The sequence below is a fragment of the Gekko japonicus genome, unplaced genomic scaffold (assembly GCF_001447785.1).
Source record: "Gekko japonicus isolate JY-2015 unplaced genomic scaffold, Gekko_japonicus_V1.1 scaffold467, whole genome shotgun sequence".
NCBI classification, from domain to species: Eukaryota; Metazoa; Chordata; class Lepidosauria; order Squamata; family Gekkonidae; genus Gekko; species Gekko japonicus.
The window spans coordinates 971,036-1,043,124 of record NW_015169787.1 but is presented as its reverse complement, the minus strand read 5'-3'; positions in this window follow the sequence as shown (position 1 = coordinate 1,043,124).

Here is a 72,089-nt window from a genome sequence, read left to right as displayed (position 1 = left end):
TGATGAACCCCCCCCCTTCAATACTGAAAATACCTTTTTAGATTTTTTTCACAACACTCTGAAAATATTGCAAATAAATTAAAACTGTGTTCACCTTCCAATGAAAAACTAGGTCAGCAAACATTAAGGTACTGGCGTGGATACACCAGAAATTTCTTCTAATGGCAGAGATTTCCATCAGCAAAGCATGACTTACTCACCCATCCCTCTCCTGCTGCAACCCAGAGTGTTCCTGGAAATGCTGCCTGAAGGACAGGAGCCCCAAGGAACAGCACTGGGAGAGGGGGATTGGTGACTCTCCCCTTCTATCCGTGAAAATACTCTGCTGGATCCCACTCATAGGCTATCGAATGAACCACTGGGGGCCATTCAGTAAAGGCAGGAGGCTTCTCAAATGCCTAAAGGGAGACCTGTACCCTTGATTATTTCAGGCTACTGACATTACCTCTTGATAAATTCTGGGCTTTGGTTCTAAGATGGGGCCCAGCTTAACACTACCGAAAGCAACCAATGATGCTGTGGAGCTAGAATCGGCTGCTAGAGGTTCCCAGGATTCTGCTTGTTTGAAAAATAGATTGAAAAATACAAGCAACAACTGAACTCAACTGTGAAGGCCCAGATATGTACTAAATGAAGTAAAAAGCATTATGTGGGTGACAGACAACATTCTGCCAAAGAGCATAGGTGCAGAGATTCAGAATACTATTATTGAAGTTGAGGGAGCTTTTGGTCGGGGACCTTTTGGTCGATCCCAATGAATGCCAAAAGAAATAAAACATTCATAAATGCTGCCTTGTGCCCATGTTGCTTTAACCAGCACATAACACCTACCTGAGTGTCACATGTGAGCTGGCAACTACTGGTAATCAACCAGAAATCACATTATACATCTACTGTTAACTGAGGCATACTTCCAACAAGCTCCTTGACACAACAAGGCATTCTAACAGGGGACATGGATGAAAAGTTGTATATGAAATACAGGAACCATTGAATCTGACTTGTACTTTATTGCCCAAAGCTTTCGAGTGCATTAGTTGTCCATAGGAAATATGCTCGTACAAGGCTGATGGTTGCTACCTTGGAACCTGCACAGAGGCACACTGAGTTAAGCAATTGGGGTAGAAGCATCAGATCACAGATTGAGAATGTAACAGCCCCACCATATGACTCTTGTGCAATTATACCTGGAAAACTACGTTCCGCCAAACCACGGGAGTGGAGATGATAAAATCTATAAATAGTTTAAGAGGCAAACATCAAGGAGTGAGGAATTGCTCAAGCCACTACAACCAGTCTCAGCTAGCAGAGATTAAGAAGAAATTGGGGGAAAAACATTCAGAATTAATCTCAATGTAAGTGACAGTAAGAAATCAAATAATAATAAGCCGGATTCAGGTGCTATAAAAGCAGTAAACAGAACTAGTACCAAAAATTTGCTTGCTTAGGGTGTGTCTTCACAGTATCTCCCTATGGAAATTCCCATCAGGAGGGATTCCTTAATCAATTAATTACTTTATGTACTATCACTGCCTGTCCATCACTGGTATACTGGCATGGGAAGTCAAGATATGGTCTGTGCAACTCCCATTACTGGCACATCCATACACTGGACCACAAAGAAGCTGTTCCCCCACCCCTGCACTACCCCAGGAACATATTCTGCTGCCATGTAAAGTAATTGCACTCAGTTTTCCACTAATGAATGTGACACCACTCAGGAAAAAAAGTATAGTGGCATTTCAAAGCATATGTTACCAGGAGATAAATCCTTCCATTGAGAGCAGCAAGAATGACATTGGGAGGCATCTTGTGACCCGTTGTCACAGTAGAGCCAGGGAGTCAGGCTGGGAGAGTGGGTCACAAGACAAGTCCGAGGGTCAGCCGGGAGAGCAGTCAGCAGAGCGGTAAACAAGTCCCAAAACACCAGACACAGCCGTAGTCAAACGTTACCAGAGGTCAGAGTCCAGAGAGCAAAGCCGAGAGCGTAAAGCTGGGAGTCAGGAGTCAGAGCAGAAGTCCAAAAACACAAGCCAAGTCCAAAAAGCCAGAGAGTCAAACAGGAATCAAGGTGCAGAGCTTCTGGTTCTATGAACAAGGTTGCCAGCACAAACTGCTCATGGCCAGAGGCCCTACTAAATAGTGCTCTGGCTCATTAACCCATTAGCATTTTTGCGCGAGGTCCTGGCTGCTGTTAAAACTCAGGACTCAAGGATCTCTGCCCTCTTGAAGTGCTTCTTTTCGTCGGCTAGCCAGATCCTGACGTCTCCTATCCCTAAGCCAGCTTACAGGTGGGGGAGATGCAGGTGGTGAGCTGTTTAGGGCCCGATCAATCCCAGGTGCAAACCGTCCTGTAGTTGGCTCAGATTGCTGTGTATCCTCCTCCGTACTTACAGTAGGTGCAGATGCTGATGCTTCTTCAGCTCTTAAAGGCACGGAATCCTCCCCTCTTAGGCTGTCAGGAGCTGGAGCTGGGGCTGAGTCAAGGGCAGGCATGACACCCGTCAGCAGAAGGCATTGATGGTCTCTGATTTCCCCAGCTTCTTCCTCCCTCCAGCAATCCTTTCCAACCTCAGGAAACCTTATTCTTGGGGTTATGGGACCTGTGTGGAATAACAGCCATACTAGTCAGTTGGTTACAGAGGGAAAGGGGGCAAAATCACCCCTCCCCCTGCTGCTTCCATGGGCAGCACTCTACTGTTGGGAGAGAGAGGAAAGGGGGTTTCATCCCCTTCTCCCTTCTCACTACATGCTCCTAACAAGCATAGCTTATTAGTTCATGCATGCCCTGGAAAGAATCCCCAGGGATGAAAAGGAGGAGGGGGAAAGGCAGGATTCATGATCCTTGTGCTGGATCCAACCCATTGCTTAGGGAAATAAGGACAAAAATCTGCTTCGTCTCTTGCATTGCAACCCCGTGTGCTGCCACCATCATAACTTTGCCTGCCCAATAGGGTGCAAGGTAAATCCTTTCTATGTCTTCACCAACTTTTCCATCCACAAATGTTCCACCCAGGGCTTTAAAAAAAGAGAGAGGAGCCAGAACTCTCAATAGGGAAATGAAGTTTTCAATCTATATACTGAAAACTCATGAACTTTTAAGCAGTTTTAAAAGAATTTTGTTGAAGAGGTTCCAGAACTCTGTTCTGCCATGTTTCCCTAGAAAAAAAAAGCTCTGGTTCCAACTGTAACCAAAACTTTTTAAATTCAGACATTTCAGAACATTTCCTTATGGACCTATACAAAAAGAATTGAGTTAATTTAAATTCTCAATAACAGCAACTCAGCATAAAACTACATGTCAACCCAGCTCAAGGCTTGCCCCCCCAAAGGAAAATAATGTCCCTGGTACTGAATGTATAGTGTAGTCATAAACTGATAACACTATATTTGTCTCTCTTCTGCAGTCGCTGGTGGCCACTGACCAGGGGAGGGCAATCTACATATATCATGGCATCATCACAATATATATTGCTCCACCTTGACCAATGACAGCTAATGATAACAGATGGGAGAAACTAAAAGACAACAACCAAGAGCCCCTTGACTCTTGCCCTTTGGCTCATGCCCAGGCTTTAATTACCTGCAACAGGATAAGGGATAAATAGCCTATTTCTTACACGCTCATTACATGTTACAGAAAACAGACAAACATTGGACACAGGAATACCATTTTTGAGGGAAGGGCCATGGCTCAGTGGGAGAGCTTCTGCTTTTCATGTAGAAGGTCTGGGGTTCAGACTCCAGCATATCTAGTTGGAAGAGTCAGTTGTAGGTGATATGAAACCCTGGGGAGCTGCTGCCAGTCTTGTTGAGTGGGCAATACTGACCTTGATAGACCCATAGTCGGCCTTGGTATAAGGCAGGCTCCTGTGTGTTCATCTGTTAATGGTAGGTCCACATTAGCCATTCTACTGTCAGTTCTCAAGACAAGGGGTGGCAGAACATTCAAGAGAGATAAGGCAAAGATCCAATATTTTTGGCACCGATCTCCTCAAAAGGCTATCCAGTTTCAGAGAAATCCCACCACACACCTACATTACAATACACTCACCTTAAACAATTCAGTGTCTGTTCCAGGGTACATGATGTATGTACATGTGAACAGTCAAAATGTTTCAGCCATGCATGGACAGCAATGTCCAGGGCACATATCTAAAGAATTAATTCATCCTGGATTTCTTAACAAACAAATATAGCATAATATAGTGCTTTTAAAGCATCCACATTGCTTGAGTTCAATTATTTTGATCTCCAATAGCCAGGAACCTTGCAAAGTAGGTTGGTATTATTATCCCAAAGCTGCAGAGCTTACTTGAGGCCACATAATGAATAACATTTGAACCAGGGACTTCCCTGTTCTTACTCATACACTCTCTCTTTCTGGATCTTCCTTAAACTGAGGACGTGTTTTGGTTTGTGGATGAATTATTAGAACCAGGGCTTTTTTTCTGGAGGAACATGCCGGAACTGAGTTCTGGAAACTCTTCGACAAAATGTCTAAAAGTTTGTGAGTTTTCAGTATATACAGATTGAAAACTTCATTGCCCTCTTGAGAGTTCTGGCACCTCATTTTCCAAAAAAGAAAAGAAAAAGCCCTGATCAGAACTTTTCTTTTGCAAAGATCTGGAGACACTCCAGTCAGTATACAATGGTCACAATGAAAGGATGTTCAAGCAGATATGGTTATATGCCTCCGTTTCCCAACTCTGCCTCCTAGCTCATACATAAGACAGAGATGTCTTCATAGCAGATCTTTCTCTCTCTCTCTTCTCACAAGCTAAATTTAATTTTTTTTTAGTAAAGGTTAATCAGAAGTTCTCATACCTGAGCATGCTCCCTTTTGACCTACTGCTGACACCTGCACAAGAAAGCCTGTCAAGCTAGAACTGAATACCCTTTTTCACTCCCAAATAATCTTCTTCATAAATACTTCATCATGGCAATCAACCCATTTTAATGTTTTACAGTGTTTGCTCTTCATTAAGGATAATGCCATTGACAAGAGGGTCCCTTGTGGGTTGAATTGTTGTTTGCTCAACCACAGGCTTTCGTGTTCGACAGAGCAGGGAGGAAGTTGAATTGGATACAGTCCATTTTACATACATTGTCAGGCTATGTTTATCCTAACACAGTTTCCCACATGACTCCATGAAAGGGATTGTGTCTAGCTAGCTGATACAAAACCATCAGGAAAGCTGTGGATTTCTTTTCTGGATGCCATGTAAGACAAGACTTATTTCTCCTGCATCACACAAGTGTGATGACAAAGCGGGTCCAAAGCCTGACTCCCTTTCGAAACATGGGAGTACCTCGGAAAGGCTGCCATATATAAATAAGAAAAAACTAAAGTTACTGACAGAACAGCATACATCGTGCCATGCAACAAAAGTCATAGAAACTACAGTTCAACATATTAAAAACATTAAACACAGGTCATTATGACGGATTTACCCAAGTGCAAAAGAACATTAGGAAAAAAGTTTATCATAATAATATGTGGATACGCTGTAATGCAACCCTCATTGCTTCTCTGTTAACCAATGTAAGAATTCAGGCTGGAGTTATAATAGTTGAGACCGCTGTAATGCCATCTATTTGTATGAAGCAAATACATGAAGCAAAGCACGATATAAAGAATGACATTTCTGAATGCTATAGAGATGTGACAATAATGTTTGAAGATAACTACAATAAAAGCAAATGATCTTTTTGTAAAAAAACAAAACAAAAAACAGACTAGGTTTGTCTGTTACATTTGTATATGAAGCTGGAAAATGTTTTCCATTTATTTGAAAGTGAATTACAGTTTTCTGTGACAAACAAAAACACAGTTGTTCTAAAGCTATTTGATGAGTAATTTATGAAACCGTACTCCTTTTGTACAACACGCTATCAAACGTCCAAAAGATCTTCCAGAGAAAAAGGCTTGATTCCTAAGACAAAATCCTTGTCCTGCAATATGGTGTTGATCAAAACCCCCAAATCCTTAAGTGAACCCTGAACAGAAGCCTAGAATCTGTCTCTCTGCTTTCTTTAATTTTCCAAAGTCGATTGGAAACATTCCCAAAATACAAAGTACTGGGTGGAAAGCACATGAAGATTGTAATTGTGTTTATCTATATTTATCTATCCCCTTCCCCACACTATATATGTACACACACACACTATATCTATATCTATGTATATGTATGTGCTCATGGGCTGTGGCGGGGTGGGGGGGACAGCTCAGCTTTCAATCTCCACCCACCCATGGCAGTCAAAATTATGACTTCATGCTCAGAGCCTCTCGCTCCGCTAATCCTGCCACTGTAAAATCCTACAATCATTCTTCCACGCAGGGTCTCGCTGGGAGGAAGCAGGCTCTCTCCCTCCGCATCAACTCTTATCTCACGATGAAAAAGCAAGGATGCCCAAGTTATGCTTTCCCAGCCAATGGAGGCGCTCCTTGAGCCTCACATGACTCTTTTCTTCCCCCCCCTGTCTTTCACATGGGCAGTATTTTAGTTCTTCAATTCAGAACTGCAGGGAGAACAGCCTGCACAGTGGCAACGGGGAATGGCTGGGCGCGAGTGACTGACTTCCGAGTGACTTTGCGAAGACTTTGCCGTCATTTCTCCAGGCATCCCCCCCCCCCACCCCCTCCTGAATTCTGCATCTTTGGTATTCTCACGCCAGACGCAACACAGCCGGAGAGGAGGACGGAGTGACTTGCTCAGAAGCAGCGGCAGGGAAACGGGTGAGTACTTTTGCTTTATTTATTCGTCAGTGGGAAAGACTGTTTTTGCCTCGTCCATGTGTCAGATGTTTAAAGCCTCCCTTCCTCCCTCTACCCGTGTCGTCTCTCCTCCCCCCCCCCTTGGGCAGGTTGGACATTCTTTTGGACACCGCTCGAGTCTTGCCAGAATATTTCCTGTGCATTTCAATACAACACCCAACTAAAAAAAAAAACCCCAAGTGTTCTCCCTCGGGGCAATGTCTGCAAAGCCACGCTGGCTGCTTTTTATCACAGACAGTGTCCTGCTTTGTTCATAAGGAAAATGGGGTTGGGGGGGGAGACTGCTTGCATGAGTGTCATTTGTTTTTTATTTGTATTCTGTCTCTCATCGGGTCTGATCTGTAGTGGGGGGCCCCCCCGAGAATAAAGACAAACTTTGCCAACTCAGCTGGTAAGGACATGCCACACTTTACAGACATCTGACAGTTATTATAATTAGCTGTGGGGGGGGGGGACAGGAAAGGCACTTTAGAATAAACACCTCGTAGATTTGGAACAATGTGCTGAAGCAGGATTCCGTTTTGTGTTCTTGCGAGAAGGCGTGGAGAATTAAATGTACATCTATTTCTTCAGCATTACTGAATAAGTGCTTGAATGATATTTCAGCCCAGAATAAGTCAGCCTGGGGAAAGGGTTTATTATTTTCAACATCTCGGAATCCTGCCTTTGATTTCGAATTTGCTCCAATTCCCAACGGCTTAAAGGAAGGGGTGTGGAACTCTTCATAGCGTAAGATCAGAAGAAGAAGGAGGGCAGGAATAATAAGACATTCATAAGGAGCCTCGCAGACTCTTTACATACCCGATCACGAGAGATCTAAGTTGCTTCGCTGGGTTAGATTTATGAGTTCTCCGGCAGAAGCAACAGACAAAGCGCAGGGTTGGGTTCCCCCCCCCCCTGCTGCCCGCCTTCCCCCCCTTCTTGCCTAGAAAAGAAAATGAATTCAAGAGTCTTGAAACACAGTAACGCACTTTGATTTACAGCTTATGTTCTCATAAAGAATCCTCGCCAGGCATTAGGGCAGAAAAATGCAATCCTTTATGAGAAAGTTGCATTCTGAAACTAGCTTCACGGGGGAGCGGTTTGGGAGTGGGGGGAGGAGGCGGGAGGGAGGGCGAGGACAATAGAAACCTGATTCAGACTGGGCGAAGGCAGGAGGGTCTGTAAGAAAGTGCAAGCTGAAGAACTGTTTCAGTCTTTTCCCTTCTTCTTTTTTCTTTGTCTAAGAAAAACTTGAACAAATATGAATTTTAATAAAAGAAAGGGCTCAGGAGACTCCCAGACGGTCCTAATTACAGCTTGAAATAAATCTTTGTGGGCAGAGCTTTGCTTGCTGTGGCTGTCGGGAACTGAACCCAAGGAATGCGCTTTTCAAAAGGAGGATTCGACATAAATTATCTCATAATCTTTTTTTTTTTTAAGGCAATAGTCTTATTTTTTCCTCTTCTTTGTCTGCCGTTCTGTTATCCACACCTCCCCCAACCACCGCCCACTGTGAGTTGAGACACCTGAAGGCCAGACATAATGATCAACAGAGCGCTTACTCCAGCCTGTCTGGAATCCAGCCAGGTTCCCCCCCCTCCCCTCTTCTCCAATCAAGGAGCCTGCACGCAAGGCACGGCAAGCCGATTCTTCAACTGCATGCAGATGAAGGGTGGAAGCCTCAACCAGACTGTGGCAAGTCCCCGCCAAACAATATACCCTTTCTCTAGCTAGGTAGCGACCTGTTTTAGCACGTGCATTTCTCCCAGATGCATGAACAAGGAGTTCTACTACATGTATTTGCTATCAGAACTCTGCTTGATCAAGGAGTTCTACTACATGTATTTGCTATCAGAACTCACTCACTCACTGCCTCTTCCTTGAAACATTTTTCTTGGCTAATAACTTTTAAGATTCCATCTGCTGCTGCTGCTGCTGCTGCCTTTCCATACACTGTGTCAGATGGCTGACAAATGTCCACAGAGAACATGCACCACACAGAAAGGCACTGTGGTGCACAAGTTTGCACGCAGGCACGTACTTCTGCACAGATGCTATATGCAGAATAGAACTTATTTTTCAGGACGGAGGTGCCGGTGCACAGCTTGGGGAAAACGTGGCTTAGTGATATGCTAACATTTTTGTAAAGCTGGACTTCTGGGCAGAGTGCTTCTTCTACCCACTGAGTTGCACACCTGATTTTGATATAGGTGGGCTTAAGGCAGACAACTAAAGGCACAGAGTCTCAAGAAGAACATTTTGCTGAAACCAAAATTCAAAGCAAATTTGGAAAGGGTCTTTCTATATATAAAAAGATTGGGAACCAATGATCTATTGGCAATTTGAAGGGAAGTTAACAGACTTTTAATAAGACTAGCAACATTTCAGCAGGGTTATCATGTCCTAAACCAGCCAAATTTTCTGAGAACTTAATAATTTTTATACAATTAGAATAATTTCTGAAGGGAAATTCATATCTCTCTTGTTTAGAATCAGCCTCATACCCTATAGATCCATCAGCGCACAGCAGCTACTGGAGTTGTATAAAAATGGACTTCTAAACATGACTTTCAGAATGTGTTTACATCAACAGATAGGGAGAAAAATGCTGCAAAGAAGGGCAGAATATCGTTCCAATATTTTTTGAATGCGGAATGGTTATAATTATGCTTGGTATTTTAAGTTGACGTTGATTATGTCGATTTCCTATTTAATGTTTTGCAACAGTGGTTCAAACAGCGTGCTTCTTAAAACTTGTCTTCAGGCATTTAAATGGGAGTAAAAGTGAAATGGTGTTCTCCAAAAATTGTTCCGGAAGTAGCAGTTCTACATATATTGCAAAGGGCCATCTATTAGCTTGTTTTCCAGTATGGTGTGTGGTCTCCCGGACTGGATTTAGGATGTTGTCCATCAGTATTGCAGTGCATAATAGGGCACATGTCTGATAATGTTCATAGTGCTGGTGGAAGATATGAACAAAGTTTTTCATGGAAGCTAGTAGCATTAGTGCAAGAGATCAGTACGCAAGCTTACATGGCTGCACTAAAGTGTGCACACACATTCCAGGAGCCCCCGTTGTTTTCATAATCACTGTCATTGGTCCAGTGTAATTACTCCTTAACCTGCTTTAATTGCTTTTTATTCAAGCAAATAGGGAATTGCTAACAACCACAGAAGTATTTATCTCTTACAATTACCAACTAGACGCATGGTTTCTCACAGATACGAATATGCATCTTTGAAACTTAATGACTTCATAATCACACCTGGCTTAAAATTCTACCTTTAAAGGAAGTCTGCTAAAGTGTAAATTGCCTACCAGCAGTCTACCAGACAGCCGTCACCATGCACAGATGAACAAAAGTGGTAACTGAATTGTGGTTAGAGGTCTTGTTATCAAATGTAAGACTCTCAAAACACCTCCCCATGGAAGACTTCTCATTAGACAAAATAACCATGTGACCTCAGTGGTCTTGAAAATGTGCCGTCCATGATGGATACCACAACACAAGACTGAAAGTCTCTAATCACTACGTAGCGAGGAAGCCATGTACCAGGCAGCACTTCTATGATCCAGAAGGGAGTTGTTGTTGTTCAGTCGCACAGTCAAGTCCGACTCTTCGCGACCCCATGGACCAGATCACGCCAGGCCTTCCGGTCTTCCGCTGTCCTCTGAAGTTTGCTCAACTTCATGTTCATTGCATCTATGACACTGTCTAACCATCTCATCCTTGGCCGTCCCCGTCTTCTTTGACCTTCAATCTTTCCCAGCATCAGGGTCTTCTCCAGTGAGTGCTCCCTTCTCATTTGGTGGCCAAAGTATTTGAGCTTCAGTTTCATTATCTGGCCTTCCAGGGAACAGTCAGGGTTGATTTCTTTTAGGATTGACTGATTTGATCTTCTTGCAGTCCAAGGGATCTCTCAAGAAGGGAGACTGGCATGCAAAAGCTGTTTTGCACATGTGTAGTGCAACCAGTGCTGCCCATCTACTGTTGTACCACAGGGTCCATCCAAGCCCTATAGAATTAGCTGGATGCTGCATTTGATGTAGACAGGAGATAAGCATCCTTTAACTAAAGCCAGCAGTTGTTGCATGTGACTAGTTGAGTACAGCCAGAACCTATAATATACAGACTTTTAAGATAATGAGTTTGATACTGGGACTCTCTTTCACTTAAGGCTCTGAAGGAGTAAGGCTATTTCTATCACAACAAGCCTCTGCAGAAACAGACGGAAAGATCTGTCCCAATGACTTTATTTTGAATAAGATCATTCTGATATTTGCAATCCTAAACATACTTTCTTGGGAGAAAGTCACACTTCTTAGTAAACAGGCATAAAATAGGACTTTTCATTCAGGAATACAAGAATGCTAAGATTTTTAAGGGCGTGTGAAACATAAACCTACTCCTGAATCAGTTTAGGAAAGATAATACAACTCTATTTCGCACTCAGCTTAAGTGGTAGTCACAACCAGTTCCTTCTGCTCTGTATTGTCTTCTGAAAAAACAGGGATTTCTAATCAATAGTTATTCTGGTAGTGGTGGAAAGTGCCATCAAGTCACCCTTGCATATATTTCATCTGAAATGTCCCCATTTAATTTTTCCACCAAAAAAGCAGTAAACCTATCACAGTGAGTCAGAATTGCTTGTAAATTTTGAAAACAACATTCAACAGCTGTTCCTCTTTTGAAATTCTGTATCATTTGGCACAGAAATCTGATTCCTTGAAATTCTAGTATGATAAAAGAAGACTTTCTAGCCCTCATTATTTCAAATACAAGTTTTAAAAGGTGCTTCCATCACCTGCAAAATGATCCGGTATAGAACACTTGCACTGTATGTGTATCTGTGTGCGCACACATATCCCAATCACGTTTCCCTTACGCAGAAATCTCTACTATCCCTCCCTTAGGACCAAGCAAGCTCATCTGCTGTCTGGACATCAATGTTTACAGCAGCCATGCTGTATAGTGTGGAAATGTACTTTTAGAAATATCTGGAGACAAGCAGTGGAAATGTAATGCAGCTGCATATCTCTCCCTATTATATGCCTCCATCGTGTTTCTTAACCATATCATTCTTTATACATTAAAATGTTGGCTGCTGCACACACCCACGTGCATGGGGGAAACACAAAGTCTGAATCAGCCCTTGTTCATATTTCTCCTTCTCCAATTATTCTCAGTGGGCATTGGGGAAGGGCACATTAGGAAGTCACCGCTGATGTTCTGCTTCTACTATCATAACTCCTTCCTCTCCACACACACACACACACACACGGTACTGTATCTATCACAAATTTAGAGTCCAGTGGCACCTTTAAAACCAACAAAGTTTTATTCAAGGTATGAGCTTTCGTGTTCAGTGTGCATGCACCTTGAATAAAACTTTGCTGGTCTTAAAGTTGCCAGTGGACTCCAAATTTTTTCTACTGCTTCAGACCAACATGGCTGACCACCTGGATGTATCTGTCACAGAACATCATCCAAGTCTCTGCTTGAAGAAGACAGAAAACCTGCCCCCCCAAACCCATAAGACGGGCACCATTCTGGTTGCTCCTGAGATCTTACAAATGGACCAAGATTCGCTATGCAGGAAGCCATTGACTTCTGATACCCGCCTGCTTCAACCATCACCTACTTCCAGCACTGCTACCACCACCAGCAGCACTCTGAAGCCACAAATTCATCCGCCCCTCCTTCTCCTCAGCCCAGGATTTCATGAGAGTCAGCAGGCATTGAGTGACTGGAAGAGCCAACTCTAAAGAAATTTAGGATAAACACCTTCTTGGAGGGACTTACTTTTTTGCATCTTAACTAGAAGAGAAATGGTAGGAAACACATGAAAGCATTAGAAATATTTAAAGACGCTTCCCCTGGTTGCTCTGCCAGGGACGGCAGCTAGCAAACAGGAAGTGCAAAATCATTAGGACAGGAATCCTTAAATATCTACAGCTTACTGCAGGGCTTTGGTAGTACAGGGGTTGTTTGAGTATGCTGGCAGCTGAATCACCCGTGGTGAGCCTATATGATTCTGTCTCTTCCCTCCTGGAAGTCAGAATGGAGACCTCCTCCTTCCTCCTTGCAAACATGAGGCTCCTTGCTGAGTGCTCATAGATCTGTTGGCGTGGGGGTCGAGCAGCAGTATATGGTGAGGTCTGATCTGACCAGAGGCTTAATTATGTCGTCAGTTCTTTCCTACAGTTGGAGCTTCTGAGCTACGGTATTGTTTCCTCTATCCAATACTGGTGGGAAAATGACCACAAGCATGGGTGATCCGTAAGCGTACTGCCAAAGCCCATGTGATATTCAGTTGCATGGGATGCATCTGCAACACTCCTTTAAAAAAAAAATGCAGCCATGCATGGAGGTTGCAATCTAAAGCCAAAGACTGGTGCAAGAGGTGGCGGGGGGGGGGAAGGAGGGGTGTTTAATCCTTTCCTGTTCAGCCGTTTTTCTTCAAAAAATTTGTCGTCACAGTTGCTTCCCTCTTATTGCAGAGGAAATGATGTGGATTATCAATTTTTTCCCATATGTGGGACAAGAAAAAGAAGCTTGGGGGGGGTTAATGGAAAAATATCTGGAAGAAAAGGGTTAAGAACCTCTTACCTCATCTCTATTGCAGCTTCTGTTGCTGAGTTTTATAAAATACAAGAAGGGGGCTTGGGAATGTAAAAGAGAATAAAGATATTCTAATGAATGAATACATGGTGAAAAATGTCAAGACCAAACTATACAACACAGACAGATGGATTCACACACTGAAAGTACACTTGAACCAGTATCATTATCACATTTAATTTCAGTTCAGTTTTGTTGATCACTCTCCTTCATACAGTTATTGTACATCAGTACTTCCTCCTCTGGGAACTATGCTTTTCACCCTTTAAATAACTGCTGAAATTTGTGCAGTAGCGGCAACGTACCAACACGAACACCACCCAAAAAGCCAGTAGAAGAAACAGTAGAAGAAGAGACACGGTAATGTAACATAGCTGGGTTCTACAGTCGTGAGCGGTCTAAGGGTTTCACTTCTGCTCAGGGCAATTAGCAAACAGGCACACAGTTGAAAAGGAACACATTTACTTCCAGTGCTTTCTGAAGTTCCAGTAAGTCATAAGGAGAAGAAGGACAATAGCTGGGAAGAGAGACAGTTCACTTGGCACAAACACCTCTCTTTTAACATCAGCTTTTCCTTGACAAAAATGAAAGTGGTATGGATTGGAGTGTGGGGCATCTGGCTTCCCAGGAGTACCCACTTAGAGTAAACTGTGTCTGTGGTACAGTCAACCAGCTTCTAGGCTGTTTCGCATGCAGGAATCTTTGCCATGTTAAAAATGCTTAAGACACCCTTAGCGGGCGTGAGCAGAAATATCTCAGAGCCATTTTTAGAATGTTAAAAGGACTGCTTGTGTTGCTGCTGTCTTTACCAAGTCTGTGGTTGGCTCCTCCAAAAGTACAAAAATCAAACACAGTAAGCAACATGGAGAAACAAACTCATGCATATACAGATAGGAATGAGCCACACACTGCATTTTTCCAGATTTTTTTAAAAAAATGGTCAGGAGAATACAACTGTAAACATATTCTCTTTGATTCTTTGGCAAACTGTGTAAAGAAAAATATCAAGATTATGTCTGAGATTCAATGACTTTCTGTACAGTAGAACTGAACCAGATGGCCACGTGCTCTTTTCTTATTTAGATGAGAGTTTTCCTTTCAATAACATCTTTCTTCCTGACCTGCTTAAAAATTCCAGCGAATGAAATCAGCACAGGATTTTCAATTCTAATTGACCATGTGCAGAGGAAAGGCCAGTGGAGAAATCAGTAGAGCCATTGTGAGACCCACTACATCAATCTCGCCTTTGTCTTACACCCTTGCTAGCCAGAGCTGAAATAATTGGGAATATTTGATTTATATGAGTTGGAATGGAAACTGCTATGCTAACTGTTTTTAAGAGCAGGAGTGTCCGTGTGTGTGTGTGTGTGTGTGGGAGAAAATGTAGGAGTCCTCCTCCTCCTCCTCCCAGCAACATCAAAAGACGCCATGTCATCCCTTGCACAGGAAAACAGGTTCTTATTGCCTGTTTGCTCTAGATATCAGCAATGAAGAAAATAAGTTATAACAGGCTTGATTACTTGCCATTGTTAACCGAAGGGTGAGCATGCCGGTGGGGGAAGTGTCCGAGACAGGTCATTTGTAACTGTAAGAGTATCCTAGTGTGCCGCCGTAACACATCCAGCACTTTCTGGCTGTGCTTTGCAATGACCTACAGACACATTCTAGGCACGACTAATACCTACAGCGCAGACTGGTATTTTGGAAGAGTTGCTGAGCAAAGTCTGCCTTCAAAAAATGGCCTTGAAGATGAGAGGTATTAAAATGTCAGTATTTAATAACTACCCCTGGTATTAAAACCATGAGCACATTCCAGCCAAATTTAAATAAATTTAAATCCCACTGATTTCAGCATTCAGGATTTAAATATGTGCTTAACGTTCCCACTGAAACTCAATGGAACTTAATTTTTGGCTGACTTTTGCCCCAAATATCATATCTCGCATCTTTTTAATTTAGAAGCAAACTGCCTTGATGGGATATTTGTTTCAGGACAAATTGCAACAATTCCAAAACATATCTTAAAATTGAAATTACACTGAGCTTCCTTAAAGAATGAAAAGATATTTAGAGTCTGTTCTGATCACTATATACACATTTATTTTAGCATTTATTCCGGAGAGTAGCATTGTGTACATTAAACAAGCTCAGAAGCAGAGGTCATTTCGGGGGGGATCGCGGGGGAACGCATTTCCCCCGGGTGAGGTGCAGGGGGCGGGGCACATGATGAAGCTTCCGGCCGCCCCGCTTCCGGCCCTCATTCAGCCAGGAGGAGGCAGGAGAAGAGGGAGGGTAAGTTGCTTCCTCCCCGCCTCTCCCCACCCCTGCCTGCTTGGGGCCAGGGAGGGCCTTGGCGGGGCTTCCTCGCACTCCCGCTGGCCTTGCAGGTCCACTGCCGGGCCCCTGATGTCAGGGGGTGTGGCATATGCTAATGAGTTATGCTAATGAGTTCCCCTAGCTCTTTTTCTACGAAATGACCCCTGCTCAGAAGTAACTGAAGCAGAACATCCCCTTTACTCCCCCTACTCAGGCATTCATCAACATTAATCAAAGTGCATGTGTACAAATTTAATGGCAAGTACCTGTGACAGGAAGACACAATTAGCTGTGGGTTACTAGAACATGGACAAACAGTGAAATGAGCTTAAAGGACAAGGATTCTGGCCATCTCTTCTCAGTGTTTTCAAATCATGTTCCTCATACGCTTATTGGGGATTGCTCAGTGAGATCAGTCATCGGTGGATGGTTCTCTCTGAAAAAGCCAATGGGCCCACCACTATTAATCTACAGTACAGAACTGCCTTGGGTGTATCTGAGGCTGTGCATGCAATGTGTAAGGTTGCCAGCCTCCAGGTTGGGCCTGGAGATCTCCCGTTTTTACAACTGATCTCCAGCTGACAGAGATCAGCTCCCCTGGAGAAAATGGCTGCTTTGAATGGGGGACACTATGGCATTGTACCATGCTGAGGCCCCCTCCCCTCCCCAAACCCTGCCTTCTCCCGGATCCAACCCCAAAGTTTCCAACCCAGACCTGACAACCCTAGCACTATGTGTGAAGTCCAGGAGATTTGAACAACCGCTATATAAACCCAGTAGGTACTCTAGAAAATAGAACAATCAGCCATGCATGGGTCCTTCAACAGATGTTAGGGTTGCCAGGTCTGTGTTGGAAAATACCTGGAGACTTTGGGGGTGGATCCGGGAGAGAGCGGAGTTTGGGGAGGGGAGGTGCCTCAGCAGGGTACAATGTCATAGAGTCCACCCTTCAAAGTAGCCATTTTCTCCAGGGGAGCTGATCTCTGTCCACTGGAGATCAGTTGTAAAAGCGGGAGATCTCCAGGCCCCACCTGGAGGCTGGCAACCTTAATTAATGTTGAAAGGCTCTTAAGTCTGAAGACAACTGACCTAACCCAGTGTCTCCTATAATAGCCAATTTGGAAGGTTTCCTGAAATGCAACAGGCAGAGAAATTTGGTTGTTTGCCATGAGCAATGAGACTCACATATTTTATGAATTCGTTCATACTTTCTAATAAACTGTCTATCATTTGGAGAACTAGTCAAATTCACAGATAATACCACACCTGGCAGCAAGGAGTCACAAAGATTGTCATTGCACTCTGATTTTTTTTTAAAGTCCATGTTCTCTATAGGATTGCTATGTGAACCTCATCACCAATGCTCCCTCTAAGCTGTGGAGTCTTGTGAGCAAAAATTCTACTTTGTGAGCTATTGGCATTAAACTTGTGAGCAGGCGATTTGGCTACTGAATAAATTAGTTTGCCCTGGAGCCATCCCTCCTGAGTTAAGACAAAAATGTGTGATCCGGAGGCTAAAGAACTGTGAGCTAGCTCACACTAACTCAGCTTAGAGGGAACACTGCTTCTCACTGCCCCTTATCAGCAGCACCCAGAAACTATTTGATTCACTTTCTTACCTCTCACTGCAGCCTTCTGAATATTATTTAAACTTCCCATAAAAGAAACGTGCACAATGGTGGATGCATTTTATTAGTGCTGACCCAAGCTCTTCTATTGTTGTAAGCGGTTGCCCCATACAGTCTGAAGGACATTCTCTAGCATGTTCTGTGTCACTGAAAGGGGTCCCGTAGTGCACCTCTTGGGTTATATAGTGCTTCACTTGTACCCCTTAAAAATATTATGGCCTCAAGAGGCCACAGGTGGCATATGCACTTAGTGGTTTCTGCATTTTGTAGCGGTGCTTGAAAGACCTATTACTCCCGTACAAGCAGAATGGACAATTGTGCACTTCTTACTTACTTGAAGGTTTGATAGAGGAATGCAAGCAGAACCAGAAGAAGACTGGCTACACCTTTAAATTTGTACAAATATTCCATTAGGAGAAGATCAGCAGAGACATTAAAAAGTAACACATAGGATAGAACCCTGAGCTGATCAGTTTGACAGTTTTGGTAGCCACAATCTAATACTTGCACATTAGAGTGAAGGAATGGGCCAACTCACACATTCTAACCCAAACAAGTAGCTTGGATCCAGAACAGTGATGCCCTAGGATTTGGGGAGGCAATTCAGAGTGCGAGGGGAGGGGGAATGGTGCTCTATATGCAGAAATCCTTGCAACTGCAGAAACACTGTTCTGGATAGAAACCATTGGTTCTATGTCAAGTTGGGTACATCATCCTCACCAAAAGTCAGGAAGGCACATCTTCCAAATGTCATCTATGATTCAGGGACCGTAGTTAATAATTTGGGGGGAGGGTATAATGATTCAGAGTACTGAAAAGAGTTTTGGAAAGAGTTTTGGTTTTGTCTCAGTTTTGATTCCTGATCTTTTACTTGGCTTTTACAGCTTTGGGATTCATCTCTAAACAGGGTTGAGATATGTCATGTTCTTTTCCCCCTTCAAGCCCCAACTGTGCCCATGGTAAAGGACAACATGTGATGCCAATTAAAGCAGGGCAGAATTTGTAGATCAGGCGCACGTGCCACACTCCCCAGAGACACTCCAGACTTCAAAAGTGCAGCAGAATTAACCCTTGTAAACAAAGGGGGCAAACAGAAGCCTTGGAAATATAACCGGCATTGATTCTTAGCAAACAAGCAGTGAAGTGAGAATGTTCCTGAGTGTACCCTCTCACAGCCCTGGGCTTACCAGGCAGGTCCCCAAAACAACAAGATTTAAAATAAGTTGGCACAAGATCTGCTTCACAGTTCATTTCTTCATTTCATAGAAGGGAAAGCCCACCTTTCTGTCTAATGAAGACTATGGCAAAAACTTACATAGGCTCACCAGAAAATGAAGTTGGTTCCATACAAGATATCATTATAAAGATTTCTCATTTTCATCTGAATTTTCATTTATTGCTCTGAGTCAGTTAAATGAAGCTAAAGGAGAAATAAATGAAGAAATGGGGGAAAAGTTAGCCGTCTGCTTCTTCTGCTGGGCCCAGATCTGAATGAAATACTCCTTAGTTCAGCTATATCTTAAAGCCCTCAGGGATCACCAGGCATGCCACACTGACTCTTTTATTGAGAAGGGAAGGCAATACTTCACCTGATTATGGGAAACTATTTCACTCTCTTCATTTTTGCTTTCTGTAGCCTCCATGTTATACGTCCATCAGCAAGGCAGCGCTCCAGTGTAAACCTTCTTTAAAACATCTCATATGAGAAACCAAATTGGCAGCAACACCATCTCCCTCCATTTAGAAGTTAGGCACCCTGTTCAGAGTTTCTGCCTCTCCCAATGGAACCCCAGAAATGCCTGTTGATACAGGATCTCATTTGTTTATAACTACAGTAAAAGTCACCAGTTGTCTAGAGCTGTATCTCAGGGCAGAGTCACCTCTTGCAAGGAAGCATACCCAATGGAGCTGCAGCCCCTTGGCATAGACAGGTGAAAGAAACATACGTTACAGTTTATGTCATGAAACAGCTGTGTACCTATTATTTTAAAAACGTAATGTACAGCAGTATTCAGCAGGCAAGTGGAACAGGCAGACAAGTTTAAACTGGCTGAGTGGTAACTTGCAAAAGGAAATGGGGTCATCATCCCTATCAGTCATTACGAAAGCCAGTGCCCCACATTCTGCTACCGTCTACAGCCAAAGAGGGATGCAAAAGAACTTCACAGAATGTGCAAAGTGTTCCCAGCCTGCAGGCAAAACACAACCGTCAGTCAAGCGCAACAAGTAATCAGTCTTGCCCTTCCCCAGCCAATCCACTCTCCCCACCACGACTTCTTTCTACCACTGTCACCAATTTGTTGTCTTCTTCCTGGAGAACCTAACAAAATATCCCAGAGAGGTGCTTGGGACAGGTGGAAAATGTGCTGAGTCCATCTCAGGTGTGCTCTTTTACCTTAGAGTTGGAAGCCAGAGTAGGAAAAGCAGGTGGAGAGGCACACACTATCTAGTACCCTTCCACCACAAAAGTGGAGATATCAAGCAACAAGGAGAGGGACACACTATCTAGTACCCTTCCACCACAATGTCCTCAATTTATTTACTTACTTAAAGTAAAGGTAAAGGTTCCCTTGCTCGAAAGCCAGTCGAATCCGACTCTAGGGTTGCGGTGCTCATCTCCGTTTCAAAGCCGAAGAGCCAGCGCTGTCCGAAGACGTTTCTGTGGTCATGTGGCCGGCATGACTAAACACCAAGGCGCACGGAACGCTGGTACCTTCCCACTGAAGTGGTCCCTATTTATCTACTTGCAATTTCTTGCTTTCGAACTGCTAGGTTGGCAGGAGCTGGAACTAGAGACAGGAGCTCACCCTGTCTTGCGGCACCCGGGTCTTGAACCGCTGAACTACTGACCTTCCACAGCCTGCAGTTCAGCGTCTTAACCACTTGAGCCACCGCAGCTCCACACATTTACTTACTTACTTACATAATTTATACCCCACTTTTCTCCCCATAACTTATACCCCACTTTTTACAACATTCTCCTGTTCTCCCTTTTATCCTCACAACTATCCTATTAGATAGGTTAGGCTGAGAGTATCGGCACTTTCACACACTAAAATGCACTTTCAATCCACTTTCAAGTAGTTGCTAAAGTGGATTGAAGCGGCATTATTTGGCATGTGTGAGAGCATCCTATGTGACTGGCCCACAGTCATCCAGCAAGCTTCCATGGTACAGCAGAGATTCAAACATGGGTCTTCAGATCCTAGTCTGATCTTTTGACCACTAGAGTGGATATACCTAGTTTTATCTTCACAACAACCCTGTGGAGCAGACTAGGCTTAGAAAGTGTGACTGACCCAAGGATACCCAGCAAGCTTCATGACAGAGCTCTAATCTGAACCCAGATGTCCCAGTTAGCAGGCTGCTACTCTAACCACCATACCATACCATACTGTCTGTCCAAGGGAGCCAGTTTGGTGTAGTGGTTAGGAGTGCAGACTCTGATCTGGGAGAACTGGGTTTGATTTCCCACTCCTCCACATGCAGCTGCTGGTATGACCTTGGGTCAGTTACAAGTTCTTTCAGAGCTGCTATCTCACAAGCAGTTCTTGAAAGAGCTCTGTCAACCCCAGCTATCTCACAGGTTGTCTGTTGTGGGGAGGGGAAGGGAAGGGAAAGGAGATTGTAAACTGCACTGAGACTCCTTCAGGTAGTGAAGGGTGGGGTATAAATCCAATCTCCTCCTCCTTTTAGAACACCAGGGAGCATGGTGATCAGGCCCATAGCCAGGATTTCTTAATTCAGGGGGCCTTTAAATAAGTCAGGGAGCATTGATAAAATAAAAATAAAATAAACTCACACTCGCAGGCAGGAGCAGGGTTATTTCCCCTATTGTGGAGGGTGGGTGTAAGTGGAAGTCAGTCACTGACTCCGAGTAACCTGAGGAGGATCCCCTCCTCCTCTCATTTCCCCCCGCAACCGCATTAGCTGTGTGGAGTGCAGGGAACTACGGCGAAAGTGGCGGGCTCCTGTTCAGTTCCTTATTTCTTTCTTCCTGGCTGACTTCGTGCTTCCACGGTGACTTTGCCTCGGTCACACCCTCACCAGTCAATGGCAAAAACATAGGGTATATTCTGGGGGCTGGAGGGGAGGCGATTTTAGGGAGAGGCTCCAAACTTGCAGGGTAGCTGCTGAAGCCTCTCCCCAAGATACCCACCAAGTTTAAAAAACGTTGGACCAGGGGGCCAATTCTACAGGCCCCCAAACAGGTTTCCCCCATCCCCTCCATTGTTCTCTATGGTGGGAAAAAACACAATTGACTTCAATGGCCCATAGGATATAATGGGGCCGAAATTGACATTCGGCTGGCAAAAAGACTCCCCAATCCGCTAGTACTGCCGAAATTGACACAGGAGTCTTTCTGCCAGCCGAAATTGATTCTGCCCGATTTGGCCGCCAGCCCAGGATGGAGCCCGTGGGACTGCTGACAGGTGGGGTTGTGGTGGGGCCTTGGTAGGAAGTTGGCAGGCCAGGCCCCAGAACGCTTCCATGTAGCTACGGGCCTGCTCTTGATACTTGCTGAGGCAGTGTTAGGAACCCTACTTGCAGTGCATGTGCTCATAACTCCCTATCTGGAGTTATTGTGATTAGGGGGTGGGCCCTCCGTATAAACAATGCTGAAAACAGTACCCAATAAACACCTTTCCCCTTCCACTGGAAACAGTGGAGGATGGGGGTACCTTCTTCTGTGGCCCATAGAATTTGACCCCCCCCACTCCAATCTTTTTGAAAGCCCCCTAGAATATACCCTATGTTTTCGCCATTGACTTCAATGGCCCATAGGGTATAATGGGGCCGAAATTGACATTCAGCTGGCGGAAAGACTCCCCAATTGGCTCGTACTGCCGAAATTGACATGCGGGAGTCTTTCTGCTTACCGAAATTGATTCTGCCCGATTCGGCCGCCAGCCCAGGATGGAGCCTATGGGGCTGCTCACAGGTGGGGAAGTTGTGGGGCCTTGGTAGGAAGTCGGGGGGCCGGGCCCCAGAATGCTTCAATGTAGCTACGGGCCTGATGGTGACCTGGAAATTTTTGTACCACCCCAGTAACATACCCAATCCAATTATTCCTATTATTCTCTACCTTGTATCTGGTATGTGACTATGTTTTTTTTTTTTTCCTGTGTGAAAAAGTAAAGGACACAATTGCAGTAGAAACAAACTTTTGACCTCCAGTCCTGATACTGGATGATCAAAACCCTACTGGCAGGGATCCTGTAGTTGGTGTAATGTCTCTGTGACTGCAAAATGTACGGAAATACGCTGTGTTCTCCAAGGTCTTTAACTATACAGGCCCTCTACACATGCATGATGTACATACCATTCATTGTAACTGAAGGAAAGTTTGCTATTTGGGATTCAGGCACACAGTTTTAACCCTTCTGTGGCCTTTTAAGTTACTTTGGAAAAATAGTGGCTACACTAGGTCTAGCTGAAAAAGTAACTTCTCCCCCCCCTCCTCCGACAAATAAAAGAAAGCATCTAGATTCTCAACAGACATTTAGTGGCTGAGCAGAGTCTGAAGTCTAAATAACATTTTGTGTGTCAGCCTGCCATTTTGTGGTGACAGAAAATTGCTTTCTGACTCACATACGTGGGACTGGGGTAAAGGGAGGGAGCCTTTTTTCCACTTCTGTGCTAACACAATGGTGCCCTGCTCAGGACAAGAAAAGCTTTATTCTCTCCACTGAGCAGTTTTCGTTAACCAGTCCTTGTGCACTGCTTAGGACCTCTTTGTTGGCTTTTGAGTTATATAAAAACGCCTTAAGAAAATGGTACAGTAGCCATTTCCCCCTTTGTTCATCCTTACATACTGGAATGTTTGGGGCGGGACAACAACCACACGATTGTAGTGATGTGCTTTGTGGAAACTCGGATGCCAGCAACCCACAAGAAAACAAGGAGATGCTTACACAGTTGTGATGTGGCTCAATTTCACAGTCCCATTTGAACATCAAGGCATCAGACTGCTTTAGCTTTGGAACCAGTCCATGGGAGTCCATGGAAGGCTAAAATATTTGGCTCCAATCTAGCAAGGTGGCCCACAGGGTACAAATGTTACTTTACCACTGTCAGCAGGGTTGGAGAAAGTATCTCTGTACCTTGCAGAGGTCCACCCGCCCTAGCTGCTAGGCTCTGATTGTAGCCATAATGCCCAAACCAGAATAAATTGCTTAGGAAAATCAGGCTGAAGGTTTTGGGTCCCCCCCCCCATTCATGTTTTACTGAATATTAATAGCAGTTCTTCTTTGCATATTATTATATTAGGAAAATCAGTATTTATTGTTCTGGGTTACGCTGCAGGGGGGTACTGAAGCCCTGTTGGGAGCAGGTCTTTGGAGGCCATTAACTTCTGTGATTTGTTTTCATATGCTGGGTGGGTCTGAGTAGGATTTGGGGGGTGGGGAACTAATGTTTGTCTTGACTCTGTGATGATTCTTAGCAGCCCAGGTACACATTGCCATTCAGGTGTTTTAAGACGTAGGAGCCCTTCCAGGGGGGAAGTTAGAAACCACCTTGGAAAGTTAAATAATTTGCCCAGATAAAAAGCTAAAAATAGAATCTATACATTGCCTTTGGATAAAGCTATTCAGTAAACTGTGATTCTACCCTACAAACAGAGGATACCCCCCCATATAAGGACTAAGCTAAAATTTAGATCATATTTGGGGGGGGGGAATAAATACAGGAAGATAAAGTAATTCTTAAAAGCTTTTCTTTGTTTTATTTAGCTAAATGTTCTGATCCTTGTAAAGTACGTGAGAGTTAAAGTACTGGTGGTGACTTTAGTTGTGTTTATGGATTACTATTCTGTAGAAAGAAAAGACCCTCAGAGCTGTAAGTTGACATGGCAGGGGATATCTGGACTTTTCACTGAATGCAGTCTATTTAGCTGGGGCCTTCATGCTAAACACTGACCTTTCCCCTCTTCACTTTTTCCTACTCCAGGTGCAATATCCCCCCCCCCAAACACATGCATACACACATACACCACTCCTATTAATTGGTTTGTTCAAGTTTTAGATGCTTTCTGCAAAGTACATGGTATTTAAAACAACACAGACTCTGCCTCACAAACATGACCTCAAATTGTACCTTTTGGTGCGTAACCAAATTTGTTTGCTTAATCATTCCATTCATGTTTCATGCCCACTGTCATCCTGTTAAATCAGCTCGGCATCAGATATTCCCAGCTCTTTGACTCGGTTGGCTTGGGGTACGTCACACCTAAGATGCCTGTTAGTCACACTGTTCCAGGCTAAATAAGAGGCCAATTGATACCATCAGGAAAATCAGAGTAAATCTTTTCTTATGCTGCACCTCTTCAGGCTGCAGGTGAAGCAGTGGTGGCTGCATGCTTGAATGCGCCCCTAAGTCCCCCCCTCCCAATCCTGCAAAGCCTTCTTCCCAAAATGCCTTCTCTGTGTAGGAAAAAGTTTGTGAGGGGGATATGCAAATGCAGAACCACACACCAGTAGTCTACATTATGACAGTTCAGAGAAATCTTTGATGCTCAATTCAGACAATTGTGAAAAGGGACTTTGAGTAATATCTACACCGTAAACGATGGACAACATACAGCCAGAAACACTGCAGTTGTTGTCAAATTGTAGCCTCTTCCCACCTTCACTTATAAGTTACAAGCTTGATTAAACAGAAGAAATGTCTCTGTTTTTTGTAAGAAAGCAAGCTTCTAGTCTTCTTGCGTGCTGGAGAGAAAAAGAGAGGCATCTCTGTCGTTTCTCTCAGCTTGTAGAAAGAGCCAGTCCTGGGCTGATGACAGCCTTGCAGCAGAGTTCCTGTACTTAAAGACACTCCTTTCCCCGGTCTGTGGCAGATGGAGACAGAGGTCCAATCTGCATTGGTCTTTCCTGCCATTGTGCCACCGACCCCACATCATGTAACAAATTTCTGTCTGCATTTCATTCCTCATCTGTTCTCATATTGCTTCATCTCAGCACGGGCTGTCTGCATCACTTTATTGCCATTTAGTGGTGACTCCGAGGTCACTATGGCACCTCACCACGTTATGTGGATTTAGTTTTAAAGGTTTCCCTTGCTCGAAAGCTAGTCAAATCCAGCTCTAGGGGGCGGTGCTCATCTCCGCTTCCAAGCCGAACAGCCAGCGCTGTCCGAAGATGTTTCTGTGTTAATGTGGCCGGCATGACTAAATGCCGAGGCCCACGGAACACTTTTACCTTCCCACCAAAGCGGTACCTATTTATCTACTTGCAATTTCTTGCTTTCCAACTGCTAGGTTGGCAGGAGCTGGGGCCAGAGAGGGGAGCTCATTTCGTCATGCAGCACTAGGGTCTCGAACTGCCGAACTACAGACCTGTGAGTGACAACTGGAACCGAATTCTCTCCCCCCATTTTTTCTAAGGAGATATACAAATTGTCACAAATGAAACAAGTTAGCTGAAAATCCAGTCACCTGCATGTAAAAGCAGCCGGGGAACATTTTTCTGCAATCATATTTTTTTGGGGGGGGTGTTGTTGGAAGCACTCTCACCCCTGAACCATTTGTTATTTCCTGGGGCAGTCCCCAGACTGCCCTGCCTGGCAACCGCCGGGTGTTTTGTGTTTTTTACCCAGTTCATTCGGTCTTTCCTGCCCTCCCCTCCCCCTCTGCCAGGTCACCCTCCTTTTACTTTCTGCAGGGGGGTCATGGGTGCCATTTCCTCCCTGCAGTGCAGTGCCCCGCTGGCGCCCCCAAGAGGTCACTCCTCCCCCCTCTCTTGCGCTCTCCCTAAACATGATGCAGACGGCAAGCTTTTCTACTGAGCCAAATGGGAGGCAACGGAAGCCAGCGCCACAGCTGAAAGAAGTAGCATTACACAGCAGATGCAGATTGGGCCACAGTCTCCAGGCTGTTCAGACTAGGAAGTCAGGGTTAACTTTAATGATATTCTCTCTCACAAAAGACCACAAAGGCTGAGGAAGGAGGGAGGGAAACCATTTCTTGTGGTATTCCCTTGGTTCCTGAAGTACCCTGCTTTATTAAAAAATATTAAACATTGGGGAGGGGTGTTCATCCTAATGCATATCCATAGTGCTAACAGCAGGCCTGCTTATAGGCGCACACATTTCTTTCTAGATTAAGGCACATCTTTAACTGAAACTGATTAATAGTTAGGGTCTATTTAGGGGAGATTCTTGTACATTTGGGAGGAAATTACTGCTTGTAGATTCACTCTCCTTGTGGTGGCTACTGATTTCAGGAGGACTATTATTTCTACAATAGGGTCTGGTTAACGACTGTGCATGTATTGTCACTTTAAGAAGCAAGCATTCTCCTAAGAGTACTTTTTATTTGGTTACAACTGCCTTCAATGTGTTTGGGTTTCTTTTATGTTTATGCTACTGCCGTTCAATGGATGTGGCATTTCACGGATGTCTTCAAGGTTGCTTGGATTTTCTGTGATGAAATACTTGATTCTTATAACATTTACGTTTCATATTGGGAGTGCAAGACTCACATGCCCTGGTTGTACTCATATACAGATAGAGGGGCCACATGTATGGCCACCTTGAACAGGTAGCATCAGCATTCTGCAGTAAGGGCTCTTCAAGGAGAGGATGGGGGGACAAGCCATCCACTTCTTTCTCATACGGTTTTCCATCCAAGCCATTGCTACACAATGCAAGCCACCAGAACCATCCCAGTTGTGAATATCACCCTTGTACCCCATCTCTGCATCCAAGGAATACTGTATTTGGAATACTGTGTGTAGTTCTAGTCACCGTATCTCAAAAAGGACATCTCAGAGCTGGAACAACTATTGAAGAGGGTAACCAAGATGATTAGGGGATTGGGTCACCTTCCCCGTGTGGAAAGGCTGAAGAGTCTGGGACTTTTCAGTTTAGAAAAGAGACAACTAAAGAGGCACATGATAAAAAGTTTTATAAAATTATCCATGGGTAGAGGAAGTTGATAGAAGGACAATTTTTTCTTCCACTCCCCAAATACTAGAACTTGAGAGCATCCAATGAAACTGATGGGCAGTAGATTCCGGAGGGACAAAAGTAAATACTTCTTTATACAGCAAGTGATTAAAATGTAGAATTCACTGCCAGAGGATGTAGTGATGGCCACAGGCAGGGACATCTTTACAAGGGGATTAGACAAATTCATGGAGGTGGCTACTAGCCAAGGGAATGTCCACAGTCAGAGGCAGTAACCCTCTGAATATCAGTGCCAGGTACATCATTACCCTGATTCTAATAGGGCACTATATACACAAGAACTGAGCAGAACCCACAACTCATATTTGACTGTGTTACATCTGACACAAAGGGGACCCATTCAGTAATGAGCAAGAAACTATGGCTAGTCTAAGAGTAACAACTCAACCTGAATGCAGATACAGAGCTCCCTGGTTTCACATACTGGCTTAGAACAGAGTTCTGCAAAGTCTACACTAGGGATGTGCATTCAGTTCGTCCGAACTGAATGTACACCCGAAAAAGGGCCATTCGGCCCCTTCTCGGGCAACTGCGGGCCGAATCAGATTCTCTGATCTGATTTAGCCTGCCGCTGAAAGTAGCCGCCGAAATTCAGTGGTGACCCAAAAAGGGGCGCCCAGCCCAAGGGAAAGCAGTCGGGGAGGCATTTAACACCCTCCCCAGCCTTTCCTAGCTCACTCACCTCGGCAGGTGAGCTAGGAAAGGTGGGGGGGCTTTGGAAGACATAGGGAGAGATTTAAACACCTCCCTGCACCCTCCCTGGCCTTGCGAAGGGTGGGGTGGGGGCTCTAGAAGCCTTCCTCCGCTCGCCCGCTTCAGCAGGTAAGCGGAGGAAGGAACAGGGAGGCATTTAAATGCCTCCCCACTCCTACCCTGGCCCTTCCTGGCTCGCCTGCGGAGGCAAGCAAGCCAGGGAAGGGTGGGGGCAGGGGGCGCTAGAAGCGGGAGAGCCGAGGAAAGCACAGGGAGGCATTTAAATGTCTCCCCGCTCCCTCCCCTTCCTTTCAATAAAGGGAGCGTGCCACCTGTGTGGCACAACTGGGGGGAGATTTAATCTTTATAGTGGGGAGCCCAGGCAAGCCCCCCCTTGGAGGGAAGGCAGTTTAAACTGCCTTCCCTTGGCTTGCCAGGGCGTCCCTGGCTGGATCTGATTCGGCTGGGCGAATGAGCCCTGAATCGGCTTAAGTTGCCAAGAGTGGCATTCAGGGGTCATTCGGCCAGCCAAATCAGATTTGGCCTGAATCGGGCCAAATATATATATATATATTGCACACCCCTACTCTACACTATGGTCCAAGTGCAAAGGTAGGGACCGAGACCATCAAATATGTGATCAACATCAGCTAGTATTCTTACGAAAATTCACAGAGGTTTATTGCATGATCAAAAATGGTCCAATTCTCGAATAAATATTACTTTTATGCAGAGTAGTTTCTATGCTAGTCTTCATACCAGTGCTACTTCTGGTTTTATGATACTGGGAAAATCCCATTGTCAATTCACCTCAGGGATCTAACTAAGAAGATATTGTTCAGTATTGGCGATCTTTCAGCATCAACAATGCAATTCACAGTGGATTTCTCAAAAAAAAATCTAGGCTACAGTACTAAAGAATTCTTATCTGAAAAAAATCTATAAAACACGAAACAAGACATGCCCGTTCATTCAACTGGGAAATTAAAAGACACAAACACACCCAGTTGATTACTTGCTTATTAGCTAGTAACTCTGTCATACCAACTCCAGTAACTAGAAAGCAGACTACAGTCTCAAGCACATTTAATCATTATTAGTGCAGTTCTCTATAGAGGTTGCACTGAAGACCTTCTTCCCCTAATGCTAACACATTAATTCTCAAACTGCATGCCAGGGTACATCAGTGTGTTGTAAGAAACTAAGGGCTCCTGTATGCTCCCTATCAGGCGGGTGGTGGCTACAACTCTGCAATGATTCACTGCTGTAGCCTTAACTCCTATCAGTGTATAAAAAGCAGTAGCTGTTCTGCCCCACCCCTGCACTGATCAGATCACTGAATCTTTCACACTGCAGAGATACTCACAGAAGACTGCTTTATTGCATCTCTGCATGAGTCTCTATTCAAAGCTTATTGCCTTCCAATCAGGAGACATTCCCTAGGTCAAATAAAAAAAGATTCCAGTGGCACTTTAAATAATTCCAAAAATTTATTCTAGCATAAGCATTCATGAGTCAGATGTCAGAGCTTAATTCATTGATGGCCTGTTATTCATTGGAGAAACAACATGGATGGCTTTGGAAGGGGGGAAGGGCTAACTTATTTTTAAACATGCTAAAAGTAAATCATTTTGGGTGTAAGAGTAATACCATAACTATTCTGAGGTTCAGTTTAAAAGCTGGAGGTATCTTTTGCTGTTTCTTGGTGCTCACGATGAAATTGTGGTCATATTTTCCTTGACTAAAATAATGAAATGTGTCAGTCAAAATGATGTTAAAATTCACACCTGGTTTTGCACACAGATGAGATTAAAATGGTGTCAAACTAAAGAAATCGGTAAACTAGCAAAACTAACATACAGGATGAAAACACAGGGAAGGAATGTGTATAAAAACTAAAAGAAACAGAAAAGGGCATGTTTGTACACCCCTAATATGTGCTTTCAAGTTTAATAAAAGGGGAAAGTATCTGCTTAGGCTGTGAAAAGTTTGGAAAATACTGGGTCAAGTCCTCAGCGTCTTCAGCTTACAAACACTTGCCCGGAAACCTTTTAAAAAGGCAAAAGCTTTTTTCCTGTGCCAGGCTCAGCAATGACTTTGTTCCCAGCGCAGTAGACTATAAGTTTCTTCATAGCAGAGAGGTATAGTTAGTTGTGATCGTGCTTCAGCTATCAAATGTTTAGGAAATTAACCCACAGTGTGATTAAGAAAGTCCCTCTAATATCCTTGTTCAGGAAAAACAAATGTCATTCTTGGAATAGTAGAGTCCCCCCCCCTCCCAATTTCTCTAAGCAGACTGAAGGAAATGCCTGAATAGCACCACTCCCCCCTCCCAATTTCTCTAAGCAGACTATCTGAATAAGACTGAAGGAAATGCCTGAATAGCACCATCTCCATCAGGCCAACCACAGACAAATGTCGTAGGTGGCTCTAGGTGTAGGGTTGTGCCAACCTCCAGGAGACTTGGCCATCTTTCAGCATTACAGCTGATCTCCAGACAACAGAGATCAGTGCCTCTGGAGAAAATGGCTGCTTTGGAGGGTGTACTCTCCAACATTATACCCTGCTGAGGTCCCTCCCCTCCCCGGGCTCCATCCCCCTAAATCTCCAGAAATTCCCCAAACTGGAGTTGGCAACGCTACCCTAGGTGGGGGTCTCTTAAAGTTAATTAGTGAGACACAAAGTCCTACTTACCAGTGAGTTAAAGTTAAATAGTGCTGAACTTCTAGTAGGATTAATTTAATGCCTGGGCCTAAACACTACCACCTGCTGGCAAAGGTGGGAAGTGCTGGACCTTCCTCAGAAGACAGAAGGAATGGATCAACTAACCTATCCACTGGATGAAAGGAAACAAATATTTAGTTAGTTAGTACACGTATATAGTACGTATATATCCTGCCTTTCTATCCAATGGGGACAGAAAGCAGCTTACCGTTTTCTCCTCTCCTGCATTTTATTCTCACAATAACCCTGTGAGGTAAGTTATGCCAGGAGTGGTCTGAAGTCATGCAGCAGGCTTCCATGGCATGAGTGGGATTCAGACCTCAGTTTCCCATACTCTAGTCTGACACTAGAATACAGCCAGTGATTCTAACCAGCAGGGGTCATTTCGTAGAAAAAGAGGTGCAGGAGCTCATTAGCATAACCTATTAGCATAACTTATTTGCATATGCCACACACCCTGATGTCACCGGAAGTGTGTCAGAAGGCAACACCCAGCACTCAGGCTCCACTGGACTCTTTTGGATTTCTAGCTATTGGGGGGCAGGAACGTGCAGATCTGTCCTTGCAGAGGAGGGAGAGCTTGTACCTGAATAAAACTTGGTCTTAAAGGTGCCACTGGACTGTTTTGGACCAGGGGGCCAGGGGGGGCTCTGCAACTTACCTGGCTGCTTCTTGCTCTGACTGAGGGCTGCTGGGAGCAGGGGGTGGGGCTTGTTGCAAGTGCCTGCCCCCTGGGCTCTTTACTGCCAGAGCTCCGCTCCTGTGCGCTCCTGCAGGAAATGACCCCTGCTAACCAGTATTCCCACATTCTCAATAAAAGATTCCCAGTGAAAGATTTAGCTCTCACCCTATTTTAAAAGACATGGCAGTAGACAGGGTTGAGCTTGGGCATCTTATTTTAGAATTTAAGCACCAAGAGCCGTGTATCATAGCTAAGTCTCAGCAGGTTTGTGCAAAAACTCTATGGGCAATTGTGTCACTTATATGGAAACTTTTTGGTCTCCCCTCATAAATACCCTCATTGTTTTGAATGAAAAATCCTCCAGGTCTGTTCTGAATTTCACTTTAGGAAAAATCCAGCCAAAACTTAAGACAAACTTTTCAGTGGAGAATTTGTATAATGACTTCATTCTCTAAACTGCTGCATCCATGTATGGAAGAATTAGGGTTAAAAATAGCAGTGGTCTGAATTGAAGCATGGTGTGCTACATGTAAGTAGTAGCTAGGATTTTTAAAAGTGATAATTTAAAAGTAGACTTAAGACATTTACACATTCATTGTGGCCCCAAAACCATGGAAACTGCAAGTCTGACAACAAGTTTAAACAACCTGAGCCACGTAAGCAGTAAGCACATCGCCCCATCTCATAAATTATGTTTGCTTACAAAAGTAGGCTCCACATTTTGCCATCATTTTTCAGCTTGACAAGGGACTAAAGGAAATGTGCCCAGGCAAAATTTCTACAGGTGCATTTTCTCGAAAAACAGAGAGAGAGAGAGATTTTGCCTCGGTCCCTATTCTTCCTTTCTGCATTCCCTCCTGCTTTCACTTCCAGTTTGTGTCAGGGCTTTGTCTTGTTTCTCCATTTGTTTTACAGGAATCTGCATTCAGACCGCTTACAGCACACTGTTGCCCTGCAGCTACCAAAACTCCTTTTGCTGCGATTCTTTGTTCTCATCCGCTTTTGAATCGCTAATCCTTTCTAAAGTAGAATTGTTTCTGCTTGTATTTAAGTGCTACTCACTGGCCTCCCCCATTTCCACCTCTCTCTCTCTTTAGGTTAATGTTCCCTCCCTGTTCTGTTTTCTTTCCCTCCTTCTCCAAAGACAAAAGAAGATGTGTCCTCTGGCTCAGGCAAACTTTTAAAAAGCCAGAGAGAGCATAAGAAGGAATCAGTAAATATAAAGGACTAGAGGATTCCCTTCTCCCAAATGTGTCAGTCTTGTATTTGTGGGCCTGGATTTTCTTTTTGCAGAATCACACAGGGAGAGAGAGGCTGGGTCTGCAGTTAAAAGTTTTGAAAGATATTTGCCTTTCCCTTCATCTTAGACAAAGCAGGCAGTTAGCTCTGGTGACCCCTACTGGGGCATGGAGGACATTCAGAGAAGTGGCTTGATAGCCTGCCTCTGCCTCCCAACTCTGGTATTTTTGGAGGACTCCCATCCAAATACTTGTCAGGGTTGGTCCTGCTTAGCTTCCAAGATCTGATGAGATTGGGCTTGCTTGAGCGATCTAGGTCAGCACCACTGCGCACATGCCCAATCCCCTTTGCAAGGAGCTCCTACTTGGCGGGAAAACAGCTATTTCCATTTGAGGCTGACCTTGCAGGGGCTTACCAAGCATGAGTCGTAGAAAAGAGCAAGAGTCCAGTAGCACCATAAAGACTAACAGAAATTGTGGCAGGGTATGATCTTTCATGAGTCACTGCTCATTTCTTCAGATACCTGAGTTGTTACATAAGTCAGCAGTACTTTAATGAGAAAATTTGAAAGCTTGTAACCATATTGATACACACACTAATCCCACTATAGCATAACCCCTGGAATATGCCTGAATTTTAAACTGGAAAAAGAAAACATTATAAGTATATTTGCCATGTACAAAACTTTGTACCCCAGCAACCACAACACAGATTTTCCAATTTCTGTTGCTGAACATTTAAATCAGATCCTTCTGAAATGGGGCCAGGTTACACCCCTGTCTAGATAGATTACGTTCCTGCTGAATAGAATTTTCAGATATTATTAACAGGTATGATGCTATTTTACCCACACACTTTAAACTTACAGAGCTTTTCCTATGGCTCCATAATTCTGCTCATAAATCTTTTACTCAAAATCTCTTAGGCACCATTTAGATTATACTCAGTACAGCCCACAATGTTTTCAGGATACAGTCAAACTGAAGAGCAAAACTGGAAGGGGGAGTAGAATGCATGGTACCAAAGAAGAAATCAGTATGACCCAGGCAAATTTTATTCAGAAAATATGACCAGCTGCAGGGAAAGATCGTGGCAGATATGAAAAACCGTAAGAAGGACAACTTTAAGTGCAAATAAATGATGGCCCTACATTTTAATCCTATTTTACAGACCTATTGACTAGAAAATGGCTCTAAAAACAAAATTATGGAAAAGCTTAGATTTGCGGGTTGCAGGATTAAGCCCTTAACAGCAAACCCAGCAAATGGTGATTTGCAGAATGCCCACATAATGGTGCAAATGAGGCAGCAATCCTAAGCAGGTTTACTCAGAAGTAAGTACCATGTTATTCAGTGGCAGCCTAGATGTTATGACTCTAAACTGCATGAAAATCAGGATTTAGCAATACTGCAAAAGGGCAGGCAGTATCTGACTTTGTCAGTATAAAGCAGCTCCTGAGACCTCAAGGGTTAAAGAGAAATATTCTATTCTATAAGAAAATTTATATTTTATTTCATGCAACGTAATGCCTGAAGAATGTTATTCCACATTATGAAGACAATGGATCTCCCGTCCCAACCCGCTCCATTGCCCATACGTTCATTTTTTAACGAAGACCTTCTCAACTGAATTATGTTTCTTCAAGAAAGCCTCTGACTGTACCAGCTGTCCAAACATATTTTTCAGTCATTCTGTGCTCAAACCAAAAGCTGCTGAATTGGAGCCTCACTTTCAGGTCAAAAGTCAGCCTAACTGCAGCATCTACTCATAATAAAAAGGACACAGTTTTGCACTATTTCAGAAGACATTATGTGTCCATTCTACCACTAAATGTATTTCAGTTCTGACCTAAAGGAGCTAGGATCTGTCTGTACCCATTAGCCTTTTATATTTCAAAACATCCTTTTAAATTATGATCTCTAAATATTATGTAACATGCATACGCACAGAGAGGAAAGGAGGTGAGGCATTACTGAATACCATGGTCACACAAGCAGCTCACGTCGATATCGTTGTGGTACCTTTTCAGATGTAAAGAGCATCTGCCTTCCATGACCCAGTCATCGGCATCCAGGGCCAGTGCGTCCTGGAAGCATGGTTTGTTGACACCGAGGAAAGTCCAGTCTTTATGTATGCCAACACTTCCTCCCCACATTTCCCAATGTCTGAACCCACCCCACCCCCCATTGCAAAGTCAAGCTCTTTGGGAAGTCTGAACCTAGCCTTCCGTTTCTGCCTCCTTTTTTAAAAAATCTGGTAGCTATGTGCACATAATCGCCTCGGTGTTGTCAATCACCACAGCCAAGTAGTCGTTCTGGAGTGGGAGTCACTGGGGGAGTTGTTTTTGAGCGCTAAATTCCCCCCCCCCAAAAAAAACCCCTCTCTCCTGTTTCCTCCTGTTTCTGCATCAGAATTACTGTTTGAGAGCATCCCATGATTGACACAAGGGTAAATGCACTGAAGTCAATGGGACTACTCTCATGCAAATCTGCCCTTTACCACCACCCCCCCATGTATTCCAGGGAAGAGAGGTGAACGGAAGGAGGCTGAGAGGGGCCAAAATACTTGGTGGAGGGATTGTGGAGCTGTCAAAAAGGATCTGGAGCTTTGGATACACGCTTATGTGCATGGGTGAAACACCCCCCCAAAAAGGATGCCGCAACAATCTATATGATGGGCCATGGGGTGAGAGCGTGGTGAAGCTGGTTCAGGGTGGGATGTCTGATCAAAACTTCCTGTAACTATTTAAACTGCCACAAACAGAGGTGCAGCAAGATCGCACCATGTCTCCAGTGTGACCACAGCCTATCTGACGCTAAATCTTTCTAACAACCAGAGACCTACATATTTCCTTTGCTTTCTTCTCATCTAGGCATCTTCCCTGTTATCTCAATACAGTAATTTAACACAAATCAGGCACTATTCAACCTTTTATCCTGCATAGTTTAAGGAAGAGGCCCATGTCATTGAGAAATCTGATGCATACTTTATTGAAGAACAGTACTCACTGTTGATAGATTCAGGTGGGTAGCTGTGCTGGTCTGAAGCAACAGAACAAAGTTTGAGTCCAGTGGCACCTTTTAGACCAACACAGTGTAATTCTGGGTATAAGCTTTTGTGTGCATGCCACTGGACTCAAACTTTGCTTTACTGCTCACTGTTGTAAGTCTGAAATGACCTCCTTCCCCAGACCTGCAATACTGTTTATTTTCTCACTGGTCATACAATGCATACTCAGCTCCTCATCAGCAATTCAGAGCCATCTTCCACATTTAAGAGAGCTGAAGATAAAAGGTAGGAAGTGACATCTTTAATAATTCCACCAGTGGATCTCACCTAATCTCACAACAGGCTGTTGTGTTGATTTTTTCCCCATTTGGCCACCAGCCACAAGCATATCCACAGTGTTTCCTTTGTTTCTGCCTTCTCAAAGCTGGCCTGGTAGAACAATCACTTAGCCTCCAGTTTGATTTATGTTTTATGTGCCCATGCAATTAGATCATAATGACCAGAGAGGGACAGTGAACTCTGAAGGATGCACTTATTGCAATTTTGGATGATGTGTTTATGATTTATGTTCACGTTGGAATGAGGGGCTGCAATTATATTGGGCTAACCCAAATGAAGATAAGTGACAGTGGAATGAATACATTACACACAAATTCATTACTCAAATTGGATAGCATTGAGATGTTTTCACTATTCTTTAGAAGTAAGTAAGACAATGAAAGCCAATTTTCCTGCCCCCTCATTTCTCCAAGCAGAACATCTGGGTAGCACTGAATGAAATGCCTGAATAGCACATCTGTTTCGAGGAACATTAATACAAAATTTAGAGGGAAAAGTAGATACCGTAGTGTCATGGTAATATAATTCAATCTTCACCATTAAGAGGCAAAATTATAGGTAGCGTGTTATGCGGCAGCATTTTATGCCCTGAAATCAACATAGTGAAATGCACAAGAAGATCTGCACTTCTATTAAACAAATGCACACTTTTCAGTCTAATCATCTTGGCACCGTATTTTTACAAATGTGTTGACTGTCTACAGAAGACTGAACACTGCATTTCCAAACTTTGATGCTAAAAGCACTTATAAATAGAGCTAGTAAAAAAATTGCTTCTTGATAAAATTCAAAGATGATTAAAACATAATAGTCTTGATCATGAGACACTTATAAGACTGTGCATCTGTTGTCTTCCAAGTGATCATACCAGGTTGCACAAATGGTATTGTTTTAGCGTTTGTTGGGGGGGGGGTTGATCATCTGCTGATTTTGTAAGCTGACTTGGGCTCCCATCTAGAGAATGAAGATGTTTTATGAATATAAATAAAAATTTAATACCTCAGACCTAAATATGTCCTTATGTATTTACAAAAACTCTTAAATGCCCTTTACATGGAATTCAACTAAACATCTCTTCCATCCCCTTCTTATCCTACTAATGTAGTAATGTAGCTGTATTATCAAATTATTCCAACTATTGATAAAATATTGCAGATCTTATCAGTAGTTGGAATAATTCCACAGAACATCTAACATTATCACATGTTTAGAGTAAAATAATTTTATCATGCGTTCCCATGGCTGAAGGAGAGTCCAAGTGGACTTCTTGGTTAATTTTATTCCACTTTCCCCAAGAAAAAAGTAGAGAATCTGCCTGTTGAAGAGCTCAAATGGAGACCAAAGCTATTTTACATCAACTGTTTAGTTTGGAATTATTTATATAAAATATTTCTATACCACTCCTCCAAGTAATCTATGCAAGGTAGCTTAGAAATGAAAATATAAACAAGCAAAAAAAAGTTAATTAAAATCCAGCATTAAAACCCAGCCAGAGCACAAGTTATTCAGTAGCTTAACAACGAAATGCCATGTTTCTTTCATTCACTTTTATGGACAATCCTGATGATACCGTGGTCAAATCATTGCTTTCCAGTATTTTCAGTGAATTTCCCTTTTTTTCAGACCTTGGTTTGTCACGATTTTTGATTTACAATTACAGCACCTGACCATCCCCAATGTTACTGAGCAAAAATGCTACTGAGGTATTCCTGGGTTACTGTCTCTCCCCCCACCCCACCCCTGCTCCAAGACTTGGTAAATAATTGTCTTGAGTATGAAGAGGTTAACAGAATTAAATAAATAGATAGGTAAAATGAGTTATTTGTGAGCATCCTTAGACTACGGGTCTGCTGGGAAGGAGTGGGAAGTAATTAATTAATGTAAAACAAACGAATTCAGGGAGGGCAGACCTTTGCTGAAGGGGATTTACTTCCTGGTAGAAGCAAAAAAAGGTTTGTGTGTGGACTGAGACAGAACAATTGACACTTTTGCACATGAACTCTGCCATCATACGCATGCATGTCTCACCCCTATCCTAAATTGCTGGTTGTACTGAAATAGCACAATAAGCTGCAGTTAGAATGCAGTCAAACGCAAACACAGCTTCCCTCATGCTCCCAGCGTCAGACTCTTTTTTCACAGATTATGGGACATTGCTATTGAATACTTGTTGTTGTTGTTCAGTTGCACAGTCAAGTCTAACTCTTCGCGACCCCGTGGACCACATCATGCCAGGCCCTCCTGTCTTCCACCGTCCTCCAGAGTTTGCTTAATTTCATGTTCGTTGCATCCATAACACTGTCTAACCATCTAATCCTTTGTCGTCCCCTTCTTCTTTTACCTACAGTCTTTCCCAGCATCAGGGTCTTCTCATTTGGTGGCCCTTCTCATTTGGTGGCCAAAGTATTTCAGCTTCAGTATCTGGCCGTCCAGGGAACAGTCAGGGTTGATTTCTTTTGGGATTGACTGATTTGATCTCCTTGCAGCCCAAGGGACTCTCAAGAGTCTTCTCCAGCACTCAGCCTTCCTTATAGTCCAACTCTCATAGCCATACATTACTACTGGGAATATCATTGCTTTGACCATATGGACTTTTGTTGGAAGGGTGATGTCTCTACTTTTTATTATGCTGTCAAGGTTTGCCATCACTTTCCTCCCAAGGGGCAGGAGTCCTTTCATTTCATGGCTGCAGTCCCTATCTGCAGTGATCTTGGATTCCAGGAACATGAAGTCTGTCATTTCTTCCATGACTTCCCCTTCTATTTGCCAAGGAGTGATGGGGCTGGATGCCATGATCTCAGTTTTTTGATGTTGAGTTTCAAGCCAACTTTTGCATTCTCTTTCACCCTGAGCAAGAGGCTCTTCAGGTCCTCTTCACTTTCTGCCATTAGAGTGGTATCATCTGCATATCTGAGGTTGTTGATGTATATTTAGCTAAAGCTCTCTCTATAAAGAAATAGTTTTTGGAATATAGCTAATTTTTACCACTTCTGTTACAGACTGATAAATATATAATTGAATCAAGTAAATACAAACAATAAGACTTTTAGGCTTATAGAGTTCTATTCAATCTGTTTCTTCTCTTTATTTTTCTTCTTTTCATATTTCCATTTGACTTTCAGGACTTTTGGGACTACCACCCCTAATTCTGATTCAGAGTCTTCTTCTGGGTTACTACTCGCTGTTTATTCCGAATCTCCCAACCCATGTGTGCTGCTTTTTTCTTCGATATCTTGTTCTTCTGCTGTATCTTTTTTGTTTGCTGGTTTTTGTTGCTGTTCCAAGAACATATTCTCTTTTAAAACAGAGTATCTTTTCTTTTTTTATCTTTGTAGTTGAAGACCAGTCCTTCGGGTATTATCCATCTGTAGGGGGTGGAGTTTTTCTGCAAAAAGTTGGTTAAATTTTTGTATTGGATCCTCTTCTTTCTTATTTCAAATGGAATGTCTTTTAAGACTCTGTTTTCTTTGTCTTTGATTTTTAAGGTAGTCCCATTTGTGGCCTTGAGCAAGACGTCTCTTGTTGATCTTTTAGAGAATCTCGCCACTGTCTCCCCAGGCAGGCTCTTTTTCTTAATAAATTCTGGATATGTCCGGTAGATCAAATCCAGATCGCTTTGCAGTGTGTCCGCTGTTAAACCTGTCATTGGGGCCAATGCTTCATTTAATATTTCTTTCAGATTCTCATCTTGCTGTTCAGGAACACCTTGAACATATGCTGATTTTTCCATTTGTAGTCTTAAAAGTTGGTCTTTATCAGAGGATCTTTGTTTTTCCAACACCTCCAGTCCTTGATTAGTCTCTTTTGTTTTGGCTTCAACCTTTTTCACTGATTTTACAGTCTCCTCTGTTTTTAAGTTTCTCTCTTTTAGCTATTTTTGGATCTCATCCAACTTCTTGTTGAAGTTAGTCATCTGCTCCAGCAGAGGGTGCAATGCAGTAGCCAACATGTTCGTAAAGTCAATATTTACTTCTGGTTTAGTAGCCGGATGTGTTGATCTTGTAGTTCCAGGAGAGTGTCTCAGTTTCATCACCATGTTTTCTGCCCGTCCAGTAATTGTTTATATTTCAAGGAAAGTTTTCAAAAGTCAGCAAAAGTTGCTTCAAAAACTCGCTTTGGTTAGATTTGTAATTTGCTTGATTCAATCGACCATCGCTGTTTCTCCTAGCCCCTCTCGCTAAAAGAGTTTGTTTAAAAATGTATGGGGGGAGGTGTGAGCTAGCTCCCTCCCCTTCCATCGATACCGTTCGGGGCTTGGGATATACACTTTGCCAAATAACCAGTCAAAGAGGAATTAGCACTCACGTTTCATTCCACGCCTGCTGCAGAGGTAGGGAGAGCTTTATTTTTGTTGGATCACTTGTTCACTCGCCCGGTGTATGGCTCCTGATGCCTTAATGGTGCCGCGGCAACGGGACCTATTGGAGCTCAGAGGTGCCTCAATCCCTTGGCCGCAGCCCCAAGAGAGGGAACCTCCAGCGCCCCAGGCTGGGAGTCCCCTACAAGGACTCCAGGGGGGGGTCTGGATCAACTGGCCCCCTCCCATCTGCCGCGTCACGGGCCACTCCTTTTGGAGCACCGAAGGAGCGCACCCGCCTTGGAAGTTGCCAAAACCGGAAGTCGCAGCTTCTCCATCTTTGACTGCAAATGATATAATCAATTGATTTCGGAGTTGCCCATCTGGTGATGTCCATGTGTAGAGTCGCCTCTCAGGTTGTTGGAAGAGGGTGTTCTCCATGGCCAGTATGTTCTCTTGACAAATCTCTGTTAGCCTTTGTCCGGCTTCATTTTGTTCTCCAAGGCCAAACTTGTCCGTTATTCCGGTTACCTTTTGACTTCCTACTTTTGCATTCCAGTCCCCTATGATGATAAGGGCATCTCTTTTTTTGGTGTTAGTTCTAGGAGGTGTTGTAGGTCTTCATAGAACAAGTCCACTTCAGCCTCTTCTGCGTCAGTGGTTGGAGCATAGACTTGGATTACTGTGATGTTGGATGGTTTGCCTTGGATTTGGACTGAGATCATTTTGTCATTTTTGAGATTGTATCCCATTACTGTCTTTCACACTCTCTTGTTGACTATAAAGGCCACACCATTTTTTCTACGGGATTCTTGGCCACAGTAGTAGATATAATGGTCTTCTGAGTTAAATTCACCCACTTTAGTTCACTGATTCCCAATATGTCAATGTTCAGTCTTGCCATCTCATTTTTGACCAGCTTACCTTGATTCATAGATCTTACATTCCAGGTTCCTATGCAGTATTGTTCTTTGCAGCATCGGACTTTCCTTTCACTATCCACAACTGAGTGTCTTTTTGGCTTTGGCCCAGCCGCTTCACTCTTTATGGGGTTACTTGTCCTTGTCCTCTGCTCTTCCCCAGTAGCATATTGGACACCTTCCAACCTGAGGGGCTCATCTTCTGGCATCATATCTTTTAGCCTTTTGTTACTGTCCATGGGGTTTTCTTGGCAAAAATACTGTAGTGGGTTGCCATTTCCTTCTCCAGTGGATCACATTTTGTCTGAATTCTCTGCTGTGGCCTGTCCATCCTGGGTGGCCCTCCACGGCATAGCCCACAGCCTCATCGAACCACATAAGAACATAAGAGAAGCCAATGTTAGATCAGGCCAAAGGCCCATCTAGTCCAATACTCTGTCACACAGTGGCCAAAAATACCAGGTGCCATCAGGAGGTCCATGCAAGCCCCCTCGCCAAGTGAGGGCAGTGATCCATGAGAGAGTATTGAAGACTAAGGAGATGTATTTCATGTGGGTCCAAGAGGATTTCTATGCAGAATAAGTATGTCCAGAAATAGGCTAATCTGTGTAATGCTTATGAATGGTAAGTGTCAAGTAAATATTTCACCATACTTACCATTTTTTATTCGGATCTGATGTGCACATTTTTTATTCAAATGTTCTTCTGATACTTGCCCTTTATGTTTAGGTAGAGTTATTTATTTGTTTTTACAAGAAATTTGAGGAGCTAACTCATTTCAGCCATGACCTGGATGGCCCAGGCTAGCCCGATCTCATCAGATCTCAGAAACTAAGCAAGGTCAGCCCTGGTTAGTATTTGGATGGAGGAGCACCAAGGAATGCCAGGGTCACTATGCAGAGGCAGGTAATGGCAAACCATTTCTGAATGTCTCTGGCCTTGAAACCCCTATGGGGTTGCAATAGGGTTACCATTCCCCAGGTAGGGGCAGGGGATCCCCTCCCCCCCCATCCTCCAAACAGCAACATCGTGCACAACACCCTGATGTCACCCAGAAGTGTTGTAGGCACATTGGTGACTTGGGGGGGGGGGTGACACTCTGGGTTTTGGGAAAAACTTTATGGTTTGATTTTACCATACAGTTTTGCCCAAAAACCAAAGCGATGTCACCCGCGAGCCTACATCACTTCCGGGTGATGTATGCACATCATGCAATGTCCCCACCCACAACCGGAACACCTCCCCCAATCCCCCTGGTGGCGTGATGATAGGACCTGGCAACCCTAGGTTGCAAGAAGTTGGCTTGACAGCAGAAAGAACAAAAAATATTTCAACTTCTAGAGATAAATACTATTCTGTGATTTCCTAGCATTCTGGCATTGCTGAGGAGCTGCAGTATATGAAGCTATTTTACGTAACACAATATTTGACTACATAATTTACAAATGCAGAAATGCCTTTGTGCTCAATGTACTGGACAACCGTACAAGACAGACAGTTTATGAAAGGCTGGTTTCCAAGCTGTAAAAACACTTTTAAGAATTCTGTTAACAATAAAGGTCATTTTAAAGTGTTCTTTTATTGCGATATAAATGTGATTATCCATTAAGCTAATTTAGCACAAAGGCAACTTACCTTAATTACAGAATCTTTGCAAAGATAATTGAAAATTTATGGAGTTAAACAGCACACAATTTGTCTTTCTTATGCATTCTCTCTCACACACATTATACACACACACGTACATATACATGCTAATTTGCACCACAAAATAACTTATAAATAACTTATCAGAGATGAAAATCATAGCTGAGGAAAGCTTGAAGTTCTTTAGACAAAACTTTAAAACTGCTAGGATTCAGCATTGTGTTTTTCTGTCAAAGTTATTTTCAGTTGTTTTGTCTTCATTTTCTTTTTTTTCTTTTTTGGCCCCCCTGGAGGGGATTTTTTTATTGCATTTTTATAAAGACTACAAACCACAACAGAAATAGGGAAGGGGACTACATTAAGGGATAAAGAAAAGATACTCACTACTATCTAAAAACCCAAGAGAGGAGATCATCTAGTTAGCTTGGCATACGTTATCTCTCAATCACGCTAATCCCATTATGAACTGATTCAACTATAGTATTATCTTTTTCATATCTTAACTATCACTGTTAACCCAAAAGACTCCTAAGCATCTAGTATTAAAAAATGTTTTTCAAAGGCACAATTCAGAGTCCTTCAGCCTTCATTTACCCTTGCCCAGTCTCTTCCGCAGTTTATAAGGACTTTTAGGGGCGGCTGCCACTTTCTCTGATAGAGAGTCCTTTCCCGAAGACCCCGAGTCCAGCTCGCCACTGGACTTACTGTCCATCCCTTCTTTTTCTTCCTCCTCTGGCTCTCCCATCTGGACTCTCAAAAATTCCCGTGCTTTCTGAACAGAGTCAATCTTTTCCTTTTTATCCTTGATTTTGAAGATCATGACTTCTGGTGTTAGCCATCTGTATCCAATTGCGTTTGTCTGGAGAAAAAGAATTAAATCTTTGTACTTCTTTCTCCTTTGCCTTATTTCAAATGGAATGTCTTTTAGGATTCTGATAGCATTATCTCCAACTTTCAAAGGAGCTCCAGATGCCACTTTCAAGATTGCATCCCTCACACATCTCTTCGAGAATCTTATCACTATTTTCCCAGGCAGATTGTTTTTCTTTATATATCCTGAATATGACCTAATAGCCACATCCATATCACTCAGCAAAGATTCCGCCTTCATCTCTGTCATTGGGGCCAATAATTCACTCATCTTCTCCTTCAGATTCTCTCCTTTAGTCTCTGGAAGACCCTGAAAGTGAAGAATCAAATTAGCTTTTTCCATTTGTAGTTGTAACAGCTGGTCTTCCATGGAGATTTGCTTCTTTTCCAGCTTTTGTACTTTCTTCTTCACCTTTTGTCCAGTGGCGTCCACTTCTTTCACCTTCTCAGCTGTTTGATTCATCATTTTAAGTGTCTCACTCAACTGTGTTTGCTGGGTGGTGATACATTGATTCATTGTTGACAACTGCTGCTTGAGATTATTCATCTGGTCCAGCAGAGGGTGCATGGATTCCACCAATGTCTTTGCCAGCTCGCTAGTTGCTTCCGGTCTTGGTTTCTCAGTCCCTTTCGCTTTTAAAAGTTTCTCTTTCTCCGTCCTCTTCCCTGCCATCTTTGTGGATTGTTTACTTTAACCGATATTTTAAAAGTCTCTGAATATGTGCTTGTATGCTCGAACGCGCCTTGGTAAGTCTTTCTTAACAGTTTTATTCGCTTTTTCTTCCGCTCTCCTCCTCCAATTTGCTTTTAAGTACGTGCGTTTGTGAGGCGTCCCTCCCCCCCTCGCCTCACTTTCTGTTCTGTGGGGGGTTTGGGGAGCTTTCTTTTCCTTTTATTTAAACACTTAGATTGAACTCACGTTCACAGTTGGTCCTCAGACCTTGTTTAAACTCAGTGTCTTTCGCTCAACCTCCTGCGCTTGCCCCGGTCAGCATCACTTGGTTCCATTCGGTCTCATAGCAAAGAAGAACCTTCGGGACGAAGAGGCGCCTCAATTCTCCGCCACCGCGCCGATGAAGAGGCAACCCCTCAAGAGTCCCATGGCCAGAGCCCCTTCAGCCGGGTCTCTGGGGGGCTGACGATCCTGCGCACCCCCTCCTTTGGCCAGAACGCAGCTTCACCCCCGGAAGGTCCGGGAGGTGCAACTGCTCAGTGCGCCGCCATAAACCAGAAACGTTTTCTCTTAATTTTCCTAGGCACGTTTTTTAAATTAATTTTATAAACAGACAAACCATGCTCAGATACCTATTTACATATAATCAGCATCCTATCCAAATTTCTGTTCTAGTATAGAGGTACTGTTCTAGTATAGAGGTACTTTTCCACTGCTAGGCCGTTTTTCTCTTAATCTTAGAATTTTCAAATACAACTGCTGTCTAGGGTCTCTAGGGTCTCAGGTAGACAGGTCTTTCATATTATCATAATTCATATGAAGATGCCAGAGATTGAACCTGGGATCATCTTCATGGAAAGCATACACCTTCAGCCATGCTATCAAGAGATATAACCAACTTTCATTTCCTAAATTCTTCTGACTTTAGCCATCAGAATAACACCATCCCAGCAGGTTGTGCCTCAGACTAGATCTCTCTCACTTTATTCAGACATCGTGATAAACTGTGGTTTGGTCAAACCTGGCTACTTGTTACATCAAACTGCACACGGTCTAAGAAAGAGGGGCTTGTTGACTGATACCTAACTGGGATTTCAAACTGCAGATGATTTCTTAACAGTTTACTATGATGTGTAAATTCACAGATTACAATTGGTTGAATAATGTCACCCCTCATCTGCCTGAGCACTGAGACAGCAGTATAGCAAGGATGTCCTCCCCACTGGGAGGAGAGGCAAGAAGCAGACAAACTGGCATTTATTTAGGCATCCTTAAAAAGTCAGCATTAGCAAGATTGCCAGATGAACTCACCTTCCTTGAACTTCCTCAGTTATATGTGAGGCAAGCTTCTGATTAGATCACTTTGATAATCTCTGCTGAAGTTCATCTCACCCATCTAGCCCAACCCCCTGCTCAATGCAGGATCAGCCTAGAGCATCCCTGACAAGTGTATGTCCAGCCGCTGCTTAAAGATTGCCCGTGAGAGGGAGCTCACCACCTCCCTAGGCAGCTGATTCCACTGTTGCACAACTCTTACTGTAAAAAGTTTTTCCTAATATCCAGCTGGTACCTTCCCACCCTTAATTGAAACCCATCATTGCAAGTCCTATCCTCTGCTGCCAACAGGAACAGTTCGGTGCCCTCCTCTAAGTGACAGCCCTTCAGATACTTAAAGAGAGCAATCACGTCTCCCCTCACCCTCCTCTTCTCCAGACTAAACATTCCCAAGTCCCTCAGCCTTTCCTCATAGGGCCTGGTTTCCAGGCCCCCAATAATCCTCGTCGCTCTTTTCTGCATGTGCTCAATTCTGTCCACATCCTCCAGAACTGCACACAATACTCCAGGTACAGCCTGACCAATGGAGTCTACAGTGGGAATATGGCATCTTGTGATTTGGATGTTATGCCTCTGTTGATACACCCCAAGATTGCATTAGCCTTTTTGTTGCTGCATCACACTGGCTGTTCATATTTAACTTTTGGTCCACCCTTACACCAAGATCTTGTTCACACACACTGCTACTCAGAAGTGTATCCCCCATCCAGTATGTTTGTTCCTCATTTTTGTTACCCAGATGTAGAACTCGGCACTTATCCTTGTTAAATTGCATCTTGTTCACATCTGCCCACTTTTCTAGCATGTTCAGATCTCGTTGAATGTTTCCAAGGGGGGGGAAAAGCCACATTCACTGGAGCAGAATATCCAGTATATTTACTGTAGAAGAAGCAGGTTATGTTGGTTTGCTAAATTATCTGACTTGATTGTAAAGGAAAGAGTTGTTTGCAATCTGCCTCTCCTTTGCATCTGTGCAGGCAGGTGTATCATTTAACTGGATAGATTGCATTGCCTGCTTTTTGTATCTCTACTGAGTAGTCAGCAGCTTCTGCACAGGAAATGATTCCAAGAGTTGATGATGTGGGCAAACCCAAAAGGCACACACAAACACCCAGATAACAAATCTCAATACAAAAATATAACTTTTTTTTTCTTTTTTACTATGTGTCTTTTAAAAAATTGCCTCAATTCCAAAAGTTCTGGTTCCTTTTATGATTCCTCCACACTTGGGATGAAAGTCCAACTGTCCTTTCTCAACCCATATTAATGAAAATTCCACAAATGCCTAGTCATCATGATGTACTGAAAGACCAGTATTTGCTTTTTCTTCATACAAGCCCTGGGTAAGCAAGTAGTTTTCTTGCAGTGCCTCTCTACTGATCCACTACCAAAAACTGTCACCCAGCTACATCTGCTTTGTGGTTTCCTTTCTCCTATCATTCCATTTCCAATCCATGGAGGAAGAATGGATGCAGTGGACTATTCCAAGAGACTGCCTCCATATATGAGGTAATCCTGAAACGCAATTAGGCACAAGCCAGAGGTAAAGAAAGAAAGCACATCTGAATCCAGCTTTCATTTGCCTCTAAGCAGCTATTTTAGCCTTAGGCAGCTATTACAGAACTGCAGTACATGTATTTGTATTGGCCACTGGCCATTAAAAAGAAAGTAGTGAAAGTATCACTCCTTGACATTCCTAAAAGCAAAGTCAAAACATTTATACAAAGCAAAACAAGGTACAAGTATACACTTCCATTTCAAAATCAGAAATTAAACAGCTGTAAGAAAATGCAAGCTAGTAACAAACACATAAGAACATAAGAGAAGGCAATGTTGAATCAGGCCAATGGCCCATCCAGTCCAACACTCTGTCACACAGTGGCCAAAAATACCAGGTGCCATCAGGAGGTCCACCATTGGGGCCAGGACAGTAGAAACCCTCCCACTGTTGCCCCCTCCAAGCACCAAGAATACAGTGCATCACTTGCCCCAGACTGAGAGTTCCTATCTATGCCTTGTGGCTAATAGCCACTGATGGACCTCTGCTCCATATGCTTATCTAATTCCCTTTTGAAGCCGTCCATGCTTGTAGCACCCACCACTTCCTGTGGCAGTGAATTCCATGTGTTAATCACTCTTTGGGTGAAGAAATATTTCCTTTTATCTGTTCTAACCCGACTGCTCAGCAATTTCATTGAGTGCCCAGGAGTTTTAACAAAAAAAATAGGATCTGGTCATTTCAAGTCTCCAGGGGTCAGGAAATTTATCCATGTGACACAAAGGACTGAGCTTGCTATCTTTTTGATTAACTCTGCATCTTTGTCACTCAACAAGAGTGCAGTCATGGTGCCTCTCATGATAGTAAGTCTCGTATCTGCCGTAAGAGTTTTTCCAGCCATTTTCTATAAGGTTGCAGTTTTCCATTACAATTTATTTCTTACTGTTCAACATCACATTACATAACAATGTCTGAACCTGGAGGCATATTTTTGAGCAATTCCATGGACTTTGGGAAACAGCTACAATACATATTTAATTAAGTCTTGAGATGGAAAACTATACTGGTGTATGGGAAGAGAACATCTAGCTGAATATGCTCCCTTTTGTAGAAAAACAATTCCAAAATCAGGTTCCACTTTGAAATATCACGGCTTCAAATGACATTTCATACACTTGATTCTGAAAACACTAAACTACGCACCCTCCATATATCTTGGCTGCTGGCTTCATTACTTTGTGAATGTCTACTACAGCTCAGGGTATCTTGAACACGCTTTCTGTCTGTATCAATAACACTGATTCATAACCACCTTTACTTTTTGGTCTGTTTCTTAAGGGACAAATGCCAATTTAATCAATGGTTTCCTTTGGTGGCATTTGTTTTAGCTTCCTTTCTTCTTGCTCTTAGTGGTGGGATCGTGATCCCCCCCCCCCCAGAGGACAACAGTACTTTATGAGAGAAACTCTTCCATACTCCAGCTTAAAAAAAGGACTCAGAGCAATGTACATAAAACAATAATTAATTAAGAATGCCCAAAAGAGCCAGGGACCGCCAAAGAGAATACAACAGTTTTCACCCAACAACTAAATGAGTGTAGGTTGTTGGCTTGACCCTCCCTCAGCAGAGAGTTCCAAAGAGTGAATGCCACAACAGTATATTTAAGGCCCTATTGTGCATGCAGAACAAAAACTAGACCATACTAAGTACTTTCGAGGCATGGGGAGATGTATTTGAGAGAAGGCTGCTAAGCGGATTAGATCTAAAGATGCCTCTTCCTTCCTTCCACTTATGCAAAACGAGGGACCTAATTTCCACAGGCTACCCACTTATGATGGAACCCCCTGTGCTGCATCCTGTGCTGTTGCCTTGACCCACAGAAGTAACTTTTAGGTTAATACAAGAAGGCTTCAGAAAACAAAGGGAAGTGGGAAAGATCTGGTGCATAAGCAGACTTCCACTCACAGTTCTTTGGATCCAGCTCACAGTGATTTCGGTCTACTACATGCAACCAGAGAAATTAAACTCCACCATTGATGGGGGAGAGAGACAAGAGTACTGTGATACTTCAAAACTATTATAGGAAGAAGAGCACAGAGCCCTGTGGCACATTTACTGCTGGAAAATGTAGGAGCCATACTTCTTCCCCTGCATGATGTGCAGTTTTGTCTATGAAAGCAAAGAGCAGAATCACTAACTGACTATATAGGAGATTATATGCAGCTCGGCTCTTTCAGACTTTTGTTGAAAACGATTGCAAAGGGATGGAGGCTAGCAGAGATGATCTTGCTTCTCACTTATCTGTATATTCAGTACTTGCACTTGTTTTGCTACAAGTAAGGAGACTAACGTTCCCTTTATTTCATTTCCATGTGACTCAGTTCTTCCAGTGTATTTCAGCGTTTTCATCCTCCCTGACTTGCACAATGTAAATTGGTGATGGTTCAGTTGTATTTATCCTGCCCTGTAACTGCCATAAGAAAACTCTTGCTGTGTACACACACAAAGAAACTTTCAAATTCACTGCTTAAAAAAAAAAGAGAAGAAGAAGAAGAGATTGGATTTATACCCCGCCTTTCACTACCTTCATATACCTGTCAAATCCCACAGACAGTAATAGACTGAGAAGGGTATAACTCTGCTTTGCATTGTATTGTTGGAATTATAAATGTTATATGGTTAACAGAAGTGAAGAAAAGCCCTTTACAATGAACTTTCCTAGACATGGCTAGCTAGATGATGGCTTTATAATAAAACCCCATTACCTTAATATACGTTGTTTGTCATTGAGTACATTGGAGTATTCAGATCTTTTTAAATAGTAAGAGATCACAGTATGGAAGGATATTTTTCAAATCAATGAAGTTCCTCCAAGACACCTTACAAAGAGCGAGCATGTTATTTAGCATTCATCTCCACATCTGTGTACAGCACAGCTGTTAATCTCACTTGCACAAAAGAGTTCAGGGAAAATGGGGTGTAGGTTTATTTTTACCTGTCCTGTCAGTGTTGACTCTATCTGCCTCTTCTACAGGAAATGCATGTGGGAGAGAGAGATAATTCAGCTCTAGTCATTAACTATATATTAACCGGCAGCCAACCTTACAAGATCTAGGCATTTACGGGTCTTTAAGAATCAGCAAAAACGTCTTTCCCACTGTTCTGCTTTCAAGGTTACTGCCAACACAAGTGTATACTATACAATATCACTTGGATATAAGACAAGGGACTAGATGGAGCTATAACTCATTAAAGCCAAGCCTTACAGTCCTGACTAATCTTAAACAGTGTTATTTCAGTGGCTTGCCTTTGTGCGCTTGACTCCAATTTCCATAAATACCAGCTTTTCAGAAAGCAGGGTACATAAGGGAGGGAAATTGCTTGACCCAGGATCTGAGCTTAGTTATTCCAGTAGAAAGCCAGGGCAACTCTATTGGAATTACTACAGCAGCAAAAAATTTTTTTAAAAAAAATCAAACATTGTTCGTAAATATTTATCCTTGTGTCAGATCACAAGAATGCTGTTCAACATCTCCCCACCCCACAAAGAGCAGTGTGAACACAGTGATTTCTGAACAGGCAGTGACTTATGAAACTCTGGGGAAGTGATAGCCTGGTCACTACTAACAAGCATCTTACAGAAGTAGCAAATTACAGGATAAATCTGGACCGTACCATTTCGAATAAGGCAAGGGAGTTGCATGTTTGAATTCTCCTCCAGTTAATTTAAAAAAGAGACTCCCTCCAGAGAAAACCAGTACAATAGAGACAAGGCTGCCAATGACTATAAGGGTTTGTTGTTGTTTTTTAAAAGGGATATATGGCTCCCAACTACACCCACCTGTAGCTTGAAGAGGTAGAGTCCAGGAACAGTTTTACCACATTATCTAATGTTTCCTGATACACGGGTGGTGACAGGTCATGAAAGCTGTCTGAAAACATCCTTCAGTGCATCACTGAATGTCCAGCAAATTAGTTGCATTAAAAGAAATAAAAAGAAAGATCATGTGATTTTAAAAAGCCATTGCTATTGCATAAAGCAGTCATCCCATGCTCTAAGCCCCTAATTTCCTGGATACATAGAAAATTTAGTTTGATTTTATTTACCATATTTCTCTGGGGGCAGGAGGAATTCCATGTTAAACTGTTTAAAAGGAGGTATAGGAAGGGAAAACATTTTTTTCCCTTTGATATCTTCCTACATATACATCTTCATTGCAGGAAATGGCTGAAATGCCTTCTGGTGGCTTTCAACTAAACAGTAAACAGTGTTTGAACTGGAACAACTAGGTGTTTCCAAAAGGTCAAGAATCTCATGCAGTAATTAAAATGCATTATCTTTAGCCCTAGAAGAGCAATCCCAAGCAGAATTACACCCCTCCAAATCCACTCAAGTCAAAGGACTTAGAAGGGTGTTAACTCTGTACAGGATAGCACTGCAAGTCTTCCGCTGTCGTGTAGCTACACTAGGTTTGGGGCAGAGCTTTAATATGTCTGCAAAATAATCCGTTCCTGCACACTTAACACCAGCAGACCTAAACTACATTGCTGAACTGGGATCTAGCGTTCCTCAGTGCACATTACTCTTGTCATTTCATTTGTCAGTAAAACCTTGTTTACTTGCTTCCTGTTATTAATTATGGGAAACAGGATCCTTTCAGACTGGGGAAGAGGCTCTTTTAACTCCTGTCTAGACTTTTGAAGGAAAGTATTGATGAGCTCTTTCATGCCAAAGCAGATATTCAGGTACCAGGGGTTTTAACACAAACAACGTAAAGACTTGTTACCAAATAACATCACTACAACTCCTTTCCCCCCTTATATTAGTCACCAAAGTAATCATTTCTTACATAGTCAGATACATTCTTTGTTTGACAGACTATTTAATTAACAGCTCACAGCAGGAGCGCATATCTCAACCGTTTACAGCAACTGTAAAAGATCTACATTACTGGCCCACAAAATATTAGAAAAAAGGTAGGAAGGAGAGAGTTCCTGTGCCGAGCTAAATGTCTGGTTTCTTTTTGAGTTTCATGAAATGTTTCTGTCACTATTTTTTTCCTGAAGCTGCATGAACTGTAGATGGACATTTTAAGGATAAGCCGGGGGGGGGGGGGGGGGACCTGCAGCTTATACTTTGTATTCAGCTCAAAAGGAGGGATCTCTTTGTTGAGAAAATATTGGAAGATAAGAATTCAGCCAATACTTGCTGTTAAAAAAAGAGAGAGAGTGTGAGGGGGAAAGTAAGCACAATGACTACCCACCAAAATGTCTGGGGACCGCATACATTTGTAAGGAATGGTGTAAAGTCTTTCTCTACAACTCTCAGTCCATGAACAGTGTAATCCTACTACCCCCTTCTAAGGCCACTGAAGTCTTTGAAGGGTGCCACTCTATTTAGGATTGCACTGCTAGGGGATATTCTTCTCAAACCAAGCCCTGTCCCCTCCCTCCTTGAACTGTTACTGCCTGGCAGTTGTTTTAAGAGCTTTTGATTCTCTCCAGCTATAAGAGCTCCCCTTTTCCAAGCCCCTCTAATAGTGCTGAGTGGACAAAAAATTACAGATTGGGGGGGGGAGCTGACAAATGACTGTGCGGTTCCCTCCCCCTCCTTGCCTTCCCAGTGCCTCGACAGTCAAAGCTCCTGCCAAAACATGCCTGAAAGCGACCGAAGGAGACAAAGACACAAAGATTCCCATTTGCTCGAGGAAAATAGACTTTATGTGTAAAACACCAGTGAGAAGAATAGAAGCTGGCAAGACGTCCCTAGCTTCAGAAGCAAAATGAAGGAGAGAATATTCTTAGGAAGATGGGAACTATACGTGCCAAGTTCAACAAAACAGCTGCTAAGAGACAGTTCAGTAGCACTAGAGCGTATACAAAAGATGTCTGAATGGGGAGTCTTGGGCTCTGTCGAATACAAGCTAATCCTCTCCTCCAGGCTGTATGTGCTTCCCCACCCCCACAGCCCCCCAAATCAAGTACTGTAACAAGGAAACTGAAAAATGTGTTCTGGCAACCAAATTAGCATACATTTACTGAGTGCAGATAATTTATTCTCCAACCAATATTGTTAGAATTGGGAGTGTTTTCCACAGGTCAGAAATACATGGGAGAGAAATGGGCAGAACACTGAAATGAGGCAAAAGGGATCTGAGAATCGCACTTCATCTGATATCTCAAAGCTCTCATAATCGAGTATCAGAGAACATGGTCTGAGCATTCTTAGGAAGATAAGGCAGAACTTAAGACCTAGACGATTGCCTCCTCTCACCTACACATTCCCTACAATGCCCAGTCCCCAAGATGAGCCTTTAGATGAGAAGGGCATAGAATCTGGTCTCGCCAAAGAAGTCAACAGTCTTGCGTCACCCACAGTATATCCTTGCTAGAGGTAAGAGATGCACAGTACTAACCAGAATTCGTAGAGGGTAAACAGCTTATTTCCACTGCCAATAAATTAAGGCAGTTGGCAGAGACTCATCTACATCTGTCTTCTGAAATTAGGACACTAGAATGAGGCCCTTTATGGTAGTGATTCCCCAACCGTGCAACTCCTTCTCCATTCAAAGTTTCCTGTGCCCTACATATTTTACCTGGCATTTTTACTCTTTTAGGTATCAGGTCAGTTCTGTCCTGTGCAGATAGGCTGAGAATGTTGTCATGAACACAACCACAAGGTGAACTTACCTTCCTTAAATTCCACTGGTTCCACATGGCAGCCTCCTCACTTGATCAGTTTGATGTTCCTTTGTGACATCTGGTTTGGGCACACTACCATGATGAATAGCTTTGCGACTGCACAGTAACTGCTTGTGCTACTGCCGGGTCGCGTCACACCAACATGTAACTGCTTTTGCCCGGTAAAAGAACTAAATAATATTTTACCACAAGAGTCAGTATCTTCCAGGGTCATGGTTGGGTAACAGCCCAACTGGTCAACATGAACAGTAGATCACAGCATCATTTGAAATTATCCCCTCTTTTAAAGGACTGGAATTGGATTGATTTTGATTGCTTTTTGCCCCTGCACAGTCAGTGGCCTCTATCCAAGAAGCGATGCATGAAGTGACTGAAAGATTAGCCAGATTCATGAGCAGACACTGAACACATTCAGAGACACATAAGTAATAAGTCTTAACTCAAAAAGCTCAAATGCCTCAAACCTGAAGACTTCTGGTGTGTTCATCTTCACCAGTTCCTTGAGAAAATAGGTGATGGATAACTACTCATCCAAGTGGTTAAACCTCCTTTTTAGTGTAAACCCCACCCTTCCCCACCCCTCTCTCTGCCTTACAGAATGCTGGACTTTTGTGCTAGATTTAGGACTCCACATTTGCAGAACAGAATGTCAGACCTAGATTTTATTTGTCACAGGGACTGGCATTCCCCTGATGGCTTTCCCCGACTCATAAACTTCACTTCTTGCCATCACACAGGGCAGTGGTTGTCAAATTTCTTAGAAATATGACATATATAAAATTACCATACTTTTCAGGAGCCACTTGCCAAGTAATGCCAGGATACTCCTCCAACAAAACCCACAGGAATCCCATAGCACTGTTGATATCTTATGTTTTTTCAGTTTTATTCTTAAAGAAATATAGCATTATTAAGCAACTAGTTACATTTCATGCCCATTTCAAGTCACCAGCAAGAGTCATGACCCCATTTTGAGTTCAGACCCACAGCTGCAGAAGCACCAACACAGACTTAATTATTCACAAACAGCTGATGGGGTTGCAAAGCCATGTCTCGAAAAATGAATAGGACTGTAAGATGCATGCAGGTACAACAAACCAAAAGTTCTACGTAATTTGACAGGATATACCAAGCCTTTGGGAATTTGTTTACTATTCAGGAACTCTTTCAAAGAGTGCTCTTACAAGAGCTGTAGCAAACTTTTAACATTCCTGGCACATCAGCCTTTCTAACATGGCACAGTACACTTGCTACTCTTTGGCTTATTAAGCTTCCTTTGGCTGCTGTTCAATATTAAGCTGAGCCTAGTCTACCAGTGAGCCAAAAAAGAAAACCTCTGTGGTTATAGATGCATGGATAAAAGATAATGAGAGGAAATCATGAGATCTCTCTTGAAAAATCAATTTGTGAAGCAAGAAAGTTGGGATGAAGAGGTATATGCAAGGATAGGATCATATAACACCTATTTAAAACCCAAGATTATACTTTTTCATCTTCTTGTAACTGATATCGACCACATTCTACTTTGTAGGATGATGACCCAAACTTGGAAAGTGTATAATCACAAACACTTCTGAGCAAATGTTGGCCTCTAAATTCTGGGCATAAAGATGACTGGGTCATAGTTTTGTGGTTATAAAAGTCAGAAGACAGAACCAAACAGATGCTACATTTTTATCAGAGAAGAAGAATGGGATACTTCATATTATTCTGATAGCCTCTGAAAAATGGAAACTATAACTTCAGATTTTAAGCTGCTTTAGCACACATTTGTAGTAATGTGGTAGAACTGGACAGAGATAGAAACACACTCTATAGCCCTTTTCAGATTTCATTTTAGCAATACTGAGCGCACACTACCCACCATCTTACTGATGTGGGCCATCACCATTTTGTGTAAAAATAAGGTAATGTGCATATTTTTCCAATACACATAAAGATATGGTCTCAAAAATCAAGTGTTCCATTTGTCTGTACTGAAGCTGAGAGATAGATACGTGCATTGCCTTACCAGGCACATTGAGCATGGACTGCCATTATTAGGATTGCCAGACCCCTGGTCTGGGCGGGAATTCCCCTGATTTTTTTGGCTTCTGCCTGCTGCCAGCTGGCTGGTGGGGGAAGCCCCACCCCAAGACAGGGACATTGCCAACATGCTGACGTCATGAGGAAGTGATGCCATCACATTGGGACGTTGCGCAATGACACTCTGCTTTTGGGTCCAAAATCTATGGTTTAGGCCAAAAAAACCATAGAGTTTTGCCCAAAATGCAGTGTCACCATACAATGTCCCCAACATGATGATGTCACTTTATCACCATACAATATCCCCAACATGATGATGTCACTTCCGTGTGATGCCATCGCATTGGGGATGTCCTGAAACATTTCCACCCCACCCCAAATCCCCCACTGTCAAGCCGAGGGGACCTGGCAACCCTAGCCATTGCAAGCAGTTGGTGTGTCAATTGGTATGCTGCAGATGAAGTTTATTTTATTTATTTATAATTCGATTTATATCCCGCCCTCCCCTAAGGCTCAGGGCGGCTAACAATTGGGTCACTGTACATAAACACAGTGTTCCCCAGAATGTCACTTCCATTTGGTCTGAGCAATTTTCAGATCTGTTTTCCTCTCAATTTCACTGATCTCGAGTTTGTCACAGTTTAGTTTGCTATAATTTGCTTTACTTTGCTATTAATCCAGCATGATCTCTGGAAGATCTCAGAAAGAATTCCAAAGGACAAAATTTACCATATTTGCTAAAAGACAAATGGCAATGTGAAAGATCACCTCAGACGGATATGGGAAATTTTGCTGGAAATATATTGCTTCAAAAATTGCCTTAGATAGTTCTATTCCCATGACTACTAGTGTCTACTTTTTACACTGTTTCCTCCCTGGCTCTACAAAATTTAAGATTTATTTTTATGTCAGTTTTTCCACTATTATTTTTCTCGTGTGCATGCTGGAGCTGACAGGCAACATGTGCAAGTTTACAAATACACATGATATTCTTCCACCTGAGCATACTTGCAGGAAAATTATCTTTGAACTCTCTGTATGCCATTGATGCCCATCCTAGAATTTGTTTTGCCAGGTCTCAGATTGTTTCAACACTTTTTCCTTTATCTACTTGAGTTGCAAATCCCTGAGTACTAGGTCCAGCATTACCGTTTGGTGAAGCAAGATGGCTGCTGCTGGCTGAGGCAACATTACAGGAGAAAAAACTGTCCATTAGTAATTATTATATTTTTACCACTCTGAAAGGAGAGCCAATTATATTTCTTGTCTCAGGCAGCAAAATGACTGTGGCTATTTCTGCCAAGTGGATATGAAACAAAAAACACAGAAGTCATACACCCTTCAATAATGCTAAATAGCCTATAACGGCTTCTGAATTTTGATGGAAGTGAAAGTTGCAATGTGCATGAAGTACCTGCAGAAGACTGTAGAGACAAGCCTTGTATTCATACACTCTCTGCGCTGCTGTATAAGAACGTAAGAGCCCTGCTGGATCAGACCAGTGATCCATCTGGTCCAACATCCTTTCTCACACATTGGCCAACCACTTCCTCTGGAAGTCTAGCAACAGGGCATAGAAGCCAAGACCTTCCTGGATCTTGCGCCTTGGCTCTGGGATTCAGAGGTTTAGTCCCACTGAACATGGAGGTTCCCTTCAGTCACCAGGGCTAGCAGCCACTGAAAGACTTATCCTCCATGAAAAAATCTAATCCCCTTTTAAAGCTGATAAGAACATAACATATAATATATATGTAGAACATCTAGCATGAACCAAGCTCTATGCATGGAAGTGTCTATCCAAACAGGTACTATTTTAAAAATCAGTCTCACCCTTTTGAGCAGCAGTTATATCCCATGAGCTGGCTCTATTGAAACAAGAATAGAAGAGGTAGGTATAAGAGCCACAGGCTCATTCTTACACCCATAGCATAGGGATGCCAACCTCCAGGTGGGACCTGAAGATTCCCCAGAATTACAGCTCATCCCCATACTACAGAGATCAGTACCCCTGGAGAAAATAGATGTTTTGGAGTGTGGACTCTATGGCATTGTACCCCACTGAGGTCCCTGTCCTCCCCAGGCTCCATCCTCAAATTTCCAGGAGTTTCCCAACCTGGATCTGGCAACCTTACATAACCCCTACATCCTGAGAACATGTGTGAAGAAAGACATATGTAAAATAAATGTTGGACTGGAAAATAAAAGGGATTTTATACATGAAATGTTATAGTGGTTAACTAGGCAATGCCATTTAAAGAAAAAGGGACATTACTACCCGCCTCAACAAAAGATCCTCCAACCAGCCTTTGCGCAATCTCTTTTATCATGATGCCAACTTTGTTTGGTTCCTAAGCAACAGCCCTTTAGTTTAAATGTACCCAAATGTTCCCTTTCAGGAGTTAAGCAGAACTGCCAAAACAGCAACAGGGTTGATCTATAAAGTATCTCTGGAAACCTTCCCCCCCCTCCCAAATGTGGTCTTATTGAGTTTAACTCCGTCAATAACAAGCCAAAGTACACAACATGTAATGCATCTGCTAAAAGTATCCAGCATGGGTTTGGGGTGGTTACCCCACTTTTCTGCTCTCATAAGGGCACCATCGGCAGCTAACTGATAAAAAACATACATAATAAAAACACATCTTAAAAACCACTAAAACAAAACAAAAACGCATCATTCAAACATTAAAACCAAGTTACAATGCACATACAGTACACACACATAACAGCTTTTAAAAACAATAGAAAAAAGCAAGAGTCCAGTAGCACTTTAAAGACTAACAACATTTGTGGCAGGACATGAGCTTTTGTGAGAGATCTGAAGAACTGAGCAGACTCACGAAAGCTCATACCCTGCCACATATTTTGCTAGTCTTTAAGGTGCTACTGGACTCTTGGGCTGTGGTCACACATGCTAAATAATTCACTTTCCAACTGGATTTTGCCAGTGCACACAGTAAAAATCCAGTTGGAAAAGTCCACTGAAAGTGGATTGAAAGTGGATTATTTAGCGTGTTTGACTGCAGCGTTGCTCTTTTCTACTGCCACAGACAGACTACCACAGTTACCCATACTGATCTATCTCATTTTTTCAAATACTTCTTCAGAAGTGAGCTGTAACTCACGAAAGCCCGTGCTCTGAAATAGCGTGCTTCTTAAAGATACCTCTGGACTCAGACTTTGTTCAGCTGCTTCAGACTCACACCTTTCCTCTCTCATCAGGACCACCCATCTTGATCTATTAAAAACAGGACAGGAAGGAGGGACCTCTGTGGGAACACAAAGCAACTATGGAAGTAAAGACATCTGGAGATAGACGAGTACAATACGCACTGCTGGGATTGCCAGCCTCCAGACAGGGCCTGTAGATCTCCCAGAATCACAACTGATGTCCTGGCTACAGGGATAAGTTCCCTTGATGAAAATGGCTGCTTTGGAGGGTGGGCTCTGTGGCATTATACCCTGCTGAGGTCCCTCCCCTCCCTACATCCTGCCTTCTCCAGGCTCTAACCCCAAATCAAAAGGAATTCCCCAACCCAGAATTGGCAACCATGCACACTGCAAATAAATTTCTAAGCCAGCTGACTTCAGTGAATTTAGGAACATGCAACTTGGCATAGGATTGCAGTCTCGTTGAAAATTCTGTTGCGCTGCTTTGACGTTCTTACAGACATTTTGAATGAATGGACTTTTGCATTTATTTAGTCGCAATGTCTAGATGTGCATCCTCCCCTTCCCCCAAATGCTGCCAGTCTTAGCAGCTTGCAGGGTAGAAGCAGATGGTACAGGAATGTATCATTGCTCTCAAAGCCAACAGCCTTTTGGCGTCTCTGCCTGTCTCCCCTCCCAATATATAGTACACAGTTTCTGTGGAAAACTCACCATGTGGTGGCTGCATCATTCCTTTGAATTAATGAACAGTACTGGAGGTGAGAGAAGGAACTGATTTCCCCCCCACCAGCCATTCATCTCCTGTAAAATCTAGTTTCATTTCAGCTTCCTTTTGGGTAGGGGGGAGGGGAACCAAAGCAAAGAAGACGATTGTGTTGGTTGGGTAGGTTCATAAGGGAGTAGGTGGGCCTTTAGCTATGCTGGTCCCAAGGTCTACACCAGAACACTGAATTATGCCCAGAAACAAATTGGGTACCAGTGTAGATGACCAAGAAGAAGAAGAGGAAGACATTTGATTTATACCCCACCCTTCACTACCCAAAGGAGTCTCAGAGCAGCTTACAAACTCCTTTCCCTTCCCCTCCCCACAACAGACACCCTGTGAGGTGGGTGGGGCTGAGAGAGCTCTTGACAGAGACTGCTTTTTTTCAAGAACAGCTGTGCCAGAACTACAGCTTGCTCAAGGTCATCCAGCCAGGTGCAAGTAGAGGAGTGGGGAATCAAACCCGATTCTCCGAGATTAGAGTCCGCGCACTTAACCACTACACCAAACTGGTGTACACCAGACTGGTGTACCCCCTACAGACTGGTGGCCCCTACGTCAGCATCCTGGCTGCAGAACCTTGCAACAGTTGAAGTTTATAACACTTCTCAAGAGCAGCCTCATATCGAGCACATAGTGATGTAACCTATATGTAACCAGGGCATGCCAGAGTGGCCAGATCTTTCCTGCCCAGGAAAGGCTGCAGCTGGCTAACCAGTCAAAGCTGGTAAAAGGCACTTTTGTCCACAGCTGCCACCTGCTTATCCAGCTGTAGGCCTGGATCTAAGAGGACTCCAACCAAGGACCTGTTCCTTCAAGGGGAGTACACCCCCCCCACTTACTTGAAACAAAGGAAGCACAATTTTCCATGGACATTTTGGAACATTTCTCTCTTGTGTTTCACTTAGTATCTGCACAGATTGTTCCAGCAATAAAAGAAACCAAAAAGCCCCCTCAAAACACAGCTATACTAGATAGGTATGAGATGCATTATTGTAACTAGAAACCCATATATGAGAGCATGCATCATACAGATAAAATTTGACAAGTTAGGCAAAGCTTTTGTCAGAATTTCAAATGGAGCTGAGATGAAACTAGATGTTTCAGGAGATGAATGGCTGGTAGAAAAACATCAATGTATTCTCTCACCTCCAGTAAATACCCATTAATACAAAAGATGTGATGCAGCCTGTGCATTGTAAGTTTTCCTCACCCTCACAAACAGCGGTGGTGGGAAGTGTGTCAGAGTTCCAAATGGATCTGTTTCAAGCCAGAGTTTTCTGTTCTTCTGTTCCAAAGACAGTAAACATGAGAGTCAGAAACCTGACCTTAATATATTTAAGTTGGGATTTAAAAAAAAAAAAATCTAATGAGAAGCAATAGGGGCATAAAGAACATTTCTACAGAAGTCGCATGTTCTGTAACCATGCTTGAAAAGCCAGTGACAGGCGGGAGTTTAGCAGAGAGTCTTGGCCCAGCTTCTGAAAGGAAAAAACTTGGGGTGTAATTTCAAGCAGCTGAAAAATTGCTCTGATCCTTTATTGAGGATGGTGCCATTCATCAACCACCACTGGACCTCATACAAAATATTTGGTTATTAATACTTGCACAGCAAGTAGCCAAAGAAGCTTTTAAAAGATGAGACTTTACACAGTTATCAATAGACTTTACATACTGTTTTATCTATTTCAATTAGGGCTGTGTATTACTCTGATTCAATATAAATTAGCTGTGCCTAGACAGATGTTAAATCTCAGAAATTTACCAAGTCGTGGGAGGGCTGCAACTTCAGACTTGCCTTCGGTTTGGTTTGTAGGTCACTTCAACTGAGAAATAATGAGACAAAATTCCCCAAGTGGATGTGAAAAATAGGATCTAATCCTAACCATTCATGCTTGTGTAACTGCTTGCCTAGCATCCCTGCACTGCTGCTGGTATCCAGTTATGGATAAGTGCAGTATGCAGTTCACAGCAGTACAATACAATACTGAACAGTTGTGAATTCAGCAATTCCTGGGGCTGAGATGTTAACATGATAGGACAAGAAATGCTTGTCATTGATGACAGTCCCACAGTGGGGTAATGAAATTACATATATTGCAAGGAACAATTGAGGTTTTCAACAAACTGAAATATTTATATACCTCTTCTCTGCAATATATACAGATATACAGATAATTCCATAAACATTATCAAAGAGGCTTCCAGATATACAGATAATTCCATAAACATTAAAACCAACAACAATAGATTCAGCAGCACGTCAATTTATTTTCAATAATTTAGCCTTAAACGTCTTCAGAAAGATGGTCAGAGATTACAGTTCTCGTGTGTCTGTAGGCAGCCTATTTCAAGGGACTGGGACTGCCACTGGAAAAGCACAGGTATGAGCTGAAACCATCCTAATCTCCTTTGCCGTTGAGAGTGGAAACAGCCCCTGTCATACAAACGTGGTGCCCTTGAGAGTTCCTACCAGGAGAGGCAGTCCAGAAGGTGTGAAGAGCTGTGAACCTTACAACCAGGAATCCAAGGACACTTTAGCACACTTTAGTCTACCATGGTCCTGGTTAATACAGTGATGAATCTAAGAGCAGGTAAGTTGTCGTGGTGGTGGTATCAAGTATAAGGTACCAGGTTAAAAAAACAAACAACGTAACATGACAGTAACACCACATGCTGCAAAAATAGTCAACTTGGGTCCCTGCCACACGGCAGGAAAAACACCGGGCAAAGTGCGGCTTTTAAAAGCCGCACCATTGCTCCCTGGCACGATCAGATGCCGGGGAGGAAGAGACGATCAGGAGGGGGAGGCTGCCAAACTGCGCATGTCTGAGCATGCGCAGTTCGGCTGGGGGCCGAAGATGCGCCGGCGGAAGGACGCGCCGGCGATCCCACGGCCAGCGGAAGAACGCGCCGGCGATCCCACGGCCGGCCTTGATGTGCCCTGTCCCGACGAACCACCTAGGTAGGTGGTTTATTTTTGATGTGGGGTTTTGGTGGAAGGGGCGGATCGGGAACGGGCGCACCACGCTTTCCAGATGTTGCTGTGGGATCGCGCTCGTTTGCTGCGCCCCCGATCCGGCCCTCTCCTGGCCCAAAACCACTCGTGTGACCTTGATTTCTCAACATATCATTCTAAAAAATGTGGGTTGGTTGTTTGAAAGGTGCGTTTTTGAGGCCGCCATCTCATCTTTAAGACAACACCTGTGCCATTCAGTCTGGAGTTACCACGTACATTCAATTGGGTTTTACTTGAATAAAGTATTGCTAGCAACCACAGCCAGGTCACCATCAAATCTGAATGCAGGCATCAGCCCTTCTGAAAATGAAACCATTCTCATTCAAAGACTGAATGTGCACATTAAAATTAAACTTATGTTGCTGAACATAGAAAGGAAAACTCCAGAATAAACACAGAATGAAACGGACGAGCTTTCCCACACTTGAAATTTTAAAATTAAGTTCCAATATCTTTAATCTAGTGGCCCAGTCTTTCAGCTAATAACATGTGATTTCAATGAGTTACTTCCAAGTACATATGTTTCATATTGCAGGGTTAGATGATGAACTTTCTGGCCTTCTTCCTTGCACAGATTTCTAAATACCTTTGGTTGTTTAGAGCAAGTTGTCCTTCCTACATTTCAAAATATGCTTTGTCCCCCAAAATGATGTCTTAAAAACAAAAACAAAAAATTATGTTGAGCCAGTAAGTTTTGGTTTATAAGAAGGTTTTCAAAACACTTCTGACCAATCCTCTACATTTCAAAACATTTCCATTGTTTTACTAGAAAGCAACTGAAGTATGTATCAGAGGGTTTCTGCTAAACCCAGCAGACACTTCCCTGAATAGCCATGAAAAATAATTCTCCTGTCCAAAAACAACTTCCTTGATAAAGAAAACCTGAATGTCATATCAACTCTGCTTAGATGGTAATCCAGAAACTTACATGCAGGGGCCTATTATGCGTGGGCGTTTCCCCTCACTTTCACTGTGCATGTCCGTCGGGTTTTCTTTGTCATTCTGCATTGATTTTCCTCCCTTCAGTGCTCAGTTTGCTTTCTGGTTGCTGTATCCCTGGGTTGTCTGAGAGTGCTTTCCTAGTCTCCCCTGCCCTATTGCTGCCCCTCAAAGCTCACTCTCCTGTCCATTAGAGGTCATTCCACTCACTCTGCTCCTTCTGCCATCCTCCCCCCTTCATTGGTGCACAAGCTCCATTTCCCCCTCATATTTTAAATTTATGATTTATTTTTTTTTACGAGTCTCGCAATCTGAGACTATCACTAGTCTTGGATTGCTGGAAAAAAATTAAAACGATGGGAGGAAAGTTGAAAGGAAGCTGTACAAGGTTTAGTTCCCTGCTGGTATTGACTTGAAAAGGGGATCAGAGAAGAGGCAAACAGCAGCACACCCAGTGGGGAAAAAAGAATTTCAGTGCTACATATCAACAAAATAAGGGGAGGGATCGTCAGCACAGAATGAAATTGACATGTAATGTAAAGAGAGAGAGAGAGAGAGGGATGGGAAGCCTAAAGTTTTGAAAACATTTTTCCCTTTCATGCTTTAGTGAACAAAGTGTGTGTGGGGGAGCATTTTGGGCAGTCTCTGGAAGTCAACCATTAAAATTGTGGCTGAGCCACATTTACCTTCTGTAAACCACCAAACGTAAGAATCTCATTTGATCGATTCATTTGGAGGACAGAGTGCAATCCTCACAGGACAGGCTTTAAAAAAACCTGCCAATATCATGACCAGTGTGCAGGATCAAATTAGAATCACAAAGAGAAAACCAGGACATTTGCAAGGAAGGGCAGGAAATTAGCCTTACTATGCAGCTGCACTAGGGCATCAGTGAAAATACACACTTTTTTTTTCAATTTAGTGGCACAAGACTAAAAAAGCTCTCCAAAATTTCTGCCAGAGGACTCCTACCCTGTAGAAATTGCAGCCCTGTGCAAAGTGTGGTGGAGTTGTAGCCGACTTTGCACAGACACACAGACCCACACACACACACACACACACACACACACATACATGTTGCCAATAATTATAGCTTGCAATGCCAGTGTCAGTGGGTTCTACCATGCATTCTGTACACTCAACATGTTTCCCCATATTATGAGTTCATGTGACTCCCATTTTTCACAATGGCCAGTAACACAGCAGAGAATCCACTGGTGCAGGGCAATATGGAAAACGGGGGCTTCAGCTGCTTGTCAGTTTCAAAAAAAGTCTGGTCAGTTTCAACATCAGGTTTCCCAATTTGCCTGTGTTCCTTTCTGCTCCCTTTCATTCAATGAACTAATGCTAAAATGCATGCTTAAAACCTGAACCATTAAGATTTAAATGGAAGGCACTTGCTGGATGCTACTGTGCAGCTGTAATAGGGCAAGTATGTAAATTAAAAACAAAAACAAAAAAACTTTGGACGCCACCCCCAACACGTCACAAGTGACATTTCACCCCAATTTAGAAAAGTTTTTAAAATTGTAGATTCAGAATAAACACACCGGAGGAAAAAGAATGGTGTGTAAGGCTGACACAGAATCCAAAGTCAAGATTAAAGGCTACTACTCTGAAAATCTGCAGTAAGATGTGCGTGTGTAATGGGCCATAGAGACAATGGAAGAAAAGAAGCACCCACATGTACCCACTGTCCTTTTGTTTGCAAATACTGGGATTTCTTAAAAAAATAATTCATATTGGTGCTGTCAAAGCAAGAGACTCTGAGAGTCTATCACACACTCTCCCTGCCTCTTGGGGTCTTTCCATAACAGCAAGCTAGGGGCTTTTATTACATTCAGATCACCTTTACATAACCTTTGCCTATGATGTAATTAAACTAATGTGGTGGCGGGGGAGGTTTGAAATTGTAAGCAGTCATCCAACAAACAAGAGAAACGTTTACAAGAAAAGCTCACTTCAAAGCAAGGAAATGAGGTTACAGTACATGCAAAATTATACTCTGTTTATGCTTGGAACACTAAGCTTCATTTGGAAGAACTTTTAAAACAACACAACCTTGCTTGCAATCAGATCGCATACATTGCATAGAGAAAGAAAGACACTGATATGGTGAAGGATGACAACAGATTCTTTACTGGGGTTTTATTAATCAATGCTAGCTGGTCTGTTTAGCATGGAATTTAGGTTACTGTTTTCAGCTAGCAAAATGTCCATCATTGTGACTGGAGAGGCAAAGGCCTTGCATTGTAAGGATCTCCGCTGGAAAGTACAGCACGTCTCATCTCCCGTTGTCCCACCACAGGAGATCTTTGAGGGCTGGGACACACAGTGTTAGAAACAGAGGACAGATTTTGTTTCTACCACACTGGTGTCCCTAAGTGCTTTTCCTATAAATGAGAATGGCATTCATTCACAGATAAATGTTTTTATCCCAGGTGATCTTTGCCTTTGAGAATCAAGCTTGTGCATATTTGTACCGCCTCAGCCTGGGTTCTGTCAAACGGGATGCAACAAAATGTTGGAACAGTCTAAAGAGCAGAATTTACTGTCTGCAACTTGTGTGTTTGGGGCAGGGGAGGAGACCGTGTTCTCTCTCATGGCCCACAGCTACATACTGGTGTAGTTCTACTCCCTCTTCATTGCTTCTGTTTTCATCTAGGTACTTAAACACAGTAATTATATTGTCTCCTTTCCTTTTTGATTTTCCCCAGATGAATTGGACAAGACAGACATGTAATCAAGTGAGCTCAAGGGACTTGGACTGGCATCTTCTGCATCAGCTCAAGAAGAGCACATGAGGAACATTATCAGGCCTCCAAGGTACGGTGCAGTACAGAGATTGGTCTGTTACACCATAATGCTATTAAATCACTGAAATAAACTGTTCCTGTGAACCATATCAAAATGCTGAAGAGTTGGAGAAAAAAACTTATAGTTGTCTTCGCTCAGCTCCCTAAAGGTTTCTTGTCTGACACACAAAGCTAGGACTATTTGTCATTAAAGCCTCTATACCTATTTATGGTGAATGTTTATATTTGGCAAAATAGCAGGATTCCTTAGATGGTTTGATTCCAAGTTTTTGTTTTGATTTGTTCTGTTTTCAAGTTTCTAGTCCTCCATATTGTGTAGATCAGTTTGGAATTGTTTAATGTTGCAGACATGAGTGTAAAATGATTTCATCTTGGGGACAGGAAGAACTGCTGTGGCTTACAAAGCAGCATCTCTCTAGTGGCCTTGGATTATGTTCTGACACTTTCCTAATATGTTTTCGAAGAACATATGTAGTCGAAGCCCGAAAAATCTAGTACAACTAACTTTCCTAATACATAACAACTGTTGTTTCTCCCACCGTGACTTCTGACAGCCATTAGATGGGTTCCATGTCTGGATGAGGGCAAATTCTTTTATCAGAGAAGGAAACCAAAATCAGTTCCCAGTAGATAGTCCAGACTGACAAGACAGGAATGGAAAGAAAAGCAGGTAGTGAGACTGGCAGGGCCAGAGATGCATGGTAGGAACAGAAAGTGATCCCTACGTGCTGCACATGAAAGTGCCTTATTGCACAGAGAAAGCTTGCTTTCTGGAAGGGGAACTCATATACAGTCAGGAAAGGGCCAGAACCAGCCACAATGGGAAGGGATGGAACAAAGCCCATAAAGCTACCTGAGCCCAAAGAGGCCTTTGCTTACCATGCCGTGGCTGAAGAATAAGGCTTCCAGTTCAGCTCATGCAAGATTTGCAGCTAAAATAATAAACATGACAGATCTTGGCACCAAAATTTGAAACTTTTAAAAGGAAAATACATTTCAGGAACCACATTGATTAGAGAAGTAAACTTTCTGGAAATTTTGAAGCCATGGGGGGGATGTTTTCCACTTTTTTGGAGGGGATGGAAATTTGAGGGAAATTGAAATAAATGCAATACTTCGTATTGTATCAGCCCTGAAATTGTTTTATTGCTTTAACAACATAAAATATATCATTTATAACTTACTTTGCATACAAAATTGCATTATTTATGGAATTTAAAAGTTAAAAATGCCTTCGCTTTTTACAAGTAAAATTGTAAATATACCCAGTAATTGAGAGAAAACTGCAAGCTGATACACCCTATGCTATTTTAGCACATATACCTTAATTTTTGCTGTCTGGTTAGAGAGAGCTAAGATTTCAGTGAAATTTTCAGTTTTCCTCTGAGGCTTTGGTGTGTTCAAAACCAGTGGGCTTTTGTTTTTAAAAAGGTTTTCTAAACACTGAATCTACTTCTGACCAATCCTCTGTGAAGACTTTAACTTCACCTCGCTCACATTGACTTAGACGTGCAAAAGAAAGAAGCATGCACAGATTTGGAATCTGAAACACGCGCATCCTTACAACACTTTAGCCAGCTTTATGAGTATTTGTATTCTATAATGCCTACATTTATGTAATATTGACCTGTGCCTGTTACAGCTCAGCTTCTGCCTACCACTGCTACTCTTGGGTATAACTTAGAAACCACAATATTTTTCTCAGAACCCCTGAGAAAGGGACCAGGCTAGGATGCAGCAGCTGCAGGCTCTCCAGTGCTGGGGAAGACAATATTTACAGGATGCAAATGGTCAGAACCTCACTAAAATTAACATTGTATTTAAAAAATTAAAACAATCATTAAAAACATCACTTCTATAATGTAGTTGAACAAAACACCAAGGTAATTGCTAATCTAGCAAACCACTACGAAGAAGAAGAAGGCCTCAGCTAGCAAATCTGATATGCTTCACCAGGAAGGGAATTCCAAGGGGAGAGTGTATTGTGTTGTGTAAGAACAACACAAACACACAGTTCTATGCTTAGTGGGAAACTATTTATTTCCAAAAATACTTACTTGGAAAATTCAGGGCATCATTTAGAATTTACAAAAATAATAATGAAGCATCTATTTAAGTTCTCGTTGGGCCTAGTTTACTCATCAAGTTCCTGTGATGACGCAGCAACTGACTGCTGATTGAAAAGAAGCGCGGCTCTTGCTGAACCTCAGCTCTGTAGATATGCTATAGAATTACTGTAACGCACACTACTGGAAAATTGAAGACAGGTCACCATTGCCTTAATTTGTACCTTTGTTGATATCTTAAGAGAAAAGATACTTTGGGGAAAGATGTTTCTTCAGATGCTCCGGATCCAGCCTATTTAGAGCTTTAAAAGTCAGCTTTTTCAATTGAGCCCAAAGTAATCATATAACAGCGTTCCTTGCGCCTTGGTGTTTAGTCATGCCAGCCACATGACCACGGAAATGTCTTCGGACAGCGCTGTCTCTTCGGCTTTGAAACGGAGATGAGCACCGCAACCCTAGAGTCGGATTCGACTGGCTTTCGAGCAAGGGAACCTTTATTTTACCTTTAATCATATAATCAGTGGCAGTCATCTAAAATGGGGAAAGCAATGATCATATGGCCGGTAACTATTAAAGTCCTTGTTATCACAAACTGGAGCAGCTACAGGCTACAAGCCTAAGAACACTTCTCTGGGAGTAAGCCTCTCTGAATAAAAAAGGACTTACATCCACATATAACCCACCTAGGATTGCTTCTACAGTTTCTGAACAGTTTTCAAAGGCAGACCCAAATAGAACAAATTACACTAATACAACCTAGAAATCACACTTAACACGCATGTCACTGATAGACCAATGTTTATCACCAATGAGTATATTGCAATTTGGCCACAAACCATCCCTTAAAGGAATTTATAATAACAATAATGAAAAACAAAGTTAAAATAAATATCACAAAAAATAAAAAAATAGAAATATCAAAGTAACCATCCTAATAATCAAAACAGAAAAAACAACAACAGGTCAGTTATGCTCCCTACATAACATGGAGTTCACCATCCCCTCTTTAGCCTTCACAAAGCTACAAAGCAAGATAATAAGAGATTTAAACTGTAACAAACTCTAAAATCAACAAACCACAAACCCGAGATTTATCAATAACTCAACAAAGAATGTTCTTATAATATTGGTTTTGTGCTGTTTTATATACCTGAAAGGATATTTGTGTGTGTGTGTGTGTGTGTTCAATGTTATTGTATCTTTCTGCACACACACATTATATTTAAGGCACTTCCTCTCCATCCCAGTCCTTTCCAAAGAGTGGGATGGGGGTGGAGATCCACTAATTGTTTAAAAAAACACCCTTACTGAGTGGTCAGACAGACAGACTGGAACTTGAGAATTATAGGTGAAAGCAACAAAATGAAGGTTTGAAAGCTATAATTTCTCTTCTTGTGGTAGAATCAGAAGCAGCTGTTAGACTCAGGCAAATTAAAGATTTAGGCTTCCTTAGACAGTTAGTTTAAGAACAGAAAAGTACCAAGAAAAACAAATAATTTGTACCCATTTTTAAGAACTTCTGAGCATTAGTCCCTGCTATTTTCTTCCCATTTCCACTATCCCTACAGCTACTCTTTGGCCCATGTAGACCCACAAACTGCAACCTTACACTATTTTTCTCTGGGGTTTCTGGCATGTAAGCCGTAGGCATCTGAGAAGCAAAGGTTTTGCACAAGTATTTTCCTTCTTGACAGCTTTGAATGGTAAAAGCTACCACTGAATGGTAAAAGATACCATTGAATGGTAAACTACCAATGAATGGTAAACTACCAGTGACTGATAACTACCAGTGACTGATAATAGCCAAATATTTACAACTGTATAGGTATGTATAGGGGGAATAAAATGCATAGAATATTATTACTAATATTTGAGATTTATGTTTGAACATTTCAGCTGCTCAAAGTGCTTGACATATGTCAAGGCAACAGACATTAGGCAAGATGTCACACTTGCGCCTTTGTGGCCAGTTGCTCTGTAGAATTTAGCACACAGGTCAGAGTCATGTTACGAGCTTCCACATCACTGGTGGACACCAACAAGGGCAGGGAAGTTGAGCAGTTGATGGGCCTGATTCATGCAATAAGCTAAGACTGGATTGATTGGTGTGAGAGAAACCCCCTAGGGACGCCGATTCCTATAACATCTAGGCCAGCTCTTAGGAAACCTTACAACAACTTAATATTAGTATCCCCATTCTGTAAATTGGGGACATGGCCTAAGATGGGGGTGTGACATTCTAACCACTACACCACACTGGCCAAGGTTAAGACGTGATTTGAGGATTACCAGATTGAAGGGTCACACTCCAAATGAAGAGGTATTCAGTCTGGCCATGACACATCTGAAGTCACCCTAGCCATGACCTGTTAACGATGGAAATGAAAGGAAAAGAAAACACATACATAGCTGGAGGTAGAGAAGTTAGTGGTTTGTTTGTCCCTCTTCTGAATGGTAGCTGTTTCAACCCTGATGGATAAATACCAGCTTTTATGATGAACAATGCTTATCTCATTTGCTGACAAGCAATTCCTTTCTCTCTGTTTAGTCAACCAAGCTTCCAGATAAAAGAAGTATGGAAAGAAGGGGAGGGGGTGTCTTTCCCCTGTAGGGAGGAGAGGCAAACCACCACTATATCCCTGCATCCTGCTTTGCTTAAGGAGTGACTGAGCTAAATATCCTTAGTGCACTCTTATTCTGTTTACAGTCTCCTTTTTGGTCATGTCTCAGAGGGGAAGAGAGGTGCTAATGTTAGCTCTTTTTTAGCCATCTCAGAGATATTATTCCGGATGAATGCATTAAAGGTGGTATGCTCCTTCTTTACAAAAGGGAGCCATTAAAAAAAAAAGTGAAATTTTTGCTCAGACTCCCTCAGCATGATACCCTCCTATGAACTCCTTCAAACTAAAAAGAGAACCTTCCACCCTGATTAGGTTAGCTTTAAAGCCCCTTCACACTGCTGGGATTTAAACTCTGGCCCAATTTTTATATATATGGACTAGACTCTGATATGAGGGCATGCATCATGAATGCACATCATACCATCTGTCTGTTCCATTTGTCTGTGCGGTTCTGCAGTCAAAACAAATCCGTCATCCCAGATTTGCTGGTGGTGGGTTGCCTAGGAGCCAGGATTACAGCATTGCTCTTGAATTTTTTTTAGAAAAAAATTGGTGGTGCTGTCTTTCACGATACTGCTTGCCTCTTCAATTATGTTTTTTATCCAAGAATCTCAGAAGTTTTTTGAAAACTTTTCATGAAACATGGCCAGTTGGGGGAGGGGATGTCAGCATTACCCACATTTTGGAGAAGAACTGAAGAATAGTCATTTATGCGATTCATTCTGTGTTGTGAATAAAAATGCCA